This window comes from Cryptomeria japonica, chromosome 7 (genome assembly GCF_030272615.1).
Source record: "Cryptomeria japonica chromosome 7, Sugi_1.0, whole genome shotgun sequence".
Classification (NCBI taxonomy): domain Eukaryota; kingdom Viridiplantae; phylum Streptophyta; class Pinopsida; order Cupressales; family Cupressaceae; genus Cryptomeria; species Cryptomeria japonica.
Window position 1 is genome coordinate 35895452 of NC_081411.1, and position 72089 is coordinate 35967540.

At 37.3% G+C, this 72089-nt stretch overlaps 1 protein-coding gene across 1 annotated transcript; it reads left to right on the forward strand.

Annotated features, from left to right (window-relative positions):
* Positions 1 to 7010: 7010 nt before the first annotated feature.
* LOC131078148 (uncharacterized) lies at positions 7011 to 39966 on the forward strand. The gene is made up of 5 exons (XM_058015825.2): positions 7011 to 7187; positions 38821 to 38906; positions 38994 to 39097; positions 39201 to 39359; positions 39547 to 39966. The coding sequence occupies exons 1-5, from the start codon at positions 7152 to 7154 to the stop codon at positions 39741 to 39743; spliced, it is 582 nt and encodes a 193-aa protein (XP_057871808.2). The 5' UTR covers positions 7011 to 7151; the 3' UTR covers positions 39744 to 39966.
* The last annotated feature ends 32123 nt before the right edge of the window (positions 39967 to 72089 follow it).

Here is a 72089-nt window from a genome sequence, read left to right on the forward strand (position 1 = left end):
GTGCGTATGATTCTTGATGATTTGAAAATCATTATTCACCTTAGAAGATCGCATCAGTTTCAGTAGAGTTGTTATTTCATGGCAATATTGAAATTGGTAGAATCTTACCAAGTTTAGCCTACATTAAGTCATTCTTAGGATTAGATTAGAATTTATCCCTTGCAAACCTTACCCTTTTGATCTTTTTTGGAATTCATTAGTATTAGGAAATCTTGTTCGTGCAATTCGGATACGTAAGGCCCCTTGATGAAACAACAATCACAACGACCACTGGTGCTTATCCACACGTAGAGACCCTACATAAAAGAACATTGGAGTCACCCTGATTGATCCTTTTTTGTGACATCTTCAGCAATCAGAGGCTTTATTCAAGAGAGGATAAGGTACCCTTGGGTATTTTATTCTGTGTATGATTGTGTACAAAATACACGTCAACAGCGGTGTCCCCTTCAGGTCCTTGTACGTCTAGGCCAAAGTGTTCTTGTATGCCATGAAGATTTAAAATGTTGTTACCTTCAGCACTTGATCCGAATTGTCTTTGACCATAATTGTTCGTGGATTGCCTTTGTCTCCTAGGTACTCAAGGTACTCAAGGAATCTTATGTATACATAGTTTTGGTGGTGTCCCCTTCAGGTCCTTGTACGTCTAGGCCAAAGTGTTCTTGTATGCCATGAAGATTTAAAATGCTGTTACCTTCAGCACTTGATCCGAATTGCCTTTGTCTCCTAGGTTCACTTTTTTCATTCTCAGCTCCTCGTACTTAATCACTTTGTCTTGTTCACAGGTATGGGTTGGCATGTCATCCAACTTGGCTACTTCCTCCCTGTATTATTTGTAGTACAAGAAATGTTTGACTTCTTGTGGGTTTGTCATCTTCTTCAATCTCCCTGATGTGCAACATGTTGCAATCAGGTTAGAACACTTTGTAGTCTTCCATTTGCCAATGAAAAAGTCCATTGAAAGTGCTTGTTTCATCCTCAGAGCAATGCTAGAGGTCAAGAACTCCTTCATCATTTGGTTCCATGAATCTTCCTTCTTCTTTGTTCTTGATTCTTTTCCTTCTGACTTCGAATCAAAAGATGCCATATCTTCGCTTAACGCATGATTCCTCAAGTCAATGACGTACTTCCTCCTATTGTTTTATATGGATAGGGTGTTTAGTTTCCAATTGTGATCTACTTGGGCTGCAATCAGCCATCCTCTCCCAAGCAATGCATCTCACGTTCTCATGCAATGGAATGACCACAAAGTTTAGCAAGAATTATTGGGTCTCGATTGTCTCCTTCCATGACATCAATGTCCCCAATGGCTTGATTCCATGTTGGTTGGCACCTACTAATTGTAATGTTGGGGGCTAGAGGGTTGGCTTCCTGAGGTACTTCCATGTATCTCTGGGCAATATGTTGACTCTCAATCCTCCATCAATGGTGGTGTTCATCAGAATGTTCCCCATGATCTCCATTGGAATGACAACCAGTTTCTTCCTGTTACCAGATTTTCACCTACAGGCTCAATCAGGTAGAGCCACTAAGTTTTTGAGCAAGTGGTATTTAATGGCCTCTCTATGTTGCATTTCATTACAAATGAAATAACCTCAAAAGAATGCAGAAAGCAAAGATTGCAAAGAAAGCATTTCATTGATATAAATGACCAAAGCATAGAAAGATTAGGCAAGTCTTTCGGAAAGAATGTAATCTTTATTAAAATGATAGAATGCATGTCTCACACAATAAGCCGTGAGACTGACCATGTTCATTCAATATGCATGATGCACATGAAAGCTAAATTACACATGAATAAGTAAATGCTGAAAATGCATGTCTAGAGGGTGACCAGTCATTGGCTGAATGACTGGCGCTTGTTGGCTGATCCATAAATCTGCTTGTGTTGTCCTGCTCCTCCTTGCTTCCCAGGTCCTCAGTGCTCCTTTTTCCTGCATGATTCAATAGGCAATAGGTTAGAACTGTGTTCTAAGCAATGAGAGGTCATACACTATACATGAGCATTCATTTATACATGTATAAGTCAGTCTTAGTGTGCAAAGAAAGGAGATGCATATCTTAGTTGTTCAAGAGAATCAAGAGAAATCATCATGCATAGGCATATTATTTCTAACATGTTTGCTTCATGTGCAGCTACAAATCTGATCATGTTCATTTTCAGCATGTGGGGTGAAATGGGCTCCCACAAGGGTTGAGCTCAGCGTGCTACAATCTAGTGTTTAAAGCGAAATATGGATTCTCTAAATGTTTTAGTATAACACAATCAAGTAGGGGTTCATTATTCACAACAGTGAACTAGTCAATTCACTGGTATAAACAACAAATCATTACTCAAAAGAGCTACACCGAAACATCAAAGACCAAGCAGCCAAGTCACATCAGAGTTAAGAGAAGAAATAAGGCATCTCATGGCATTTTCAGAAAAAACACAAAGGCTTCATGTGCAATAGGACAGCCTTCCTATGACAATCCTCCATTATAAATCAGTCACAATAGCAGTGCCAGGCATTCACAACAGACAAAGACAATCGTTTTCAAAGACATATTATTACACAGGGAACAATCAGATCATGACATTTATAATGGCCAAGATTTAAAAGAATCAAGGTATATCATGTTACTCACAGACCAGCTAATGAGCACCTTCAAGGCACAAAGCATGATACCATTGAACACAGCTATAGAAGGGACGCATATAATCAAATAGGGGCTTGGCAGTGTAAGTTGAATTGTGGTCACAGGACAGCCTTCACATCTACAATGCATGTGCTAACAAGGTCTACAATAAAGAGCAGTTGAGAGACAATAAAGTGGTACTTTCATTATCAAAATGACTGTCCATTTTAATCCCAAATGAAGAGAATAGTTACAGCAGTCAAAACAGTCATATGAGGATAATTTTCAGTATTGCAGACTTTCAACAATATCCTTGCCAAATAACAAGAGAATCAGCTTTAAAGGGATTTTAGCAGTCCAAGCACAGTGATAAAGTTAAAAGCAAATGCAACAATGAATGTTTTGATCATTCAACACAGTCATTAGGAGCTAAAATCAAAGTAATGGAACAGCAGCCCTCTCAAGAGCAGCAGATTCAGAGATGGCAAAATCAGTCATGACATAAAGTACAATAACCAAAGAGTATCAATCCAAATGCACAGAGCACAAAATCAGGCATTCATAGCAGTAAAAAAGACAGCCATATATGAAGTTACCGGAGCTTTCAAAGGATAGTCATATTTTGGTGCATTAACCTTCACAGTTGACAGCCATTTGAGTTTTGGTTTTGAAAAATGACTGTCAATGCATATGCATGTACAAGGGTTTCAGGGAACTCTACATCATTAAGCCATATTTTAAAGAAAGAAGTACTGTCAAAGGATAGTACTTATGAGGTGGTTTGTAGCTAGAGCAGTCATAATGCTCGTATGATAGTCAGGAAGACAATACAAATCACATAAATTTTAATGCTCATGATGCAGGGATTTGATAACCAAGATAGGGGTCAGCAGATTAACAATCAGATTCACAGTAAGGTTTAGAGCAATATGAATAAAAAGATCAAATATTTAAAAAACCTCTATCAAGATTACAGAATAGTGATCAAACTAGGTGCATTCATGGCGATGCAATTGTGATGAAAAAATGTCTAAGCTGTCAAAGTATCCAGGCAAAGCATTATAGTTGAGCCTGAAGGTTACAATATCACAGTGCAATAAGAACTAAAAATAGGTATAGAATACCAAATGACTGTGCGAAATATAACACCTACAGGTATGTTGATGACAATTTATGAGTACATAAATGTTCAATGTGAAGCTACAGCTGTTGGGGATTTTTATATTATCATTGAAGCAGCAAGGTGTGCCTTGGTAAGAAATTGCTATTTTATATTGTCTGCAACGTATTGGTTTGGAGGTTCAGCACAACTTGCAAGCTTGAGGCGTTGAATGCCACATTAGAGTTCTACGAGCAGCCACCTATGAATCAGATGAGCTGGGATCCAAGCGCCTATTGAATTTTTCTGTCCATCTATGAGCTTAATGATGAGAGATTGTTTATCTTACCTTCAGCTGAAAAGGGGTTTCTTGTTGTTACAAGCCATTAAATCTACGTGGTCTCATCTAGTTGGGTTGCTAACATGCAGTGAACTATCTTCATGTGCCTCGGCTAAACCAATGTCTAATATGTCAAGGAGTGATTGTGTAAACACTTGATGGTATGAATTCCATATGAAACTTATAACAGCCACAATGAATGACTCAAAACATATGGAATTGAGAAATATTACGTTCAATATCATGCAGCAGATTTCTGTGAAAGAGAGGCAGTCGTGTAATGCACAGAGGGATAATATTGTTAAGTTTTAACAAATGTTATATTTCACAGAATAGAGCATACCCGTGGCGACATGAGCAATGCAAATCATCCAAGAAACCCTACAGAGACTCAAACATGGCGGCCAGAGATAAATCATCAAAAAATCATGGCACCCAACACTCAGAAAATAATGCCCAGCTTGAAAAGATCACACCCGACACAATAGAATCAGTGAAAAGAATCGAAGATCATTGCCAACACAAGTTCATAATGAAGCTGTATGCAGAAGACAACGTTTTTTCTCCTTTTTCTCAGTCACTAATTCTTCAGAAAATCGAATTGAAATGCCTCAAAGATATGTACCTGGAAATCAGAAATCGTTTCCAGAATTACGAAAAAGCCCTCAGAATATGTGGGATGTGCGAAAATCAGTCCACGTTCAGCCCAATATGTGCCCAGAATCATCCAAGTCGCTGTTTTGACCTTCAAACCCTACCCCCATGGTAGCGCCCAAGTAGAGCTTCATGGCAACAGGAAGGAAAATATCGAAATGCCGAAGGGAAGTGAAGAATGGAGTAATTTAGGGTTTTCTTTCCCTATATCCCTATCGTGGCTTTTAGACATTTTTTGCCTTAGTTTGCTTCTATTCTTTTCCATGCCACGTGAAATGCAAGGGACCAATGGAATAAGATATTTGCATTACTTATTAAGTGATTTATAATATCACTTAATACTTTATTTCAATCTAAATATCTTATTAAGTAATATTATGAATCACTTAATAAGTATGTCTTTTATAAGGACTTCTATATAAGCATTAAAATTCAATGCATTTAATTAAAGTGATTTTCAAAATTTTTTATTATATTAATTAAATAATTTATTTTACTTTATTTTTATAATTAAAATCAAAATACTAACAAATAAAATAATAATAAAATGTTATTAAAGTGAAATTGGTCACTTTGTTAATATTTTTATCATTATTTCATTTATTAGCATTTTGCCTTTAAAATATAAAAATAAAATAAAACAAAATATCTAATTAAATAATAAATTTTAAAAGGTCACTTTATGAGATGTATTTTTATTTTTTAGAGGTCAAAGAGATATTTTTGGCATTTATGAAGGCTTGCAGGCCTGTCAGGAGATATTTTGGGGCCATTTATGGTGCTTTTAAAGGCTTTTATGGTGGCAGTATGGGTTGGCTTGACTTTGGTTCAAGTGTGTTCCCTTTCAGACTTGTTTAAGGGCCTGAAAAGTGGATTTTTTGGTTTTGCTCGCCCAAGAGGAGGTGGAATACTTTATTCATTATCTGCTTTTTGGAAAGCATATATACCTCCTTTAGTCTTCTTTTTGGTGGTTCCTCTTCATTCATCTTTTTAGCAGACTGTAATTTCTAAGTTCTCTCTGCAAGAAGGAATGCTTTTGTAACACATTTTCAGGAATAACATAGCATTGTAATAACTTTGAGCAGTGACAAGCAGTCCATGCCTTCCCATATTCTTCTGTCATTATGAGTACTTGGTGTTTATGCAGGTTTTTGTGATAGTTTTGTCCTTTAAATTGTATTTTCATGAGGGTACCTTATGCAAAAGCATAATTATTTGCAGGTTATAAGTTGTGAGTGAAATAGCAGTCTTAGGTTGTGAGAAATGTTTTTCTCTTCTAAGGACTATGATTTCAACCTTCTTATAAATTATTTATGCAAGGGTTATGATCAATTGGGTTGTGTAGGTGAGTATTGTTACTGTCATATTGTTTATTATGTGCTGTTCTTTCTCAAGATATTCAGTTTGGTGCATCACCTGTTAGATAGTAGGTTCATTCTTATGTTTTCCTCCTCTTTTCTCAACAAAATCATCAAGGTAGTCAGAATTAGGTGATAGCCAGTTAAGAACCAGCTTTCTTTGGAGGTTCACTCCAAGTTTTAGGCAACCCACAGGCCTAGGAGGGTTCCCATGTGTCACAAGCCTGCTGAGTTGATAGCTTAGCAAACAGGGGTGCAGGTTCAAGTGATAACACTTCCCTATGTTGATTGTCAACAACATCGGGACAATGACTTGTTCGCCCTCAGGTGGCAGCTCAATTATCATGTCTTTAGTTGGGCCTTTTGGTTGCTAACTTTGGTTGTTATTTACCATGATGATTGCCACTCTTAGTTGTGGCATGGTTTGAAGAATGTTTGTCACCTTGACTGGTATGGTTCTCTGTAGATTGTTCTTTTTTTGGCCATTGCTTGTTCTACTTCTGCTTGGCTTCTTGGAGTTGTTCCTTCTCCGTACGAGGGTCTAGGTATACTGCCTTTTTTTGTTTGTGCTCTGGTAATTGGCAGTGTTATTCAGTTAGAGATGTCAGGTTGTTTTTTAATGCTAGATCTTATGAGAGTAGATTTCATATCATATGCAAAATGAAATAGTCTGCTTTCCTAGTAATTTTGTCTCCGATGTAATCAGTTCTAATGGTCTATGATGCTCTTCTTTTATGCATATGTTGATTCTTAAACTGGTTTAGCTCCAAGTCTCAGTATGTGTTTTTAAGATACAATATGGAAAATTTTTTACTTGCTGTTTATTTTTCCAATCAAATATGCTAATGCTTACAAAATCCAGGAGTGGCTAATGGTGACATCTAGAGTCCACCTATATTTTAAGTCCTAAATTTTCAGTGAAATACACATATTACAGGTGTGTGCTCTTCTTGGGGGAGGAGGTTATGCAGAAAAGGTGGCAGTCCACTCTGGGCATGTCCTGCCTGTTCCCAAAGGTGTTTCATTACAAGAAGCTGCAGCTCTTCCTGAAGTGTCCTGCACTGTTTGGTCAACTGTTTTTATGACAAGTCATCTATCTTCAGGCGAGAGTTTTCTGGTAAGTGTTCATGTGAAAGCGTTGTAGATATTAATGTTCTTCAAAATTTGGGCTACTTTTTTTGCGGTCATCTCTTTTCTCCTTGCATGAAATCTTTTTTAAGTGTACAAATACCTTTCCATTATGTAAGGTATAATGCTGGTTAACTTTAATCTTGATTGGAATAATCTATTGGGAAAAATTGTTAGCTTATTCATTATGATCATATGACAAAGAAGTTTGAATCAGTCAAGGCTTGAATGACTACATATAAATAACTCTTAACGTTAAGAGCAGTAATAGTAGTTAGAAATTATAGTGGAACAAAATCCTTAACTACTACATTGTATTGTAGGTATGATAAGACGTGTCATTTTAAAACAATTATTATTCTATCTTGATTTCTTCACACGTGTATTACATTTTGGGTTTGAAATTTGACTGCATGTTTGAAATGGACATTTTGACAGTGTACTCTTTTAATATGCCTTTGTTCTTCATATTAGTCTAATTGTACTGCTTATGAATATTGTTTTGATTAGTTTAAATAAGTCTGATGATATCCATTGGAGAAAGGTCTTTGAGAAAAAGCTAACATTTTCCTTGTTTCCTGTATAAACAGTAAGTTTGGGTAAGTCAAGTCCATTTCCTTGAAGATTTTGTGTTTTGTTTGCAGCCCCAGGTCCTCTAGAGCTACACATCAGCTGTGTCATTTGAAAATGGCAAAAGTGGCCTGCTCTAGGACATTTAATAAAATTAATTCTCCCCCAATGGAATCCAGAGACTTTTTTGGTATGAAGTTTCTATTGACATCATCAAAACCAGAAATAGAGCTGAGATTGGGTGGCATAGGTTCTTTTATCTCTATTATTGTTATTGCTTTGAAGTACTAATAAAATTGCTACAAGCGTTCAGTTGCCTTTTCTGAGCTTGAGAGAGAATGCTGGGATGTAGATTAAAATTATGATCAAAAGGAAGCAATTCCTTGTTGTAAGGTCAAATCAAACGAGGACATATTGGATTCAAAAGCTACCCACAAGAGGGAGGGCAGCTAGATCTGATTGAAACAATTGTAAGGCAGACAATGCCATGGCCATTAGACGACATTGAACTTCCGTTGTGTTGATGTGTTTTTTCACGCACATGCGAACACAAAATAAAATACCCAAAAGTATCTTATCCTCTCTTGAACAAAATCTTTTGGATGCTGAAGATTAGGCTTAAGGATCACCCAAAAAGACTCCAAGGTTCATGTATGTAGGGTCACTACGTGTGGATAAGCTCATTGGTTTGATGTGATTATGCTGGAATCACAAGGGGACTTACATTCAAATGCTTGAATGCTTGGTTTGCTTGAACTAAGGTCCTATCTACTCAATTGGAGGATAAAATAAAAAGAGTAAAAGGAATAGGGTTTGAGAAGTCTATGCTATGACCTAGAATGTAAGATGATAAATGAATGACTATATGGAATCCTACTGAACAAGGTCTCACCATCAAAATGAACAATTTGACACAAGCTCAGTGCAATCTTCTAAGGATATTTCAAAGATATTCAAATCAATACCATCAAACATTGATCACCATTCAAGTTAATGCATAAGCAATGAGTGTAGCACGATTCAGAGTTAAGCTCATATCACTCCAGTTGACCACGCAAGGCACGCTTACAATCAGCAAGAGGCTATTGGTATGGAATAAACGGATTCCACATGAATACATTCAACAAATTCTTCCACTCGATCTAATTACATGAAAGCAAATTGAGAAGTAAAGACCATGCGAGTTGTTGAAGCAACAAATCAAATTCACCACAACTTCAATGAAATCAATTGTTCTCTACAGCAAGGTTTGGCAACAATCTTTGCCTTCTCCTAATCTAATTTCTATTCTAATTGCTATTCTATTTTCTCTTATTTCTCTTATTACTAACTATTAGCTATTCTCCAACTATTATCCTTTACAAATGAAGAGCTTGATCTTTTATAGAGAGCTCATTTACAATGAATGGCCAGGATTGAATCTCCATGAATGGCTAGGATTTTACAATAAAAACCCTAATTAGGGTTTGTTACAACAAACTCAGTTCAACCAATGAAATAATTACAACATTTTGATATAACCAATAGATGATAAGGGTAGGTGCCTCGGAGTTTGTGCCATCATTGGTGAGTTAGGTACGTTGAATCAAGACATTTAGAGGTAGACCTTCCCTGATTGGCGAGTGGTGAGTGGGACGATGATTAGGATTCCACCTCAACTCACATTTTGAAGGCTTGATCTTCTAACTTTGATTAACTCTTTTGAAATTATCCTCTGGAATGCCTTAGAATGAACTTTTGATGTCATTTTTGTATCTCTCTTTCGGAATTCCTTCTCTTGTGACTTCTTTCATGTCGTTGATGTTGTAGATCATGTCTTTGCGCAAGTGAATACTTCTTGTTTGATCCCCTTATTTCCTTCTTCATTTCTTGCAAAACAAACAAGCAAGTATCAAATACACTTGATATATAAGCTTAATAAGAGCATATAAAGAGAATTCGCCCTCATATAGGGACACTTGAAGTTGCTTTTTGCTCGTGAAGAGGAGCTCTTGGAGTGTACTCCCAAGCCTCCGCTCATGAAGTTCGCCTTGCTTCTCATAAAGTGATCTTTGAATTCTCATCTTTCATCCTTTCAACTAAAAATGATTCTTTGCAAACTTCAAAGGCAGTAATCATATAACCAATCTTACGCCTTCGCCTTCAACTATGAACACATGAAATGGAGTTCACTCACTTGAATTTTTCTTTTGAGGTTCAATTTGTAGAATTCACTCATATCTTTCAAATTGAGGTTTGGTCATCTAGGTTGATTCTTGAAATTTGTTCATGTCTTAATTCTTGAAGTTCATTCGTATCCCTTGGTTTGTAAAGTTGGAATTTTCCATTGAAGCCCCCCCCCTATATGAAGCTTGCTTGTCTCAAACATGAAGTTAACATTCGCTCTCCTTCTTGAACTCATGAAGTTCATTGTTAGTGGTTCGCTCCAATTTGCTCAAACATGAAGTAAATAATTTCGCTTCAATTTGCTAAGTCATGAAGTTTACCCTTGTGGAAAATTCACTCCAAACCTTGAACTTATGAAGTTCGCTTCAAACCTTGAACTCATGAAGTTATAAAATCACTCCAAAATGGCAACTCATGAAGTTGCAAAATCTGCTCAAAAGGGGTTGCACCTGAAGTTTGTTTCTCTTATCTTGCTCATCAAACTTGTTCTTCCCCTCCAAATTATGAAATTCGCTCATGATCTCAAATTCACAAAGTTCATTGTTATTGTGTGAAATCCGCTCCATTCCCTCTAGACATGAAGTTCACTCCTAATCCCTTAAACACGAAGTTGCAAACTTCGCTTCAAGGAGGCAATTCATGAAATTTGCTCCAATTCCTTGACTCATGAAGTTGAAAAATCTCTCCCAAAAGGCAAGTCATGAAGTTGTTAAACTCGCTCCAAAGTTTGAAGTCATGAAGTTGTTTTATATATGAATTTCGCTCCAAACACCTTGAACCTGAAGTTCGCTTCAAAAGCTTCAAACCTGAAGTATGAACTTCGCTCCTATCACTCAACTCCCGAAGTTGTCAACTTCGCTCCTATCCCCCAATGCATGAAGTATGAACTTCGCTCCAATCTCTCAATGCATGAAGTATGTTCGTTGCTTTAATCATTCAATTCATGAAATATGAATTTCGCTTCAAAGGCTTAAGTCATGAAGATGTTGAATCTCACTCTTATCCATCAACTTGTGAAATTCGCTTGAGAAGTGCAACTCATGAAGCAATGATTTCGCTCCAAAACCTTTGAACCTGAAGTTCGCTCCAAACATGCAATTCATGAAGTAACAAACTTCTAATTCATTTCACCTATTTATACCCAACTTCACTCTTAAAAATCGCTCCACTTTGCAAGATTATGAACTTCACTCCTCAACCCAAACTCATGAAGTTGTCAACTTTGCTCCAAAAGGTGGAAACATGAAGTTCGCTCCAAAGTGCTCCAACATGAAGTTCACTCCTCTTGGTCAAGTCATGAAGTTTAGCTTCAAGTTGAATCCATTCAAGGTGAAATGCTGTCCATCATTCTTCTTTCTTCTATTCCAACTTCGCTCATAGAGGCTTGAAGGTGAAGTTTACTCATGTGCTCATTGAGGAAGTTCGCTCCAAATCATCAACTGCTAAAGTTGGAAATTTTTGCTCCAAAAGCCAAACTCATGAAATAGTAAACTTCGCTCCAAAAGTCTAACTCATCAATTTCACCATTGAGTGTTTGATCATAGAATAAGCACTTGTTAAGTTCCCTTCACTCTTCCACTTTCAAATATGAAGAATTTTGCTCCTAATGTGCAACTCTTGAAGTTCGCTTGGAATTGCTTGAACATGAACTTCGCTCCAAGAATCAAACAGATAAAGTCCGCTCCAAGAATCAAAACTCATGAAGTTAGGATTTTGCTCCTGAGGCTCAACTCATGAAGTTCGGTCCCGAGGCTCAACTCATGAAGTTCGGATTTCGCTCCTGAGGCTCAACTCATGAAGTTCACTTCAACCTCTCAATTTGTGAAGTTTTCCCTTGATTGTTTGAACATGAAGTAATTGATTTCAAATCTCCCTCATTCTTCCACATTCAATATGAAGAAGTTATCGCCAAGTCTCTCAATCATGAAGCTGATATGAGGTTTGCTCAAATGTGGAATTCATGCAGTGGATGTTCTCTTCATCTCGCTCAGGAAGCCTTGAAGGTGAAATTCGCTTCAATCTCCTCCTTCATGAAGTTCGTTCCAATTTTCTCACACCTGAAGTTCGCTCTGTACCCTTGAAAGATGAAGTTTGCTCCAAACTGTGAAGTCATGATGTCAAAACCTAACAAAGACTTAGAGATGAGGCAGATTACAAGTAATCACTTCATTACACATTCAAATGCTCAAATTCATACTTTCACCAATTCTCAAGCAAAAGATTCAAGGCAAACTCACTCATGTATCACTCAACATGAAATGGGCAACTTCAATGAACTTCTTAACTAGGGCTTTTAATTCAACTGACATGGCATGCAAACCTTGTAACTTATTCACTTCACATTTCACACAGGGCTATTCACCTGACTCTTGGCCACCTGACCTTGTTTTCCCCTTCAAATGCAAAGGCTAATAGCTAACGACACAAACACAACCCAAGAAGCAAGAAAAAAGTGGGGGTCCCATTTGCAATGGGGCGATGTGTGAATACCTCACAACACGTTGCAGTTCCAGAAAAAATATCATCTAAATTTAATGTCGAAGGAATATGATGAGTGAATTCAGGCCTGAAAATCATTTTGAGGTTTTGTCCTTTCCGTGGTTCATTTCCATGCTCGTCCCTTTTGAGTGGTCCCACAGTCCAGGCTATTTAGTAACTAGATTATGTGGGGAATACCTGGGTTTTATTGTAGTCTCCTAATTGTCATAGTGAGAGATCTTGATTGGATCAATGGATGTATCTGTATGGGCAGGATTTGATTGTTGAGTTTGGGGATTAAATGGGTAAATTTGTGTCAGGTGGCCATGTCCACTGCATAGGGATGTGATAACTATTTATTGGCTTTTCCTATTTGATCCCATCCATTTGTGAGAGATATAAAGATCATTGTTCCTGGAGATATACACAAAGCATAGCACCTGAGTTGTAATGTTATGCCAGAAACTGCCATATATTTTCCAGTGGAGTTTCCAGCCTGATCAAAGACCTTTCTTCTCAAAATTTGCTGGGGAGCAATAGGAGCCAAACTCAAACTAGAATAGTGTTGGGAGGTTGCCAGTTGGGTTGGACAGGCTTGATCTGATTCTTAATGACTGCTTCCCCTGAAAAGTTGTGGCAAAAATTGCCATGAAGTAGCACTTGGACACCATTACAATATAAGAGAATCAAGGACTCCAAATATCATAGATGCTTGATTTTGGTCTCTTAGACCTTCGGTAGGCCCCATATTGTTGGTTCAGGTTCAGGTTTGGTAGTTAATTTTTTTTCCCTTGAATTGGCATGCTTAGGTTTGGCTGCGCTATATCTGAGTATGTGGATTTGGCCCAGGATTGTATATGGGTTCTGCATTCAGTTGGGGTTCTACCATGTGTTGATAGATTAGACCTGGGTGCATCCCTGGGGCAGGATCCTTCTTCAACCTGGACTAGGATCCTTACCTGGTCTTGGTTTAGCCAGGGTTTTGGCAAAATCTGGTAACAGAGGGTAGACCCTATGGATTACAAAAAGAAAAAGGGCTTGTTGCTTAGGATACTAGTGTCTTTGCTCCATCTCTTCCAATGGGAACTCAATGTGTGGAGGGAGGTCCATATTGAGATGGAAATATTTTAACTGTTCTTCACTGGCAGGTGGGTACATGAGCCTGATCTCCATTCTTTGGCTGTGCTGCTGTAAGAACTTGAGAATATTGTCCCCACAGACCTTCATTGGTATCAGAGAAACTGCTTCCTTAAAGTATGACAGAGCTGGAAGAGCCCATGGCATACTCACTTCTTGAGATAATGTTGAGGGGGATCTATAGGGTTAGATCCAAGAAAGGGGCAAGTTTGTGGAAAGGCAGAGGGATTTTTAATCAATAGTTGTCATATATGTTGCTTCATCAGGAAGGCTATAGAAATTCACGACTGATTTATTGCATCAAAATAAATTATAGGCAATAGTTTTGTTATCATCTAATGGTTGAGGGAAGGATTGAACCTCATTTGGAAAGGCTACAGTGCATATATGTATGTGAACATGTATTTGCTGCTTTCAATCTAACTGCCAAATTTTCTGATATCGTGACAGGTGGAAGTTGGAACAACTGAGCTAATTGTAATGTCCACCCCTGATTTTTTTTTGTCTTCGCTAATGTAAAGTTTAGCATGCAATGGTTTACCAATACAAAGGAATTGCAAGTAATAATCTGATTTGATTGTTTCTCAAGCATATAAAGCAGTGTCACCAAGAGATGTGCCCCCGTCCACCTCTTATGACACATCTTGGAGATGGAGACATGTCTCTAGTTCTTTTGGCCTTTTTGGAGTCTTCATTTCGGCTTGGAGACCTTACGCTTGTGTCTCTTACTGTTTCCTAGTTTCCTACCAGGAAATTTGGCGTCTCCAATACATCTCCGCTAGAAAAATTCAAGGTATTAGGTATGTCGTGACCTAATCATACATCACCCCATTTCAAATGGGGACCCCCTACATTTTTGGTCCACTTGGTCTTTTGGGTTGTTTAGCAGTAGTCTCTTTCATAGATGCAAATATCGTCAAAAAATTGGAAAGATCGCGATATATCGCGAGCCAAATGCGCGACCGATTTAATCAGAGTTAAAATCAGCAATGCATTTTTTTCTTGTAAAAAATCGGGGTTTTCTATCTTTAAATTGCGATTTCAAAATAGAATATTGCCGAACCCCTAAACGCGGGAGGAAAAAGCAAAATAAAATAAACGCGGGAGGAAAAAATAAACCCGACGACTCCCGACGCTGCATTTCCCGACGACGCCCGATGACGCTCGACGACGCTGCATTTGTTGACGACGCCCGCCATTTTTAACAGGTAGGTTACTAAACTATTAGGGTAGTAGGTACTTAAATTTTTTTAATTGGAATTACATAAACGATAATTCAAAATCTATATGTGGTAGATGACACTAATAAAAAATTATTTATTTTAAGAAATTATTAAGAAATTAAGAATATTTTAAGAAATTATATTTTTTCAAATGTTCGATAATTTTGTCGATTTATTGCTGATTTTTTCCCGATTCCCGATTTTAAAAAAAATTTCGGCCAAAAGATTTGTTGCCGATTAAGATATTTACATCTTTGGTCTCTCTAATATCCCTAGGTCCTGTTGACGTGTATTTTGTACACCATCATACACAGAATAAAATACCTAAAGGCATCTTATCCTCTCTTGAGAAAATAGTCTCTAACTGCTGAAGATTCGCATAAAGGATCAGTTAGGTAGACTCCAAGGTTCTTTGATGTAGGGTCTCTACGTGTGGACAAGCTCCAGTGGTATGATGTGATTTGTTGGGATCACAAGGGGACTTACATGTGATGATTGAACTTCCGATCTGCTTTGCTGGAACACAGGCTCTGACTAACTTAGAATTGAAAAATGGAAAAAAGGATAAGGGTGGAGAGAAGATCTAATCCTAATACTAAGAATGTAGGAGCAATGATTTGATTTTTGATGAAACTCCAACTAGGTCTTGTTTTGACATCAATGGAACATCTACACAAGACTAGTGCGATCTTCTAAGGGAAGCTTTATGATGTTCAAATCATCACCGCAGGCATAGATACCATCCAAGTTGATGCATATCAATGAAGAGGCAACAAATTGAAATTGAGCTTAAGCTGAACGATTCCAGTTGACTACACAAGGCAAGTCTGCAATCAACAAACTGCTAGTAGTATGGATATACGAATTCCACCATCAATCAATCACATTTCCTCCATTCATCTAATCATCTACCATCTAAGATTGAAGACTCAACAAGAAACCATGCAAATTGCAAGAAAACGACATATTTCACCATTACTTCAATGAAAATGGAGTTTGTTTACAATCAATGGCAACAATTTCTTGCCTTGTCCTCCTATTCTACTCTAATTGCTTCCAACTATTCTCTAACTATTCTAACTATTTACCTACTATCTCTAACAATTGCTAATTACCTTTACAAATGAAATGCTTGGGCTTATATAGTGCCCACAATACAATTTGATGGCTTAGATCAATTCGAGATCAATGGCCAAGATTTTACAATGAAAACCCTAATTAGGGTTTGTTACAACCATTACATAACATTTAATGCTTGACCAATGACAAAATTGTATTGCTTGGACACATGTTCCTTCTAGAAAAATCGACCAATGGATAGCCGGGGTAGGTACATCGGAGTTTGTGCCACCTTCCATGAGTTAAGTACATTGAATCTGGACATGCTGAGGTGGACCGCACTGACTGGAGGAGTGATGACTGGGATGCCACCTCATCCGACACTTGTAGCTTGCTAGATATTCAATTTGATGTCGTTGAGAGGCTATCTTTAATTAACTCTTGTCCTAACTCCTTGTGTCCTTGATGTGCAGGATGATGATGTACCTCGCCTTGGAACGTTGGATTGAAAGAGGTCACTCCTGTCCTGGCTTGATCGTCCTGGCGAAGACCGTCCTGGCGAAGACCGTCCTGGATCCGGCTTGATTTTCCTTGAAGAGACCTCCATTTGATGCCTACACAACATTTCGAAATTAGTAACATGATTTTGCAATATATAACATAGATTAGATTAATTTTTAGGAAACTTCATAATAAATCCTTGAGTTATTATTTCCTAAAAAACAATTGGGCTACTGGAATTCAAAATTTCAAAATTCAAAATTTAAGCTATGACGATCTAAAATTCAAAATTAAAACAATAAAACCAAATCGCCATACCTCACTAGAGAACTAACTCTAGAATGCAAAATGAATGAAATCGCCTAGGCCAAATTGATACTAGATGTGTTCAACGTGATCTCCTCTTCAAAATAGCAATTTCGCCACCTTTCAAGTTTTGACGTGATCTCCAATGCCTTGGACAAGTTCGCACTTCCTTGGATAATACCAGTGCCTTCCTTTGGATATAAATTCGCACCTCCTAGCTTGAAATGAAATTCGCACCACCTTGAACACAACTTCGCACTTCTCCCTTTGTCTTCCTCAATTCGCATGTAGAAGGCTAAAAATGATTATGTGAAAATGATATCTTTCACCCTCCATATATAGCGCTTGTATTGCAACTTACCCTCAAGGCCGACTTGGAAAATAAAACCATTTTTAAATGATTTTCAATAAAATAACAAGGCCGACTTCCAGTTATAGCGCTTGCAATCGATTTTTTATGAATTAATTAATTAATTATTAAATGCCTTTCGTTTTCTAATTTGCAAATTTTGATTTTAATAAAGGCAAAATAATTAATAAATGTTTAACGCCGTATTAAATGCTAGTTTAAATGGATTTTCAATTTTATCGAACTTAGCATTTAAGGGAAATTTGAAATGTATATTTTGGCGCCAAAATTATGAAAATGAAGTGGACGTACCTCATCGCCCTGGTCCCTTGGAGAGGGACAGGAGCGATCCATGATTTTGTCATAATTCTTGCGTTTTTTACGTCCAACTCCTTCATCTCCACGTTCAATATTGATCATTGATGAGTCCTTCGAATTTGATTGCCTTGTGTGCGTTCATAGGTGCCTTTGAGTGTTCATCGCCCTTGTCCCTTGGAGAGGGACAGGAGCGATCCATGTTTTTCTCCTTAACCTTGGCAACTTTAAACTTTGATCTTCGTTGTGATGTCTTTCGAACGCCGTCCTTTGCCTTGCTTATCCTCGCCTTGCCTCAACTTTGAGGGAATATGAGTGTTTTTGATGGGATCGCCTTGGTCCTTGTCCAAAGGACAGGAGCGATGTGAGCCTTTTAGCATGACTAGCAACGTTTGGACGTTCAAAACTTCGGCATGTGATCTTCAAAGAACGCCTTGGACCTTGTATAACCTTGTGAAGTCTTAACTTAGCACGCACTTGAAGCAAAATTGAGAGTCCAAAGCAAATCGCCCTGGTCCCTTGGAGAGGGACAGGAGCGATATGGTCTCCATGTCCAAAATGATGATTATTTTACGTTCAAAATCTCTGTGTATCATCTTCAAAAGGCACCATGAACCCTCTAAGACCCTGCAAAACCTTGATCTTACGCAAATCTTGCATGAAATGACCAATATATCCAACATCGCTCTGGTCCCTTCCTGAGGGACAGGAGCGAACTAGGTCTTAGGGCGCAAATTTCTTCATTATAACGACCTTTGTAACTTGTGCTTGATTGAAAATGTCTTGAAATGCTCTCTGCCTCCTTCGTCTTGACTTAGATCGGTTTTGAACTTGGAGGAACGACCTTGAACTCGCATAAGAAGCAACATCACCACTGTATCGCCTTGGTCCCTTGGAGAGGGACAGGAGCGATCCTTCCCTTGTGGCCTTTATTTCACTTTGTCAAGTTCCAAGTTTATATTCAACGGACTCGTCATGCTCTACTCCATTCGTCCATGCCTTGACATCGTTTGTAAGTTGGCAAGAAAAGCAATTATAACAAAAATCGCTCTGGTCCCTTCTTGAGGGACAGGAGCGAACTAGGCCTTTTGGGACCCTTGTGGACGTTTAAAATCTTCAATTTGTATTCAATGAGTTCATCTCACGCTCTTCCTTGCCTTTGAACGTAAACTTGCCCTGATTTTCGCCTGGATTTTGCATAATGAAGGAAATCGCTCTGGTCCCTTGGAGAGGGACGGGAGCTATAAGGTACTTCGCCCTGGTCCCTTGGAGAGGGACAGGAGCGAACTTTGCATTCTGGACCATTCTCCTCCATTTTTGCATCTCAAATTATATTCATTTGGTAAAGCATCTCCCTTTGGACGTCTTCAAATCATCAAATCGTCGAAATCTCGCAAGGACAAGGCAAAATTTGATTTGTAGCTCCGGTCCTTCACCGAGGGATAGGAGCGATTTTCCTCCTGGAGGCGTTTCTGTGCTCATGGAAATCTTCAATTTATATTCAATGGAAAGATCTCATCGTTCTCCATCACCTCCAACTCGAAACTTGTCTGGACTTTGTAGGAATAATGAGATATTTGAAAACGAGCTCCCGTCCTTCACTGAGGGACAGGAGCGCTTTTGCTCCTATAGGCCAAAATAACATGATTTTTCACATTTTAACACTTCACAAGGCGAAAACAAATCAATTCCAATGCCCAGGATCAAAAATCAAAAAAGTCAAAATTTAGTCAAAATATTCAATCGGACAAAATTTCACATTTCACTTTCAATACTTAGACAAATTTAAGCTCTGCATCAACATTCCAATTGAAAATTAGACCATTCTGGCGAATTCATTGCATTCAAAATTTGCATCCTAGAAAAGGAAGCTCAAAAAACTCTCAAAAACGACTGGATTTTGGCCTGAAAAGACAAAAATGAAAACCCTAAGGCTTGACCCTAAATCCAGACAACTAACTGACTAACAAAATCCTAAAAACGAAAGCGAAAACGGACGAAAAACAAGCAAAAAGAGGGGGTCCCCATTTGCGATGGGGCGATGTGTGAAATGGTCACAACAGGTCCCTAAGTGTTTTGATGTATTTTGGTCAAGTTTGCAAGTGTTTGGAGTCAATTCGGCTAAGTCTGGAGCTTGTTTTGTCTTTTTTAGGGTTTTTACTCTTTAGACTTAGATTTAAGGTCAGTAGCTTAGGGTTTTGAGAAATTTGAACGAAGCAATGAAGTCAGGACCCTTCAAGGAAGCTACCAGTGAAATTTGAGTGAATTTTGAGCACTTACTATTTTTAGTAGGTTTCACTGCGTCCTAGATTGGCCTTAATTTTGCATTTAAACAAAATTACGATTTTTAGTAAGTATATTTTTAGTGTCCTTGTGCCCCGGTTTGCCCTAATTTGATGTTTGGAAGAACTTATTATTTTTATTAAGTCTATTTTTTAGCAGTTGGCAGGACACTGACAGCAGAGCATTCCTGAAAATTAGAGTTCTAAATCCGGAAAGTTGAAAAAGCAGGCAGTTGATCAGAAATTTGGCTAAGTTTGGAATTCTTTCCTAAAATGGAAAGGACGAAAGTTTACTCAAGGCAAGAAAGTTTTCCTTCACTAAGAAATCCTCTTCATGGCACTCAAAACTGGAAAGATGGCACATTCCACAAGGCAAGAAAGAATTTCCGAAGTCCATGGAATTCCTACACCCCCATCAAAGCGTTCTCCAAGGCAAGGATGGGTGCTAAAATCAAGACATGGAGGAAATTTCCTTTTCAAGGAAATTCCTTCGTCGCCTAAGAAATGCGCTCAAGACTAGAGTTGGGTGCAAATACCATGTAAGGGAGGAGTTTTCCTTTCCAAGGAAATTCCTCCACTTCCTCCAAAGTGCGCTCCAGGACAAAGGTAGGGCACATAAATGGCATCAAGGAGGAATTCTCTTAACAAAAATCCTTCACCTTAGTGCAAATGCGCCTTGTTGGCTAGTGTTTCGTGATCACACCAACACAAAGCAAAGTTTTCCAACGGTCACTTTATCCTCTCTTGATCAAAATCAGATGTATGATAAGATTGCAAGAAGATCATACATTGACTCCAAGGTTCCAACTGCGTACTAGCAACTTTATTGTGGATATAGACTCGTTTGGTGATGTTGCTGGTAATCCAAGGGGACTAGCACACACTTGAAGAAGATTTTAACAAATTTCTAAACTTTCAAGGAGATTTGGCAATAAATGGCTCTTTTTTAGGACTTTTCTCAATAGGATAATGCGGAAAGTAGAATGGGAAAGGTTTTAGGGAAGATACTCTAATCTAAGAACTCAATAGATAGCAATGATTCAGATGAGATTGACCACTCACTTTGCCACTAGTAGACAACTACATAAAGCGGGTGCAATCTTCAGAGGTTGTGTTTGAGAGATTTTAAAACATTGATGAACACCATCAGAGAACAATGTTCATCCAACAATTTAGATTAAACATGCACATATAATAGCTCAGTCCAACCTTGCATTGTCAATAGAAATCATCTATTAACAAAAGGTATGAGCAAGCGATCTTCACCTTAAAACATTGCAATGAACTTTGTTCATCTAAATGCTTGAAATAAATCTAAACTAAGTGAGGAAAGTGAAACCATGCAAGCTACAAAATAACACAATTTTATACCATCAGAGAACAATATATCACTGTTTATTACTTCAATAGCTTATCGCAACAATTTTCATACAATCTCCTTCCCTTACAAATGAAGGGGTGACCTCCTTTTATGGGCCTCCAGGAGGAAAATGGAGGGCCTAGATTACAAGCCGATCAACGACCAAGATTGGACATGCAAACACTAACCAATAAATTCCCAAATACATGACGGCACATAGTGGGAATAAACATTAATGATGCATCATACCCACTATCAATTAATTGCTCCTTGCTCAAAATGGCACCCATTATGCATTAATTATCATTACATTAAAATTTCGCCCTCTGTGCATTAAATGCACCACTTCATCCAAATTCGCCCAGTGTGCAATAAATGTACCACTATCCCCTTAAACATGATGGCTGCCATGCATTGAATCAGCCACCACTTGGTCAAACATTCCCAGCAATGAATGTGCCACCATGCCCTCATGTGGTCAAAAGATTCTTGTCCAAAAATGGACGACCATTATCTTGCTCATTAATGGCAAATGCAATGAATCTAGCGATGATTGCTTCCAACTCTCCTATAGAGACACTTGGCACATTCTCCAGCTTGAATTCTAGCAAGGAAATATCCTCTTCGCACTTGGAGAAAAAACTTCTCCCAACTTGAAGCTGCCTCTTGAGTCCTTCACATCATGTTGGAGAACAAGGAAACATTTTCTAGATGTCCTTTGGAAAAGGATTCCACAAAGAATAACTTGTGCAACCTATCCTTGAGGAAGTTAACTGTCAGCTCTTCATCAGTCAACTTTCTTGCAAATAATGCCTCAACTGCATTATGGATGTCTTCTTGAATTTTCCTGATTGATCCCTTTAGTGATGCTGACTCTTTGCTGAATCTTTCAAAGGATTCCTTCCTAGTGCAGACGACATAAAACCACCATGGGAAGTCATAAATTTCATTCTCCAAGACAACCTTCTCATCAATCAAAGCTTGCCTAGGGATTCCCATTAATGCTTTTAGTTGTGAAATTGTTAAGTCCTGATAAATATGCACATTTTCCCATGCACTATCTGCAGTCTCAAGTCTGTTAGGATAGCAAGAACTCTAAAATGGAAGTGAGCCAAGTCTTCAAATTTTTTTCCAACTGAAGCGAAGACATCCTCCACCCATTCCTTAGAGCACTGAGCTCTTCTCCTTATTTCTTCAATGCCATCAATGGATTCTTTGGGAAGAGAAGAGGGAAGAACAAAGAATGGATCTTCCTCTCTGAGTGGATGCTTCAACTACCATAGATATTCGCACAAGGCCTTGTTTTTGCTCTTCAACCTCTTATTCTTCTCCTCCATCCTTTTCATTTGCTCTTTCAGCGCTAAAGAAGATTTATCAAAATCTTCCACTACCTGTGCTGTGAAAGCACACCCTAAGTTATCCTCTCTGATTTCATATTCATCGGGTGTGATTTCACTCCTATCCTTATCCATCCTGGGCATAGCTAAGTGCAATGTCCTAGATCTTGACTCGTCCCTTGTGTTCTTGGAAAACTTCATAGCTGCCTTCTTCCCTACTAACTTATCTATTTTGCTTAGAAGTTCCTCTAATTCCTGTGCAAGATCCAATTCTTCTTCTAGCTCCTTCCTCATCCTTTCCTTTACCCAATTTGGAGACAGCTATTGTCTGATCCTGAACTTCCATCTACTCCTATTCCTGTGAAACCTCTTCCAAAGTGTCTTCCATGAAACAATCTTGATCTTGCTATTTTGCATTAGGAGGAATTTCTTGCCTTTGATTTTCCTGTGAAACAGGTCTATGGAAAGTGTTAATGCTGAGAACATCCTGTATCTGTGCAGTGCCAAGATCATTTTCTCGCGGCTAGCTTCTTGCAACTTCCTATGTGAACAACGCAACCTCGTGCACGCTAGAAGAACTAGCCAGTGATTGTTCTTCCTCTATCCTTGGCTTTTTCTGCTATGGCTCTTTCGGTTGGACTTCTTTTTTCTTCTTCGTGACTTCCTAGGAACATTTTTCTCTTTCCTTTGTTCCATTCTGTCTTGTAAAATTCCTTCTTCTCCAGCGTGGGCTCTTGATGACCCTTCTATTGCTTCGCTATGGGAGTCCAGGTCTCCCATCAACAGGTAAGTCAGGCAAGCATTATCTGCCTTTAACTTTGTGGTGTGCTGTTCAACCCAATGCCTGGTAAATTTTAGAATTGGCCTACTTAAAACATTCAAATCATCAATCTCTGGTTGTAACCAATCTGGAGCTTGAATATGCCTATCCTTCAGGTTTTCATACTCTGGCTGAACTATATTTTCATCTTCCTTAACTTGATCTAGCACCTGAATTACTTCACAAAGTCTTATCATGTTAAGGGACAATCTAGAAAACATCCTTTTCCTGCCTTCAAAGTCACCCCTGGCATTGGCCCAATAATCTTCCAATTGGATTTTGTGCTTGTGCTTCACTCCAAAAACCTTCTTGATCTTGTTTTATGGGTCAAAGAATCACCTTGCCGTATGGAATGTCAAGTGATAGAATAATAGTTCATCCACTGACTTTTTAGTTGCTGCCAACATTGGACACATTTTTGCATTATCCCCTTCGACAATTGGAAATTCAATTGACAACTTCTTTTTCTTCTTTTGGATTTTGTCATAGGCGGTCAACTACCTGGTAAGCTCCAACAACACCATCTTGTTCGTTGGATATCTTGGCAACCTATATGGCTGATCTGAGAACCCTTGGACCTGGATGTAAGTGAATTTTGGAAATTGGATAAACCAGGCCCCGTACTACTTTATCAGCTTTTTAGCCTCTTGCAACAACCTCGTGTGGAATCCACCTTGTAACAATTTGGTCAAATGCATTGTGAAGGTGTTGCTTACCAACTTGAAAGAAGTAGTGTCGTATAAGTGCAACTATGAATAGCACTCATGAACTTCCAATTGTCTTAGTGTACATCCCATGGGTCCCTTTCCTGGCAAGCCATTGAATTTACCCATTCTTGCCAGCGAGTAGATGGCATATGAACTCATATAAAAAGACTAGGATTGTTTCAAATTCTTCAGCTATTCATGCAAGTTGTGGATGAGCAACCTTGCCCAATCTACTATTCCGTTGCCTTCCATTACTTCATTGATGAAGAAAAACATCCAAGGTTCAAATAAGAAGGCTTGTTGGCATCCCATGATTTGGCTCAACATCAGCACAAGGTCGACATACTCCTACTTGAAGTCCATGCTCGTGATCTGCTTGGGCATCTTGGAAATGTGTGGCTTAGCTTTCTGCATCCAGACTTTGTTAATTATGCCAACACATCTCTCAATGCTCGCCTCATATATCATCGTTTCTCTTTCTTTGAATCTGTAAGTCATGGATTGGTATGTCGGAATTTCGAATGTTTCTCAAATTGCTTCGGTTGTTAGGTTGGCCAAGAGCTTGCCATCCAGTGCCAAAATTGCTCTTCTCTCAGCAGTATAATGCTTTGCGCATTCTAGAATCAGCTTCGGGCATTGGATGGTTGGAGGGAAGCCGACTTCTGCAGCGATCCCACTCTTGACAATCCTGGTGGCAATGGTTGACAGAGCACGTCTTGCCGTTCCAAAATCTCTCTTCTGGAATTCTCCTTGTTGGAATGTTCCTAAATTAGTTTCGGTGATTTCCTTCCACTTTGAAATAATCTTTGATTCTAGAAGGAATCGCTTTTGCTCATTTTTGATTTGTGCTTGCTGGGAAGTGTTTGCAGCTTTGCTGAATTCCGCCATTCCTACAAAATAAAATATTAAAAGTCATCATACAGGAAATTAATAAATCGTTGAAGGAGGAATTCTAGCTTGTAAATTCCAAACTTGGATAAAATAAAACCTCCGATAACAAGAACTCTTGAAAAATAACAAACTCCGCCTCAAACTTTTCTCCACTTCTCTCCAACGTATAATTTCTCCAATAACTGTGGTGAGAAATCAATTCCAATTCTTCTTTTAAATAGAATTCTTCCACTAAGCTGCTAAGTTGGCGAAAGGCTAAAATTGGCAGTTGCATTTAAAATTGCGTCATGTTTCCCTTGACAACTCGCCATGCAAATGGACCTTGTCATCAACATTGAGTTCAAAAATGGAAATTTCCTAAAATCCCTGAGTTGTGTGTCATTAATGCATAATATTACCTTTTGCATGTCACCAACTCATTAATTTTGAAAATCTTTCCATTCTAGATGCATAAAGATATTTCGAAAGATTTTCTCTAGGAGAATTTTAACAAATTTATCCGCTTCTGTAGGAATCCCGATCATCTGGATTTTTAGGAGAGAAAATTCTTGTAGAGATTTTTTTTATCCTGAAGGAATTTTTTTCCGTATTCTTGTGTACATCTTGTTTTGAAGGAGATTTTTCAATCAATCAATCACTCTTCCAACTTTTGAGGAATTTTATCTTGTCTGGAGTTCTGGAATTTAGGAGAGAAAATTCCCTCACTTAGTCAATTTTTTCTCATCTTGGAATTTCTTCATCCTTGGGCGTACTTTATCCCTGAGAAAGGAGTTTTTTAAAATCTTTAAATTTTCCTCTTTGGCCATGAATTACTTTCTCAATTGTGCCCTTGGGCATTCTATCCTTGCTTGGGGCGAATTTCACCTTGGAGGAGGAATTTGGTTTTGGGAAGAGAATTCCTCCCTTGCCTTGTTTTGGTGCCCTCACTCATCCTTGAGCGCTATTTCTTTATGAAGCAGGAGAATGTGCTTTGGAAGAAAAATTCCTCCATAACCTCTTTCTAGCCTTCTCTTCAAGACTTGGGCGTTAATTTCACTATGTGCAGGAATTCATGCCTTGGAGAGAAATTCCTACATGACCCCTTTCTAGTGCCCACTTCCTGTAATGTCCCCTTTTTAGCACAACATGATATGGGGTGTCGTTAGCCTATTCTGACACGGTCCCGAAGGCTAACAAGGACATTGATGGGATCCTGAGGTGTTTTGGCCTAGGTGTTTTCGATTTCAGGCCAATCGGTGCTGCTTTGACAGGGTTTCTAGACACTTACTATTTATAGTAAGTTAGTCTCCAAGCAGTGACTTGGAATTTTTAGTGTTTCCCTGGTTGGCATAATCATCAGTAAAAATTATTTGAAGGCGACAATGATTTAAAGGAATTATCAACAATGTTTTAATATTTAACGATAAAGTGTAAAGTTAAATTAAATATTTAACTTTATCGTTATATTATAAGGTTGGGAATATAAAGTAATGTTTAAAATATTAAAAGTTCCCTTTAATGTCTACATTGTGAGAAATAATATTTTATTCTAAAATGTATTTTCCCACATTCAAGAAATGAAGTGTTTGCATCCAGGAAGAAGATATAAATGGAGGTTGAGAGCTCTCTTTTGGGGATATGCTGGGATGAGATTAATGTTATGCTGTTGGATTTCGTAGAGATCTGATTATTGGGCTTGGAGGACGGAATCCCTCTTTGCTAGCATTCTCTTCGCTGTTGAAAGACACAGTCAGGAGGATTAATGGTGTTTTCATTCAGGAAACACATTGGGCTTCATCTGGTGCTCTCGCATGAAGTTTTTACAGGGGTTTGAAAGTGCAGATTTGAAAATAGTGTTTTTGCTACAGTACCGCGTGAATAGTGATTTGCTACAGTGCCGCGTGAATAGTAAAAATGCTACAGTGCCGTGAATAGTGCAGCTACAGTGCGTGAACAGTGTTTTCAGCAGGTTCTATACTTGTGGAGTTCAGGTTTGAATTTGTTTATTATCATATGGTCTGTAATATTCTTCAAATCTGATTTGTATGCTTGGAGTTGGAATTAAATAAATACCATCAGCATTAATCTTCTTGTTTTTGGTATTTGATATGTCTGGTTGTTATTATATTGAGTAAACTTTGAAAGCTTTACAATAAATATCAGTTTATCCAATTTATCCTATTGCAAATCAAGAACCAAAAATCTAGTAGTCAGCTTGCAAGCCAACTGTTTGACAAAATTACACTAAGTAAAAAGGACATAGATTTAGTGCCGAACAGGGGGTGCCCATTACAGTTTCAGTCTTGGGTGGAATTTCCATGTGAAGTAGGATTTTAGTCTTGGAAGGAAAATTCCTTCCTTACCCCTGTTTGGCGCTCCTCTTCTAGTTTAAGCACTATTTTCACTTGGAGGAGGAATTCATGATTTTCCTGCTTTTCCTCCACCCTATCACTTTGGCACCCCAATCCCAACTTGGGCACTATTTTGCTGTGGAGGATTTTTGATGTTTTGAGGAATTCCTCCTTATCTAGTTTCCAATGCCCAACTTTCTCCTTGAGCACCATCAACAGCTTTGTCTCACATTCATCATGTTTCGGTCTTGTCAATGTCTTAAGAATACTGTTTTATATCTAGGTCCTTCATTAGCTTAGAAAGTTCTTGCATCAACTCACCTATAGAATTATCTGTTGTAGACATTCTTCCAACTCTGATATGCAACCAAAGTCCACCACTTAACAGGCTGGCAGGGAAAACTTGTGCTCTGATACAACTATGATGTCCACCTCTAATGTTTTTTGTCTTCACTAATGTAATGTTTAGCATGCAATGGTTTACCAATACAAAGGAATTGCAAGTAATAATCTGATTTGATTGTTTCTCAAGCATTCAAAATTTCAAAGCAAACACACATATATAGAAAGCAACATAAACCTCTTCAAAAAACTGAAATATAAAAGCTACAAGTACTGCTGATTATAATATCAGAGATTCCGAATTCTTTTTCTTTCAACTTTGTATTGCAACAAGTAAACACCTGACTAGAAAGACTAAGCATAAAATACCTTCAGAAAGGTAACTCTACTTGCTGTCTTGAGTCTTAACAACACCTACAAAATCACCTTCAAAATGCTCATACAAGTAGCTACAGGTCTGCCATGAAGTTTCCAACTTATCACTAGTCATAAATACAAGAACAAAGGCTCATAACACTCAGAAATGTATCTCAGAAAGTCCGCAACCGCAAGCTTTAGGAAGAATTTGCAGTCCACAATGCTCAGAAATTCCCACAAGTAGCTCCCACCTGCCCAGGCAAGATTGGAGCTTTCCCCTAGGAAGGCGATTTGCAATAATAAATCAGTCCACCAAAAAAGACATATTATACTGTGAAAAGAGGCACCCAGCTGAGGAATGCAATGAAATGATACCCAATATGAAACTAAGCAGACTCATTGAGTTATGAGCATAAATCTGATTTCCAGCTACTCAGGAATTTCACACAAGCACACTAAAATTGTTTCTAAATTTCATCGAAGTCGAACAGCACTTTGAAAAGGCTCACCACTCACCAAGATCACAATACCCACATCAAAATACTTCGTATATCTTTAATATCTTCAAGCCCATCACACCAAAGCAAGCCAAAATTACTGTGAAACCAAAACCAAGAGCACCAACGAGTACATAAGAAGAGGGTTTTCATCCTCAACCAGATAAAGAACTCCCTGAGCTCATTCCACCAACATAACATTAAGTGGCGAAATCAAACATGTCAAATGGGAGCTCAAAACATGAATATATAGAGTGAAAAGGAAATCAGGGCAACCATCCTTCAATTTGAAATTTCCTTTCAAAATTAAAACTTGAAAGCAACTTAAAATCCTCATAGAAGTTCGAACCTTGTCGAGTTTTGAAATGAAACATAAAAATTTACTTTATGTTTTATTATTCATCCCTGACGCCCCCTTTGGAAGCATAATATAAGCTCAATAAAATAATTATTTCTCCTCTTCCTTTGGTATCCATTTTGGATGTCAAATGGCCTCCTCTTTTAAAAACAACTTTATGTTACTAGGCCAAACGGGAATGTTTTTCTAAAAAGCATTTTATACAGACTTAGTGAATAAAATAAAGCAAATCTCTTATGAAAGCAATATAACTCACCAAGTCCAACTGAAAGCCATTGTATTGAATTGAGAGAGGAATTGTGACCATGACCAAGTGCTAAAAATAGCATTTACTAAAAATAGCAATAATTGCCCAAACCCTAAAACTGAAGATGTTGCACACTAAAGTTGAGAGAAGACTAAAGCTATGACCAGCTGCCAAAAATAGTGTTTACCATAAATAGTAACTGCTCAAAATAGCAAATGCTAAAAATGGTAATTCAGTCAAATCTCCTAACTGACCAATCGGTGTCCAAATTGACACTTACTAAAAATAGTAAGTCTCAGACAGCTCCGAAATCACTTGAGAAAGTGTTGTTCATCTCCATTAATCTGTGTGAATACACTGGCAACATCGAAATACCCCTCTGATCCTGCTGACACCACCCCCGAAAGCTATCACCAGATGCACTACAAGAGAACTAGAAAATGGGGACATGACACTAACTGCCCTTGTGATCATGTCAGAGAAAATATAATATCTAGGATACCTCACTAGGATGATCACGTGCCATAAACATGCTCTGTTTTGTCACGCACTGTAGAAATTTCACTGTCTCACAATGCTGAGTAGTATGATAAACAACATTTAATGCATCATGTGCAATTATGAGAAAGGCCCCAGTTATTTAGGGATCATATGCATAACTATAGAATTCACAGAGACATGCAAAAAGTAATTTCTTTAGATGACCTTATATGTGCCAGCTTAAAACCTTTCTATTTTGGTATATTCTCTCTATATGCATTGCGGAAATGATTAAAATCAGCAGTGCTAACTATGCATACTAAACATGTAATATGCTATGTTGCAGGAAACATTCCCCTTCCCTCTGTTTCTCCTCTGAAACTTTTGCATTATGAAAAACTGATCCTGATTGTTGGGCGAAATGTTGTCTGAATGCCAGATTGTTCCTAAAAAAGCTCAGAACATTACTTGTTTTTGTGGATTGTGTCTGGAAACAAATTGCAATTTCTAGGCTGTTTCCAAATTGAATCTGGGGGCAACATCCTTAAACTTTAATAAACCCTTACCTTAAACCAAGCAAATCTAACCCCAATTTATTGCAATCGAATTAAATACAGTGTATCCTGGGGATGCACCACCAGGGAGGAGGAGGAGGAACAGGGACGGAATGCCCCCTTTCCATCCTCATTCTGCAAAATTCAGGGGCCATCCCTGGGACGTCTCACCATCTGGGGTATGTTTCCTGGGATACTCCCTTGTGATGCAGGGTTTGGGGATGATATACCATATCTGAAGACATCAGGACATCACCTACCTGTCACAGTACAAAAATCAGTTTAAAAAAGTTTCAATAAAATGAAAAACCCCATCGTTAAACATTTGTTAATTCATGCTTAAAAAAGACATGCTACTAGATCCCCCATTCTGGTTTTGACAAGCAAACAAATAAAATTGTTGTGTGTTGCACTGGATGGAAACACCATATTTTTATTGAGTAGGTGGTTTTTTGGCAGTGAGAATGTAATGCTTTTTATCAGGATTCAACTGCATAAAAAACTTTGGTTGAATCCTGATAAAAAGAGAACATTTATTTCCCCAATTAAATCCCAAGTAAGTGAATTCCATTTATTTTTGGTTATCTGAGCCAATCTTGATAGTAAAGGTGCTATGACATAAACCATTTTGATTTAACATAGATGATTTGGCAATTAACTTTGAATTTTCTTTTATCAGCCATATTTTTTAATTCTCTATTTAATTTTGTACATTTAGTGCAAATTTGAAATTACACACGCACATCTGACCCCAGCCATCCTCAAATTTAAGGAAATATTTTTCTCTCTCTGAAATTCTGTCCGTGCGTCACTTCACCCCCATTCCAGAAATATGGAGAAACACTGATTGAATACACAGAAGGCTGGTCCCAGCTTGTGGATTTTCAGACAGAGCATCCCAAAGACACAGCATCCCAACATGGATGCTGTCATAGCTATGCTTGTCAACCTTCCATTTTTTGATTATGATGAACAAGGATTTTTTGGACCTTTTATAATTTTTCTTGATAATATGTAAAATTCCTTACTGGGACTTGATTGCAAATGACCAGTTTATACAGGGATATTTTATTACTTAACCGTTTGATCATGGAAAAGCCTATGAATTTATTAAATGATGGAACCAGTGCAGCATCAAGCCTATGAATTTATTAAATGATATAACCAGTGCAGCATCAAATCATAATTCAGGTTTATCGATATTCCTAACAATTATTGAACATACATTCTCAGTACTTATTATTGTAGAATGGTGCACCTGTAATTCAACTGTGGCTGTCTGTGCCTTCATGCGGTTAATTGTCATTAAGAAACTTCGGGTCTCACCGTGTGGCATGTTAGTGGCGGCCTTCCACATCAACTGCTTCGAAATGAAGACCACGATGTATGGCGACCCCATCCAGTCTCTGCTAGTTGAGTCACGGTCCTCCACAGTTCGTCGCGTTTTGCAATGGCGTTTTAGCACACACCCGATATCGGGTTTCTGGGATTTTGTGAAGACTGCGAACGCTATTTAGGGTTCATTCGGAACTCCTAACTACCTTCGGAATAACACCCTGCTGGATATATATGTATTATATTTCACGAAATAATATTGCCTTCCGTTAATGCTTCTGCGTGTTAACTGCGACACCACGTGAATGCCCGAAATTGGTTCTCTTGCCGCGGTACATAAAGGCTTCTTGTCTTCTGCAACCGGCACTCACACCCCAATCTCGAGCATTAGAAATACGTGAGTATGTTTGCAACTCACGTCAATACTAAACACGGCGGAATGCACCAGCACGACTCCAATACTCTGCTCACGCAGCCACGACTCCACCAATAGGCCAGTGTTACTGACGAAAGGTGAATTACTACAGTTTGGTTCCAAACACTGTTATATTTCTTCTTCCAAGCGTGCCTTCAAAAGCTTCTACCATGTCCCTTTATTCATCGTCGAAGTAGTTTTCTGAACGACTTTTATTCATTAAGAGATAACAATATTAATTACTTATATTAATCCTCAATTTAGAATATTAATATAAAAAGTAATTAATATTATGTCATTATTATGACATTTTTATTATATTCATTTGGGGGACATTACAGTCTCCCTTGCCCAATGTTGCTTGCCCTCAAGCAATTGCAATCTAGGATGTTGAAGAACCTGTTCATTTTCCCAAGTAGCATCATCCAATGGTAAACTCTGCCACTTAATGAGATATTCTCTGATTGTCCTATTCCACAAATGCCGGTCTCGAGTGTCCAGAATTACTTCGGGTATCATTTCTAATTTGCCTTCTTCATTCAGTGGTGGTAGGTTTTCTGATACTGTCACCTGCTGACCCAAAGCCTTTTTGAGACATGAATCTTGAAATACATTATGTATTCTGCTTCCTTCAGGTAAATTCAACTCATATGCTACTGCGCCAACTTTCCTAATCACTGAGTATGGCCCATAAAATCGAGGCTTCAATTTTTCGGCCCCGCTCCGCTTGACGGATGACTGCCTACAGGGTTGAAGTCTGAGGTACACCAATTCCCTAGTTTCAAAATGACATTCAACCCACTTCTTGTCTGCATAAATTTTCTGTTGATTTTGAGCACATTGCAAATTTTCCTTAAGTGCTTTCAATATATCTTGACTTTCCTGAAGCATGTCACGAGATTTGGGAACATTACTTTGATCAAAAACTAGATCAATAAAAGAAAACGCATCATACCCATATAGTGCTTTGAAAGGAGTCATACCGATAGATTTATGATATATAGTATTATAGCAGTATTCACCCAAATATAGCCAACGGACCCATGCTTTTTGATGACCAAACACATAATTACGTAGATAACCCTCAATCCACTTGTTTGCTATTTCAGTTTGTCCATCGATTTGCGGATGATAACTCGTACTGTGATTTAACTCAGTACCTGTCAATCTGAAAAGTTATTCCCAAAATATACTCAAAAATCTGCTATCTCGGTCATTGATGATAATTTTTGGTAAACCATGTAAACAGAAAACCTCTCGAAAAAATAGTTCTGCAAGCTGAACAACTGTGAATTCTGTAGTGATAGGTAAGAAGTGTGCAAATTTAGTTAATCTATCAACCACAACAAAAATGCAATCCTTACCTTGAGAGCATGGTAAGCCTGTAATGAAATCCATAGATATACTTTCCCATTTATGTTCTGGTATAGGCAAAGGCTGCAATAGACCCGCAAGATAAGTGTGCTCCGCTTTATTTTGTTGACAAGTGATGCATTCTTTAACATAATGAAGGACATCATTCTTAAGTCCTTTCCAGGTAAATCTTTCCCTTATCTGCCGGTAAGTTTTGAAGTAGTCAAGATGCCTTGCTAAAGGAACATCATGCACTGATTGGAGAATTTTCTCTTTCAACTTTGATCATGGAATCAAATAAATCCCGTCCTTGTAATAGATAATATCATTAACAACTTTATATTTGTCATCTTGTATATTACCATCTAGCAAATCACATGCAAAAGAATCCTTTGAATATTCAACTAGCAATAAAGATTTCCAATCAGCTGTTACTACAGAAATTGCATTGATTTCAGGGCTTCTAGATAGAGCATCTGCGACAACATTTTTTTTACCCTTTACATATTCAATCTCAAAATTATAAGCTTGGATTTTACTGATCCATTTCTGTTGCCTGTCATTTAAATCTTTTTGTCCCAAGAAATATCTCAGACTGTTATGGGTTTTCACTACAAATCTACTACCAACCAAATAGTGTCTAAATTTTGATAGTTCATGCATGATTGCCAACATTTCTTTATCATAGATGGAATACAATTTCTCAAGTTTATTAAGTTTCCTGCATTCATAAACTATAGGATGTTTGTTTTGCATTAAAACTGCCCCTATTCCATCACCAGAAGCATCACATTCCAACACAAAAGGCTGATTAAAACTTGGAAGGGCAAGTACTAGACAAGAACTCATTACCTCTTTGAGTTTCTCAAATATCTGTTGAGCTTCCTCAGTCCATCTGAATGCCCCCTTTTTGGTAAGATCTGTCAAGGGTGCCCCAAGCTGTGAAAAACCTTTGACAAACCTCCTGTAATAACTGCATAAACCAAAGAATCCCCTTAATTATGTAAGGTTCCGTGGTGCTGGCCAATCCAAAATGGCTCTTATCTTTTCTTGATCAACTTGTACCCTTGTTGCACTGATCATATGACCTAAATACAAAATTTCAGTCATTCCGAATTCACATTTAGACGCCTTTGCATACAAGGATTGTGATTCCATAATACCAAGGACCATATCAATATGTTTCAAATGCTCTTCCCAAGTTTTGCTATAAATCAATATATCATCAAAAAAATACTAGCAAAAATTTTCTTAATTGTTTGTTAAAAATATGATTCATACAAGACTGAAATGTTGCCGGAGCATTTGTTAGACCAAACGGCATAACCAGGAATTCATAATGACCATAATGACAACGGAAAACAGTTTTATGAATGTCTTGTTCTCTTAACTTAATCTGATGATACCTTGATCTCAAATCAATTTTAGAAAAATAAATGGCACCATGCAATTCATCTAACAATTCATCAATTCGAGGGATTGGATACCTGTTTTTGATTGTTTTCTTATTAAGAGCTCTGTAATCAATACACATTCGAAGAGTTCCATCCTTCTTTTTGACCAATACTATAGATGAAGCAAAAGGACTAGAACTAGGTCTGATATGTCCCATATCCAATAACTCCTTAATTGCCTTTTCTATTTCATCCCTGAATGTTTTAGGGTGTCTATAAGGAGTAGTAATCACTGGTTTAGCACCTTCTTCTAATTCAATAGTATGTTCAAAACCTCTATCAGGTGGGACTCCTGGGGGAATATCATTAAAAACCAAATGATGTGAATCTAATACTGTTAACAAATCAGCTTGATAAGATTTAGATTCAAAACCTGATACTTTGTTGGAGATTAAACATTGTGCTGACCATGCCACATCTCCATGTCTAAAATTAGCCTCCATTCTTTTAGCACTGACGATCCTGGGACCACTGACATACCACGAAGGACTACCTTCTTATCATCAATTTTAAAAGAGAATTCCATTCTTTTAAAACTCTGTGTATATTCATCTAATGTCTCCATCCACTGTATGCCCAAAACAACATTAGTGTCAGCCAAATCAATCACATAAAAATCATCAGTAACAGTGTACTTGCCAAGGGTAATATTCAATTTAGGAACTTTATGAGTGCTAGATAAATTAGTTCCTCTTGCTACTCTAACATCAAATCCCTCATGTTTTTCAGTCTGCAAGCCACGCCTTTCCACAAGTGTTGCATCTATAAAATTATGTGTAGAACCACTATCAAGCATAACAATTACACGCTGTCCATTCAAAACTCCTCTAACTCTGAAAATATTATAATGTGGGGTTCCTGTCATGGATGCTATTACTCCTCCTTGTTTGGTACCCGTTTTTGACTCAGTGTTTAGAGGTGTTCGTTCTATGTTAGGATCAACATTCTCTTCAACCTCAATATAATGAATTTTCCCCTTCCCTAGTCATTTGTGTCCAGGCTGCCCAGCTTCCCTACAATTGAAACATAGTTTTTTCCTCTTGAGCTCTTCTCTTTCCTCTTTATCTAGTCTGTTTTTAAGGAAATTATCTTTGTTGAAAAGTTGTTTATGTCTTTTTCCGGTTTAGGAGGTGGTCCTTTGTTAAGTTTTTTTCCTTTTGAAGATGGTTCCAATTCTCTTGCTCTTTTGACAGTTGTTTGTAAAGTAAGGGGGTTTAAGGATTTAACCCACCCTTTGAGGGAATCAGATAATCCATCTATAAATATCACAATCTTGTGTCTTTCTGAAATTTTAGTAACTAAGACAGCCAATTTTTCAAATTTAGAAATATATTGTTCATGGATTCTGGTTTGCTTAAGCTGAGTCAATCCTTAAGATGTAATTCAGGATCTTTAGAATCAAACCTATCAATAAGTTTCTCAGTAAACTCAACATAAGTGCCTATCAAATTATGACCCAAGGTTATTTGTCCATGATGCCACCACTCATGTGCTACACCGTCAAGATGTAATGTAGCGTATTTAATTGCCTCTTCTTCCATCATAGGGTTTAACTGGAAATATGTGTCTAATTTTTGCACCCAAGCTCGAGCAATTGTTTTACCTGAACCATCAAAATAAGGAATGGACATTTTTCCAATTTTCCTTTGTAATTCACTGTTGTTTCCTCTCTGTCCTCTTGGCCTATGTTTCATTCTGACATCTAAATATTCTCTAAATGTCATTGTTGACCTGAATTCGTCTCCTGAACCTAACCAATCTTGGTGTATTTCTTCCTGTATTTCTCTTATTGTAGGTTCATGTTCAAGTGGCTGATTTCTAGCAATAAATGTGGGCATAAATGGTCTAGCTGTTCCTGTTCTTTCTGGCTGATTGTTGACTGACTGTTCATCTCTACCCCCATTGTTTCCTCCATTATTTTGATTATTCTGCCTTCCATTATTTTGGTGCTGATTTATATTATTGGCCATAAACTGGGTCATCAAATTGGTCATTCTGTTAACGTTATTTAGCATATCTTGCTAACTTTTGATTAGTGCAGCCAATAGATCCCTATTGTTATCTGGGTCTCCCATGTTGGTTTCAAAGATAATTTCTTCGTCAGTTTCTGTGTGGCTATCCTCAATTTCAAATGGAATAGACGAACTACTTTGTGCTAATGGAGAGTTTGTAAATCTGTTTTGACAGGCCCTAGTACTTCGGAAATTATAATTTCCCTAGTGCATACTCAACTGTGCATTAAGTTTTCCTGAAAATACCCTACAGGCTGGCAGGATTCAAAGCTCTGATACCACTGTAAAATTCCTTATTGGGACTTGATTGCAAATGACTAGTTTATACAGGGATATTTTATTACTTAACCGTTTGATCATGGAAAAGCCTATGAATTTATTAAATGATGTAACTAGTGCAGCATCAAGCCTATGAATTTATTAAATGATATAACCAGTGCAGCATCAAATCATAATTCAGGTTTATTGATATTCCTAACAATTATTGAACATACATTCTCAGTACTTATTATCGCAGAATGGTGCACCTGTAATTCAACTGTGGCTGTCTGTGCCTTCACGCGGTTAATTGCCATTGAAGAAACTTCGGGTCTCACCGTGTGGCATGTTAGTGGCGGCCTTCCACATCAACTGCTTTGAAATGAAGACCACGATGTATGGCGACCCCATCTAGTCTCTGCTAGTCGAGTCACGGTCCTCCACAGTTCATCGCATTTTGCAATGGCGTTTTAGCACACACCCGATATCAGGTTTCTGGGATTTTGTGAAGACTGCGAACGCTATTTAGGGTTCATTCGGAACTCCTGACTACCTTTGGAATAACACCCTGTTGGATATATGTGTATTATACTTCACGAAATAATATTGCCTTCCGTTAATGCTTCTGCGTGTTAACTGCAACACCACGCGAATGCTCGAAATCAGTTCTCTCGCCGCAGTACACAAATGCTTCCTGTCTTCTGCAACCGGCACTCACACCCCAATCTCGAGCATTAGAAATACGCGAGTATGTTTGCAACTCACGTCAATACTAAACACGGCGGAATGCACCAGCACGACTCCAATACTCTGCTCATGCAGCCACGACTCCACCAATAGGCCAGTGTTACTGATGAAAGGTGAATTACTACAGTTTGGTTCCAGACACACTGTTATATTTCTTCTTCCAAGCGTGCCTTCAAAAGCTTCCGCCATGTCCTTTTATTCATCGTCGAAGTAGTTTTCTGAAATACTTTTATTCATTAAGAGATAACAATATTAATTACTTATATTAATCCTCAATTTAGAATATTAATATAAAAAGTAATTAATATTATGTCATTATTATGACATATTTATTATATTCATTTGGAGGACATTACATAATATGCGTATTTTATTAGATATTTATAGTCCTGTTTTATTTGGTTCATGAATACACGTTTGCATTTCTTGCTACAAATGTAAAATAAATAATATACATGCTGAAATTGTCCAAATTGTAGCTAAAATTTGAAGTTACTTTCTTGAGTCTGGGCTTGTACCTATTTGATCGATTGTCATGATGGGTGTAAATTTACCAGATAGTCATTTTCTTTCTACTAGCAACAGTCATAAGATTGTGCTTTTAACTCCTCGGGGTGTTCATAGCTTTTACAGATGAATAACTGTGCTGTATATCTCTGAAGGCGGCGATAACCATAATGTGAATTGCTTTCACAATAACTCTTCCCAAGTCTGCTTTGGTAGCTCCTCCAGCTTTCCATTTATCTCTGTCGAAGACTGCATAACAACTCTTCCTTGGTTGTCTTTTTGTAGTCAACCATCTTTGACAAACATGTCTAAGTTGATCCTCACTAAATTTTTGTAGGACAAACTTCTGTGGACAAAATTGGGCTCTAAGATTTGTGAATTGTGAATTGATAGAAATGGCTTGACATATTTTATATTTCAAATGCTATGATTTTCGAAGTTAAACATAAACAGAATAGCTGCAGGTATATGTCCCTGGTGTTCAATTGGAAAACACCATTGACAATACTAATTCGAGGGTTTCCTCATAACCCCATACTGGATTTTATCATCTTGCTCATGCTACAGAAATCGCACAGAATTATTACACAATCTGTGCTAGTGGCTTCTTTATGTTGGAAGACAACATTATTTTATAAAATTTTGACCTTTCTAGATAACAACTCGAGAATAAGTCAGGGACAGTGGAGATATTTGATCAGGCAGAGGGGCTATATATGTGCTTGTTGGTCGCTGATTTCAATCTTGTGGAGTAATTCATTTGTGCTTGTTCCATTGTTTTGTAATGAAAAACAGTCAGTCACTGTATACAAGAATGTGTTTTCAAAGGAAGAGTGGAATTTAATTGGAAATAAGTCTGCTATTGATATCAACAGGTACATGGAGGTTCCAGTGGCATTGGAACATTTGCTATTCAGATAGCCAAGCACATTGGAGCAAAAGTTTTTGTTACAGCAGGCAAGTAGAACTTGTTTGTTGAGTTTGTTTAATAAGGCATTTCATGTGTTAATCAGCTTTATTCCACCTGAATGATTGGCTTTTCAGGAAGTGAGGAAAAGTTGAAATGCTGTAAGGAGCTTGGAGCCGATGTTGCTATAAATTACAAAACAGAAGATTTTGTGTCTCGTGTGAAGGAGGAAACTGGAGGAAAAGGTAATGGTTAGTAATGTCAGTTGTCAATATACTGTACCCACTTTTTGATTCTGGATATGAAGCATTTTTTTTTAATATTTTATTTAATCTATGCTTATTGCAGGTGTTGATGTAATATTGGATAATATGGGTGGTCCTTATCTTCAGAGAAACCTAGATGCTTTGGGTCTTGATGGGAGACTATTTATTATTGGTTTCCAAGGAGGTTCTGTCACAGAGATCAACTTGTCAAGCATATTTGCAAGGCGTCTTACTATCCAAGGTAGGGGCTTGCTTGTAATTGAATATTTGGGGTAACAGAGTTGTTGACTTAATTTTGTATTAAATTGTCATGCCTTCCTCATCTTTTTACATTTGCTATTGGGATGGCCAGTACTCGTAGAAAACACTATCTTACTGGGTGATAATAAATTAATAATTTTGTGTATGTAACTTGCTTTTGAAATCAGCGGCGGGATTGCGGACTCGGGCTGTAGAGAACAAGGCGCATATTATTGCTGATGTACAAAAGCATGTCTGGCCTGCCATTGAAGAAGGCAAAGTGAAGCCTGTGATTCACGTATCACTTCCTTTGTCACAAGTTGCAGAGGGCCACAGAATTATGGAATCGAGCACCCATATTGGAAAAATTCTACTTACAATATAGCAGTTATTAAACAAAGAGGATGTAATATTACATTTTCTCCTTCCAACTTAATTTTCATTTACTGAGGGTGAGTTGACCTGGAATATGCTATTTAATGCACCTGAATCTACTGGAGGCGGGCATTGCAGTAACGTGTGCTTTACCTTTGTTCTGTACCTTGATTATCCCGAAACTTTGCCTTGTGACTATTTCATGGTTGTTTCAAAGATGGTAATTCATTTCATATGAATGCTTTTTTGTGTACTGATTGATTTAGAGGGAGAGCGGGGTTGAGGGTCCAATCAGCATTCACGAGATCAAAGAATCTTGAAGGAAATAAAATATGATTATAAGTAGTTAACTATACTGGTAGAAATAATCAAGGGTAAGAAAGGAAGAAAGATCCTAGAATGATCTCAACAAACGCAATTTTATAGTAAAGCTTAGAAATGCTAGAGTTAGTGCCTTTTAAATATATTTGCATATAATCACTTGCGTTGACATTCTTCCATGGAAAAATTGACAGAAATGGCTTGTTCATTAACCCAAGCTTTATTAAGGCCTTAAATGTAAAAAGGCACGAATCCACAACGAATCTCAACAAAGCATTGCCATGGCGTCATCCAAAACCTAAAAGCTTGGTTTAAGTAAAAAGGTATGGTTTTGCGACTGTTTGCCTTGGGATGTGAGATATCCCTGAGCAATGAAGTTTCTGAGAATGTTTGAAGGGCTTTTACAAATCCTGGAAAGTTATACAAACTATGGGTTCTTGTATACGGATTTCAGGGGAGCACCGTATTCTACATTTGGAACATGGAAAACTGGTGTATAGTTTCGCCCATGGATCGTTGCCGTGGTCTGAGCTTCATAAGCTCCAATTAAAAAGTAAAGTACACTAAGTATGATAGCCTTTATGTAGGAGCCGGGGGATTTTAGTAGTTATACTGAACCAAAATTTGATAACCATGAGTGACCTAGAAACGAGTGGTCTACTTAGAAAGTTTTAGATGTTCCAAATTGTAGATGCCCCAGTCCATTGAAAAAAACTTGAGCCTTTTAGGTGATCTTGAGGACGAAGTTACTAGAAAGTTTTAGATGTTATAAAAATGTAGACGACCCAGTCCATTAGCAAATACTCGAGCTTTTTCGGTGATCTTGAAGACAAAGTTGTGTCACCTTAATAAATTGTCATTTATATGTAATTATTGGAACAACCCCGTTAACCACCACATCTGCTTGGAGGACAAGCATGTTCCGGTCAGTCTTAAACCACACACACAAAGTAACATATTAAGTCTAGAGAATGTTAGTCAACTCTTGAGTGTCTAATACTTTTAAGTCTAGAAGTGTATTCTTAGTGTGATCACACACATCAAACTACATATTAAGCCTAGAAAATGTCAGTCAATTTTGAGTGTTCAACACTTTTAAGTCTATAAGTATAAGCTTAGCGTGTGTGGCAAATTGCAATCCAAAAAGATGACAAGTTTGATAACCTTGATTGTGATGATGGGTATTCTTTTCATATGGACTGCTTCCTATTTTTTCTGTTTCTTCCCTTCCATTCTCTGTCACCTCCTTTGTCACCTCCTTTCTTCCTAACCTTGGCGTATTATGATTTTTTTGTTTTGTTGTTCTCTTCCTTATATGCTATTGCTTTTCTGAATCTTCCTATTCATATTGTAGATGTTCTTCACCTTCTTTGTAAACTCTATCAATTTGAGAAAAAATTCATTACTATCAGAATTTAATTTCTTTTATTATGAATTTTAAAATTATTAATTACCATAATATTATTATTAAATCTAGATAATATTGTATTATTACATTTTATCTTTTCTTCTTTAATATTAATATTATGAATATTAATTTGTATATTATAAATATTAATATTAATACTAATAAGCATTCATCATAACTAAGATAAAAATTATCAATTTTAATATTTATGCATTTAAAACTAATCAATACTATTTTTTGTATAACTAATTTGTCGGCTACTTAGAAACTATTAATGGCACAAATATGCATTCTATATATTATCAATTAGATATGTATATTTTCGTAGTTAGCTTATTATGTGTATTAATAAATGTTAATATATACACTAAGAAATACTCTTTTGTATGCTAATTAATAATTATTAACTGTTACACATTTATGTGTAGTATATGCGTAGAATAAATATAATATATAATAATTATATTTAGAGTATGTTAATAACTAATATGTAGGTTATGGTTAAATTTTCTCAAATAATTATATGTATTCTAATAAATATCTATTTTCTTTACTTATCATGTCTACGAATAAATATTAATAGGGATAATAGTAAATAATTTATTATGAATATGCATTATTATTTTTTGAGGAGTTTTTTTGGTTGGTTTAAATTTTCATTTTTTGATCTACCTTATCTCCTTGTTTGTACTCTGTCGTATATTCTCTTTGTTTTGATAATGGATTATGGAATGTAAAACAATGATATAAAAAACCTACATGATGACATTGAAAAGTATTCTTGATCATTAATACAAGTTGTTGAAATATTAAGTCTCTTATACTTGTAGAAGTTTAATAATCTAATATGAAGTTGGGTGAGTCCAATATAATTTTTATGATAGTGTGGCATTGGAATGTAAAGTAAAAAAATTGTGGTGTGATCTTATGTTGCATAAGTGAATTTTGGAGGTTTTTAATCAAAACTTGTGTTTATAAGATGTTTTTTTGGATGTAGAAGTTCAATATTTTTCTTATCTTTTTAAGTACACTTATTTTTTGTTATTGTTTTGGGGGAAACAAATTTATAGAGATAATAGCATATTTTTAAATGGATTAATAGGAAATACATGATATTGTAATGATGAAAAGTGCATACTCTTGTTTCTCATTTGGTTTTGTGTCCATTTCAAGAATTTTTTTGAGACATATAGTACAACATTATGCAAAGTTGGGCTCATTACCCTAGCCATTTTCAATTGATAGACATACATATACTTATGCAATTAGTTCTTGCCTTATCCTTAGGTGCACATACTTCTACACATTTGGCTCTTTGACAATCATTTTTTGATTAACAAGTACTTATCTTCCTCATTTTCTTTTCTAAAATAACAAGTACACTTGTTTAAGTTATCAATCATCAAGTGTCATATATTAATTTGTGTTGATTTGTCCTTGCTTGTATGCATTTGATTGGATTAGCTTATATTAACTACAAGGAAGCCATATTGGACTGCAAGATTAACAAACACATCTTTTTGGGTTATTTAAAATCCTCAAGAGGCTATGGACTATTTGATGAAAAAATAAGAAACTTCTCATTACAAGAAATGATTTTTTGTGAAACCATAGAGGACAACCAGCGTTGATTGAAAATTGTATTAGCTAGAGAAATTTGCAAAATTTGGTGTTTTCAAAGAGAGTAATATGGGGAATCTAAACATTAAGGGGACATCAAAATCATTTGGATTTTGTTGAGTCCATCTATTACCTAGTAGTTAAACAAGAAGCTCCACCTAAGGAAGAATTTGAAACTTATTAGAATTATTTCAAAGATACAATCATCATGAAGTAGCTTCAAGTCAAGAAAATGAGATACTAATCACTTCATAAGTAACATAGAAGAAGATGCCAAAATGGGCCACATAGAATCTTGAAGAAATCAAACTTGATGAAGATGGAAAACAAGCACTATAAATACATCAATAGCCAAACAACAAGAAAAAAAAGTCTCTAGAGAACACTCAAGATAAGCTAGCAAACCTTATGTTGGAAGAACATTCTAAAGATGAAATCAATATTGCTTTTGAATGAAAACTGATTTCTTTCCAACACGAAAAAACTTGATGTGTATGGATTAGCAATGAAAACTGAATATGATGCCTTGATAAAAATGGCACGTGTGTTGGTTGATCTTCCACTTAGTTCTAATCCATTAGTTGCAAGTGGGTCTTTTGAAACAAATACAAAGTAGATGGATTCACTTGACAAATGTAAAGCAAGGTTTGTTGCAAATGGATATGCCCAAAAGAAGGGATATATTATGAAGAGCCCGTGCACCTACAATGAAATAGACCATCATCCAAGTTTTGTTGGCTTTAACAACACAAAATAAATTGAGGCATTAGATGGATGTGAAAATTGCTTTTTTAAATGATGATCTAAAAGAAATAGTTTGTATGACTCAACTAGAAGGTTTTGTAATTGAAGGACAAGAACACAAGATGTATAAGTAAAAATCCTTATATGGGTTGAAACAAACACCATGAGCTTTGTATGAAAATATTATAAAAACCTTTTAAGCATGAACTTCAAGCATTTTGAATTTGAAGATCTAACTTCTTTTTGTCAAGACAACTAACAAAATAGATGTATACCTAGGACAGTATATGTGGATGATGTTGGAATCTGAAGTCCAAGTTGTTCTCCTCTAGATGTGGTTAAGTCATCTTGGATTCTCATTTAGATGTGGTTGAGTCATCATGGAGGCACAATTTTTTTTGAGACATCTATAACTAGCAAGTTTTGTTAGGAGACTTACTCTAAATAGTAATTTCAACATGTGTTATATATGTAGTTGTGCGAGTCACACTTACTATATTTAGTAAGTTGTCTTCAATTAGGACTCTACAACTCGGTTGTTATAAGCTGCTCGAAGTCATGTTTTGATCTACATTTTTGAGATCGTTGTAACTTTAAAAATTCTTGAGAATCAATACGAAAGATATTTTCCCTGTGGTTTTTTTCTTGGTAGAATTTTACCAAGTTTTTCCATGTAAATCTGAGTGTTATGCTATTTTGTTCTTCTCTATAATTTTCTACACTTGTTATTTTTCTTACAAATGATTGTTCATAATAGGAAATAATGAAAAAAGTGTTGCAAAATTAAAATTAGAAATGATGAAAAGATTTCAAATGATAGATTTGGGTCATCTTCATTATAATTTGAGTATTGAAGTGATTAAAATTTTTATGTCCATTTTTATCACTCTAACAAAAGTACATTGGTGAAATGTTGAGAAAATTTGGGATGAAATTTTTTAAACCTCTAAGTATACCATATAAAAAAAATTGAAGATCAACTCTGTAAGTAGATCCCTACTATCAAAAAACTCCTTAGTTACATTGATAACATGCTTTGCACAATTTTCCAAAAATCTTGAAAAAAGAAAAGAGGGAAACCATCAAGGCTAGGCACTTTGTTACCTTCAAAAGAGAAGATAGATGATTGTATCTCCTCCTCAAAGGAGTACAGGTTAACTTGTTATTACTTTCCTCAGAGACAATCTTTAGAATAACTCCCAAAAACTAAGCTTCACAATCAAGATTGGGGTCCACATCAATAGCTAGGAGATTAGAGAAGAATTTCTTAGCTATGACAAGGATATCCTATTCCTCCTCGAAGGAAAAATCATTGGTTTGAATAACTTTCGTTGCATTAGCTTCCCTATGCTTAAGAGTAGAGAGGTGGATTCTTGTCCCCATTTTTGAGCCAAATCGCTCTTGACCATTGTTTCCAGAAATATTCCTCCTTAGCAATAATATTATGAAGGTGAGATAAGAGATTATTTTTCAAGCTCTGGATCAAAGAGTTCATCTCTTTAGCCTGAGTCTCCTTTTGCACCTTGTCCAATTTAGCCTTGATAGATTCCTTTTGTCTAAAAAATTGACCAAAAGAAACTTTATTCCATTTTTGAATATTAGTCTTCACAAAAGAAAACTTTTTAGCCACTCTAAACATTATGGAACCATCAATTTTAATTTGCAAGCACTCATTGACCATTTCTTTGAGGTTCAGATGTCTTTGTAGCTAGGAATTTGGAAATCATCACAAGCAAATCAAAACTAATCTAGCTCAATCACGAAAGCTCAAATGCAATGATCAATCTTAAACACACTCAATAAAGACATGAAAGCAAAACATTCAAAACTAAAAACTAAGCAAACCAAATGTAGATTTGAATGCTTCCTTCATGCGGCTCCATTGTCCTTCTTTCTTCTTTAAATAGCCTTTGTTTGTGGATCTCACCTTCAAGTGCATACACATGAGAAAGCAAGTAGACAAGATAGTGGCGCAAGAGTACTCGAAGCGTGATTGATTTGACAAAGTGATTATTCGATAATGTGATTAGTTGGGATTGAAGAAATTCATCCAATTTATAGACAATTTGGAGAAATGATCAAATTAGCATGATTCCATTCAAATGGAAATTGCAAATCAAAAATGTCAATTATGACAAATTATGACAAATAATGCACTTTCTATGCAAAATTTGATTGATTGATAATTCATGACAATTTATGACAAATTTCTATGTCAAAATTGATTGATTGTCAATTATGACAAATTATGACAAATTACTATGTCATTCCCATGAAATTAGGAGGAAAATAGGAGAGAATTGAAATTAGATGAATTATAAATTGATGAAAAATAGGAATTAGAAATTGATGAAAATTAGGAAATTAGGAATTTAAGAGAAATTAGGTAAATTAATTAATAATTTGTCATTTATTAATTAATTCACCAAAAAGAGGAATAATTAGCCAATTAAATGAACATTTAATTGTGACACAAAGACTTAGGATAAATAAATAATTTATTAATCCTAGAGAGAGAAATGACAAACAGGGTTAAATGATTAAGTCACAGAACCCTAGAAGATGAATTAGCAATGCAAGGATGACAATTAGATCTTGATGAAGGATAACTGATGTCGATTCGATTATGATCATGATTCTAATTAACAAAGGACCAATGTGATAAATGATTTGATTGATAAATGCGCCAATTGACGAGGAATAATGACTAATTGATCCAAATTGACATGATTGAGAAGACGACAACAATCGATGATAAATCGATCTCAAAATGACAAAGTTGACAAGAGGACAAGGATCGATGACAAAATAAATTGCAAGACGACTAGATTGAAAAATGATCGATGACAAATCGATCGCATGATGACAAGATTGATAAAGGACAAAACCCTAATTAGGATTGACGATGTCCAAAATGATGACAAATGAATACGCACATTGATGCGATAGGATAAGATCAATCAAAATCATGACTGAAGATTGTTGTCAACAAGACCAAATTCGAAAGCGATAAAAATGAGGAATGTAGAAGAAGGACTCGATGCTCACAAATGATAAAGACCAAGTGCGAATCATAGGAGAAATGTTAATGCGACGCAAAAAAACCTAAAATGAGGCAATGCATAAATGTTAAAGTATGACTCCGCAAGCGTTGACCATTTTTAGATGTCTACATTTTGCCCCTCTTTGAGACAATGCGAGTTTAAGCGTTGTTTCAAAGAACAATAATGAAAATGCCCCAGACAACTGACAATGACATATGCATGCCCCCTCGAGGAATTGGCCGGGAACATGCAAAAAAGAGGCCAATTGATCGATAAAAATGACAGGATCGAACGGACTGACAATCGGAGATCGGATGCATGAAAGACAAGCAAATGATGGTGCAAAAGACCCTGACCAGCATGAGATGGAGAGGGTGCACGTCCATCTATGCATTGACAAAGATCTATAAATGAGACCAAGAGAGTGAAAATTGCTCATTTGCACTAGCCAAAGAGGAGAATTTGTTGCTTTGGAAAAGAACACTTGCAGAGAGATGGTGAACATTCCAATGGCGGATCACCTCGGAGAACGTGTACGCACTTACAGACGACTGGATGATGCGGGAGTAGCGGTATGTATCTCAAAAACCCATATCTTCAATTTCATGAATTTTGATCGCTTGCGGGACATTGCGGGGCCCACAGGGAATGGAGAAACTGACTTCTGCGCTTGTGTAGGGCGAATCCTGCGCTTGTGTGAGGTCTTCTGCACTTGTGTAGGGGTACATAGGCGCAGGATGCTTGACACAAGCGCAGTTGTGCATTGGCAACCCTAATTTGGTCAAAATTGACATGCGAATGATCCGAAAAGGGGGGATAAGGGTAGGATAGGTCAAAATAGATAAAGAACACCCTGATTTGGCCATGAAACAAGGAAATGCAACCCATAGGAGCAAACCCTAATACTGACAAAATGTGCCCCAATTGTGATGCAGAGTCGACAGTATCCTTTGATCACGCGGGAGAACCGACCAGACTGCTTCATGTTACGACATAGACTTAGGAGCACAGACAGAGATACCTTAGCAGGACTTGGGATATATTATATCACATTTATGCCCGAGATTAAGATTATATCACATTTATGCTCGAGATTAGGGCAAACACAGGATTGCTTACCGCATTGGCAGAGCGATGGCATTCGGAGACCTCCTCATTCCATTTGGCGACTGGAGAGGCGACTGTGACACTAGAGGATGTATGGCGCATCCTCCGCATTTTGATACATGGGGAGATGGTAGAGTATGACCCAGTGACAGGGAGAGACGCGTTATGCAGGTTATTTGAGTGCGACGCAGATGATCTGGATATCGTGGAGAAGGAGATTGGCTGGGAGAGCATGGCATCAGAGTATGATCGGTGATATGTGGTGATAGCAGTGGTAATAGCATGCCTACTAGCAGGGGACAGACGAGGACATGGATTCCCTATTGGATGGGGAAGAGTGCTAGAGCGGATGGCGACAGAGGGGATGGTGTACACATGGGGACTATGTGTACTGGCTATGCTGTATTTTCAGTTGCATCAGATAGCATATCAGGGAGTTCAGACTTTGAGTTGTGGAGTCACATTGCTACAGGTATGGGCATTTGAGCACATAGCCATATGTCGACCGATTACAGAGAGACAGGTAGTACCACATCGACCGTATGTGTACTGCTATGGGGGAGCAATGAGACAGGGTCCTTTTGGATACTGTAGTCACATAAATCTGTCCATTTTAATTAAATGAATATTTCGTATTTATTTGATTAAAAATCCCCTAGCCATCAATTAATTAAATTAATATTTAATTAATTCATCCCCAAACATTCTTCTATTAATTAAATAAATTATTCAATTTATTTTAATTAATTCATTAAATCAAATTTCAATCAATTAAATAAATAAAATCAATTTATTTAATTAAATCCCCTTTTCCTCTTTTAAATAAATTAAATAAAACATTTATTTAAATTATTATCCCCACCCCACTTGCATTTTCTTACAAATGCAACTTGCACACATTTATTAAAATAAATGAATTTTTATTTTTAATAAAATCCTATTTTCCCTCACCCATCAAATCCACTTGCAAAAATCTAATCCCCTTCTAGATTCTTCTAACCCCTTCCTAATTAGCCTAAACCATCTTCTAAACTTTGTCACATTCCTAAGCAAAATGGAGTCACTTCTCAAAGCCTAAAAGTCTTTGATAACCATTAAAGGCTTTCAACCTTCAACCACTTAATTCCTCAAAGTCTTTGATAACCATTGAAGGCTTCCAACTTTCAACCACTTAATCCCCAAAGTCTCTAAAAACCATTAATGGTTAACCCAAACCCTTCCACATGGTTAAAACATTTGTTTTGACTCAACCTCTACCCAACCCAAGGGTCTCATCAAGCCTTTAATGCTTTGACCATGATTATCTCTTAATCATTTGCACAAAGGTTTATCCTTGGATTAACTCTTAATTCAATGGGTAATCTTAATTTAGACTTGACCCTTAGCCTTTAGATAACCATGAGGTCTTCTCAGGCCTTTAATGCCTCCAACCTCTTCTTTCAACCCAACCCTATGTGGACATTTGTCACCATTTCATTGGTGTCAATTGAGCACATGGATCCCCAACTTTCAAGCTTGACCCTTGATTAAACCCTTCAATCCTGACCATCCATTGCTCCATTTTTCCTATAAATAGAGCCCATTCCTTCATAATCCAGATCCTGAAAACTTGTATGCATTTAGACTATAGACATTTTAGAGAGCATTTTTAGCATAAGCAATCTAACATCTTATCATTTTGGTTAAAATACATCATTTTAGCATTAGTATTAGCTTTTTATTTCACATTTAGAGCTATACTACAATCTCAATCCTCCATAAGCATCCATAGTGCAAAAAGCTGCTGAGAGCTACACTATTTTGGAACTTGGAGAGGAGAGGAACAAGGGAGAAGAAGCTAAGGCCATGCTAAGACGCAGTTGGAGATGTCTCATGATATTTGTTTTACTTATTAGATATATTAGCATGTTTCTTTGTGTCTCTTTTGATATGCCTTTTTAGATTAGTTTTAGATTGATTAACACTAATGTTTTGTGTGTTTTGTGTTCTTTGATCTTAGACTAACCTTGTGCCATTTAGGAGGGCATTAGATACATATTGTATTGGCGACATGAGCTAGATAGACTGAGAGAGTTCACATGGAGGCCATATCTTGATTGCCCTAGATGGTCAGATGATAGTGATGAGCTATCGTATTGCAGATAGGAGAGATACCTGATTGGGCGACCAGTGAATCACCAGAGAGTGATTGAGATGTACCTGCCAGAGAGAGTTAGATGACAGTTTGGAGAGAGGCAGGATGTACCTAGAAGGACTGCACACTTTGCCCGATCTCACAGAGAGACGAGTCAGTGGGGGAGTATGATTCAGCCACACATAGCATACACTGACTTCTCACAGCTACAACAGAGACAGTGGGATTGGAGATCAGATGTGGTCGATGCTAGGACGACAGAGGAGTATGAGCGATGGTTTGCACAACGACGACCAGTGCGATTGACAAATCCTGATATTCCAGTACCTAGGCGACAGGAGGACTTCCCACTCGCTGGAGAGGAGGGAGATGATGAGGATGAGGAGGATGAGGGTGGTGATGAGGATGAGGAGGAGGATGAGGACAAAGATGATGAGGGGGATGACGATGATGAGCTAGATTCAGGCGATCAGGAGGGATTGCAGGATATACCCATAGAGCCGGAGACAGCCAGCATAGAGGAGATGGAGATGTGTAGGGCTACCATAGAGAGTCAGCAGGATCATATTGCGACATTAGAGAGACAAAATGCCATCTTGAGGACAGAGCACGAGCAGTTCAGAGCGGAGATAGCCAGACTCACGGTGGCTCGAGATGCAGCAATAGCTCAAACACAACAGGAAGAACAGAGAGTCACTGAGTTCACTGGGTCGATTAGGGATGCCAGTGCACAGGAGATGGCACAGATGCTGGTAGAGACCGGAGAGGAGATACGCCATTGGAGGACACTATATGAGAGTGCAGTTCCACCATAGCAAAGAGCAGCTTCATATCGGGTACGATTGAGGACAGAGAGCAGGGCACGCTCTTGAAGGTCATTGAGCAGCATGGGGGTGAGTGGACCTATGAGACCACCACAGCCAGGACTAGGAGGGACATCATCTTTGAGACATGGCAGGGATGAGGAGGACAGAGGGAGCACCCAGTGACAGAGGCACGTGCTCCTTATGATAGACATATGACATATGTAGTTTGATATTATGTAGTTAGCCTGCGGGCCATACTTAGGACAGATAGTCCAATTTTGTACTCCGATATTATTGTGATATGTGATATGATATGCATCGATATGATGGGATGCAATGTGTTATTACTTATAGTTGTTTTGTATGTATGGATGACTTATGCACTATTTTTTGTGAAGCATGTATGGATACATTTTTATGTATTTTTGATGCATTTATAATATGAAATGAATAAAATGCTTGATATGATACTTGATGTGATGCAAATGTACTAACCAATGAATGCAGGATGCAGCATATGTGTGTGGGAAAAATTGGAGCACCAGATTGGACTGACTATCCAAATGGACAGAAGAAATGTTAGTAAGAAGAAATGAGACAGAGGACAGTTAGAGACGAAGAAAAACTTGCTTTCAGTAATGCACTTTGTAGGTGAAAACCTTTATTTTAATGTAGCAAAATGGATGCGTAGCATCATGGTAGTGAAGGCCAGAGTTGAAATGCAACCCTTTTTGCAAAAGACAGACACATCGCAGACAAACAACAATTACAACAAAAAAAGAAAAGGACCATGCACCATCCCGGTCACTCTAAATCACTTAGTGACATCATCGAGCAACATAGGAACATGATCGAAGATAAATCAATAAATGATAAGACTCGCCAATTCCAACAAGTCAAACAAACATCTTGATCTTCATTGTCAAAAGTTGAAAGTGCTGATAGGACGATCATGCTGTCTGGTTTCAGGACATGTGGTACCCCGTCTAAGACAGGACACAGTTTGGTTTCGAGTATCCCACACCCTGTATAAGACCCATGATAATGTGCCAAGGACCAATGATATTGATGTTAATGTTCAATTGATAAGACAATTTTAATCAGTTTGAATGTTTGATTTGATTGAAAAAGGTCATCTATTAATGCATGATTTCAATTAAAGCACAGTGTGGGATTGTGTGTCATTGGAGGTATGCTCAGCGAGCTGTTTATGCACAAAGGGATGATTTATTGCAAAATGCTTGTTTTTGCGAGTTTTATTGGTTTTGCTTGTCGAGTTTTTACAATGTTTTTGTGTTCATTTTTTCAGGTCTTTTTATGACTTTTTAGGTATTATTTCAGGACATTTTTCAATTTTTTTGAATTATTTCAGGACATTTTTCAATTTTTTTTGACTTATTTCAGAACATTTTTCAATTTTTAGAGATTTTTTTCAGGACATTATTTGATGTTTTTGGATTTTTTTAGGACATTTTTCAATTTTTATGATTTTTTCAGGACATTTTTCAAATTTTTATGATTTTTTAAGGACATTTTTGGATTTAAAAGTTCCAGTGATTGATTATGACAAGGGGAATGCACCCAACGCACATCTGAAGGACATATATAGACCAGGACCAAAACATATGTACAAGAAACCAGAGTATGCAAGACAATGATGTTGACCAATAACAAGCCTGAAACAGGACATTGGGTCAAGACAAAGATAGACATGATAAACCGGCCGAGAGAAAGCATAGCTAAAAGTCATGACAGATGACAGAGCAATGATCTCATTACTCATGGCGCCTGATTGCCAGGTTTTCACCATGGTACTTGCCCAAAGCACCTGTTTGCCAGGTTTTCACTAGAGGGCGAATCATTTTTCTTTACTTTTTTTGTTCTTTTTCTTTGTTTTTTTCACTTTTTTTTTTCTTGATTTTTTTGATTTTTTTTGTATTTTTTCAGGATCATACTTGAAGAAGTGCTGATAGAAAATTATGCCCAGTACTTGCGAAGGTGCATGCTATTTATAGGATCAGACAAAGGTTCACCTTCTGGAGTAGCAAGCTGATATGCCCCCGAGCCATAGGCTGCAGTCACTATGAAAGGCCCAACCCAATTAGTTTCAAACTTGCCTTTGATGATGTTAGTAGACTGTGCATTCTTGGGGTTTGCCTTTAAAACCAGATCTCCCACTTCGAAGTGTCGCCCTTTGACCTTCTTATTATAAGAGCGACAGAGACGGTTTTGATATGCTTGCAAGTGTGTCAGGGCTGTCTGACGTTTCTCATCTAACATCTCAAGCTGATGCAATCGAGAGACTCTGTGCGTCTCATCATCAATCAGATGTTGCAAGGAAACACGCAAGGAAGGAATCTCCACTTCCAAGGGTAAAATGGCTTCCGCACCATACACCAAGGAATAAGGTGTTGCGCCAGTAGGTGTGTGGATAGAAGTGCGATAGGTCCATAGTGCTGGATTCAACTGTACATGCCAATCTCGACCAGCGTCATTGACAACCTTTTTTAGAATCTTGATAATGGTTTTATTTGATGCTTTGGCTTGACCATTACCCTGTGGATAGTATGGACTAGAGAAACGATGTTGGATGTGAAACTTTTCATAGAGTTCCTTGACATCTTTATTCTTGAAAGGACGACCATTATCTGTGACTATGGCAAGGGGAACCCCATATCTACATATGGCAAGGGGAACCCCATATCTACATATGATATAATTCAATAGGAATTTTAAAATTTGCACACCAGTGATATAAGTCATGGGGATAGCCTCGATCCATTTTGTAAAATACTCTGTGGCTGTAATGATGAACTTGTGTCCATTTGCAGATGTCAGGTGAATCTTTCTAATAAGATCCAATCCCCATTGAGAAAAGGGCCATGGAGATATGACAGAATGAAGCTCTTGGGCTGGTGCATGAATGTAATTTCCATGGATCTGGCACTTGTAGCACTTTTTAACAAAATTGTGAACATCTTTTTCCAGAGTGGGCCAATAATACCCAGCACGAATCAACTTTTTGGCTAAGCTAAGATCATTGAAATGCCCCCCACATATACCATCGTGAACCTCGTGTAAAGCCGTTTGTGCTTTGTCAGAATCCAAACACTTGAGGAGGGTATGGTCAAAGGAACGACGGTAAAGGGTGTCGGCAATGATGACATATTTGGCTGTCTGTTGGATGAAGGCTCGGCGTTGATTAGCGAAAAGGTTAGGTGGTAAGGTTTGGGATTTCAAATATTGATATACATCATTGTACCACGGGGAGTTAGGACCAACAAGAACGCACATCACATCTGCTGTCGGAATGTCAAAAGAAGGGACAAGCAATTGTTCGACCAAAAATTCACACTTGTCCATATTATGGGGCATATTCAACATGGAAGCGATTGTAGCCATTGCATTTGCCGACTTGTTTTGCATTCTTGGAATTTGACTGAAATGGATAGCCGTGAATTTTGTCTTGAAGAAATCTACCATGTGCTTATAGGGAATAAGCTTTTCATCTTTTGTTTCATAGTCATCATTGACTTGACGGATGACTAATTGAGAATCTCCATAGACTTGTAAATGTGTGATGTTCCAATGGACCGCTACTCAGAGTCCTGTGACCAGTGCTTCATACTCTGCAATGTTATTGGTACAATGAAAAGTTATTCTGTAGGACTTGGGAATAGCATCACCTTGAGGGGTGACAAACAATATGCCTGCTCCGGACCCGAACTTGGTATGGGACCCATCAAAGTATAACTTCCATTCATTAGAAGATGTAAGAGCAAAGACTGATTCATCTGGAAAATCTGTCAACATGGGATGATCATCGTAAATAGGAGCCTCTGCAAGTTGATCAGCTATGACTTGTCCTTTGATTGCCTTTCGCTCCATATACTCAATATCAAATTCACTGAGGATCATCACCCACTTTGCCAGGCGACCCGTCAAAGCTGCTCTGCTAAGCAAATATTTCAAGGGATCAATTTTTGCAACCAACAATGTTTGGTGACTTAACATATAGTGTCGGAGTTTCTGTGTTGCAAAGACCACTGCTAAACATTCCCATTCAATAGTTGAATAATTTAGCTCATAGCCTACGAGTGTCCGACTGATATAATAAACAGCTCGCTCTTTGCCATTCTCATCCTGTTGGGCCAAGAGAACTCCTAGTGCCGTTTTGATTGCAGAAATATACAATATAAATGGCTTTCCTTCTATACGAGGCATTAGGATAGGCGGCGACAACAAATAATCCTTGAGAGCTTGAAAGGCTAATTGACATTGCTCAGTCCATTTAAAAGCGACTCCTTTATGCAATAGGTGCTGGAATGGATGACATTTGTCGGCCAACTGAGCTATGAAACAACGGATTGACTGGAGCTTTCCTTGTAGACTTCTTAATTGCCAGAGATTGGAAGGAGGAGGCATATCCATTATTGCTTTAACCTTGGCAGGGTCGACTTCAATGCCTCTGTGAGAAATAATGTATCCTAGTAATTTGCCAGCTGTGACACCAAAGACACACTTGTTTGGATTGAGTCTGAGCTTGTAGGTCGCCATTTGGTCAAAGATTGGACCCAGGATAGCTAAATGACTATCCCTTGTGACAGATTTGCATAAAAGGTCATCAACATAGTCCTCCATCAAAGTATGCATGAAATCATGAAAAATTGTCGTCATCGCTCTTTGATATGTTGCGCCTGCATTTTTAAGACCAAAGGGAATCACATTCCAACAGTAGGTACCCCAAGCACAGGTGAATGCTGTCTTATGTTGATCTTCAAGAGCAATGCGAGTTTGGTTATAGCTAGAGAAGCCATCCATCAATGAGAGCATCTCATATCCAGAAGTCATGTCAACTATGATGTCTATGTTTGGCAGTGGAAAATCATCTTTAGGGCATGCTTTATTGAGATCCCTAAAATCTGTATAGATTCTAATGCCCCCAGTTACCTTGCTAACTGGTACTAAATTGGAAATCCAGTCTGCATAATCAATGGGTCTAATAAAGCCCACAGCTAGTAATTTTTTCAGTTCCACCTTGACCAAAAGAGCCACCTGAGGATGCATCTTTCTAAGTTTCTGTTTGACAGGCTTGGCATTTGCTTTCAATGGCAAGTGATGAAGGACTAATTCTGGATCGAGGCCAGGCATATCTGCATAGGACCATGCAAAGCTAATCTTCTTCTCAAGAAAGAAATTGACAAAATCTATTTTTTCCTGTTTTGATAGAGAAGCAGCAAAATAAATGACCTTAGGGTTGTCAGGTGTACCCAAATTGATTTCCTCGGTCATTTCCACAAGCAATGTTGATTTGTCCTGACTTGATAGGGGTATGTCCACTCTTCCACCTTTGGGCGCCTTAGAGAGGTTTACACCCGCAGGTACGTCTTTTATTTTTACTTTTGTATGATTAGAGAGTGCCTTACGGTTTTCACTCAAAGACCTATTCTTTTGATTTTTTTCTTTTTCTTTTCTTTTTTCATTTTGATGATTGGAAGAGGGAGTTGACTCCCCAAAATATGTTGTGGAATCCAAATCAATAGCAAATCCTACCTTATGATCACCTTGTGGTATGCCTTCCTGTAGTCCAAGGAATTCTGCAATTGCTTCGTCATTTTGAAAACAATCCAATGTGAGTGGTTCTTGTTGGTCATGTTGGATAAGTTGGGGATAGATGAGGGGCATGCCATCATTGGTTTTAAGGAGGGAGAGAACTAAGATGGTAAAGATGTAAACATCTGTAGCATCACTCTCTGAACTGCTCGTATCTGATTTGGAGCTTGGGTCCCAGAATGACTCTGTCCAAGCATTAGGACATGTTTTAGGAAGAGGAGTTATTTCATGTTTGTCTTCCATAAGCAAACTATTAGGGTTGATGAAAATATTGTCAAGGGCATAGGAGCTAGAAGAAAAAGAACTCCACTCCCATTCATTGGAATCGGTTTCGGGTCGGGTATCCTCAGGTGTTATTTCATCATCAGAGCTACGCCCTTTTCCACACGTGGTCACTTTGGTAGATGAGGATCCAATTCGCAATGGCACAAAACCTAACCCTAAAGTTGGAGGTCGCATCTTGGGTATAACAGGTTCTAGCCTTCCCTTCTTGTCCAGGCCTAAGCCACTGCAGCCATCATATCCTTTCTTCTGCAGCATAGTAAATCCTTTGCCATACAGTTCCACCGGCAATTTGACAGGTGGGGTCTCAGTTGGATCCTTATAAATCCAATCTCTGACATCATCATCTAAAGTTTCTTTGTCAAGTTCACCCCATCTTGTAAATGTAGTGGGAGGTTGATATTGAATAACCACCTTAGGTTCCTTTTGCAACAAATTGGGTTTGCCATATGATTTTGGAGATATTGGTAAATTCCCGATGAGGAATGTTTGATCCATTGAATATTCTCTGCGTCCTTGGTCCTGTATCTTCAATTTTCCTTTGACAACATCTAATAATTCATTAGGATCCACATAACTATCTGATTTGGCTTCTCTATTGAGTGGGACTTGCTGCTGCGAAGAATCCTTTAGGGTGGCACAAAATTGAAATGGATTAGGATCTCCTGGAATTGTTATCTCAGTTCCATTGTAAGGATATTTTAAACATTGATGATAGGTGGACGGAATTGCTTTCATTGCATGGATCCATGGACGACCAAGAATCATATTATAAGGGAGATCGAGGTCTAAGACCCGCAAGAAAGTGTTTTCTGTCACTGGACCGACTCTAATAGGTAAGGTAATTATCCCTTTAGATGGGCACTCAGCATCATCATATGCTTTGATTGTTATTCTTTTGGAAGCATCAATGTCATTTTCTGTATAACCAAGGCCAATGACCACTCTCAAGGTACAAATATTAAGACCCGCTCTGCCATCTATCAAGACTCGTCGGATTTTACAATTATGGACAAAGACTTCATGGTGTAAAGGATCATTATGAGGGAGCTTATCAGGTGAGATATCATTATCAGAAAATGCGACATTTTGAGAAACAGCTAGATGTCCAATTCGGGCTTGAAACTAGTCAACATCAATGTCTGTCGGGATAGTGGACTCCACTAAAGCTTTATCTAGGACTGCACGATGCATGGGGGACATTTTCAACAATTCAAGGATCGATATTTGTGCAGGTGTCTTTCCTAGATGATCCAAGAGATTATACTGACTTGCAGGAGTTGGTTTGGGAAGAACTGCAGGGGCTCCTTTTAGGACTATTTTGGATCGACGAGTGGTGACTGTGCAAGAAGGATCTTGTCCCTTTATTCTTAGGGTGGCAACATACGCATTTGACGCTTGAAAACAATTGATGACATTGTTATAACCAGTGTTTGCATAATTTGCTGTTTGGGTAGAGTTTGAAGAAGATGCTTTACCCTTGTCATGATCAAGCAAAGGAGTTTTGAAAATTGTATGGTCAGTGTTAGAGGTCGCGTTGGGTGGATCTACCTCAATTACTCCTTGCTCTAATAAGTCTTGAATCATATGTTTCAATTGAAAACATGATGCGGTTTTATGTCCTTTTGACCGATGGTACTCACAGTATGCATTATCATTCCACCAATGCGGTTTTACCGCTGGTTCTGACTTGATATCTGGTAGCTTGATAAATTTCGCTTGTATTAATTGTTTCATTACTGATTCAATAGGCTCTCCCAATGGTGTAAACTATTTAGGAGGTCCATCCCTTGATCGGAAAGGTTTGCGTTGCTGATTTTGTTGTTGACCTTGTTGTTGATTATATTGTTGAGTGTATTGTTGAGTATGCTGTTGGTATTGTGGCTGTTGAGTAACATTTCTCATTGGTGTTTGATTTTGTTCCATAGTTGACATATTAGGAACACTCAATTTTTTGATTGTGAACGGGGGTTGATTTGCATTCACCGCTCTTGCATCAACAACTCCATCATTAGTGACATTCTTGTTTTTATACCAAAATCTATTTCGGTCCCCTGAATTATTTGTGTTGTCACTGTCTTTATTAAGCTTAATGATTCCTTTAGCTATAAGAGAAGTTTCAATATTCATCCCTTTCTTAATGAGTTTCTCAATAGTATTGGGACTTTTCAATTTTAGTTCATACATCATTTTTGGGACCAAATTTTGGATAAACAGATTCACTTGTTGTTCTTCAGGTATATCTAGGGAAGAACGACTATACAAGCTTCGCCATCGTTGCAAGAAAGTCACCAATGGTTCGCCTTGCTTTTGCTTGGTGTTGCATAAATCTGACATGGTCATGCCACTGTCGACGTTGAATGCGAAATGAGATATAAACTTTTGAGCCAGCTCCGACCAAGTCTTTATGTTTCCTGGCAGATGCGAATACCAATCCATGGCTTGTCCCATGAGACTTCATGCAAATAAACGCATTAAATATGTTTCTTCATAACTCACTTCAGCACATGCCGCGAAAAATGCTCGAATGTGATCTTTTGGATTGCCATTCCCTTTATATTTCTCAAAATTAGGTGCCTCAAAATGCTTAGGGAATGGAGGCATGTATAAGCTCTTGTCAAATGGATTAGGACATAAATCTTGATCCGTATACAGCGTCTTTGTTCCTTTGGTTTCCAATGCGTCAACTTGTCATTGCAACTTCTCAAGTTGTTGCGCAATTGTATCAAATTTTGGAGGCCCATCATTAATCCCAGTGGGTATTCTTTGTCGATACATCGTATTTCTGATCGGTTGTTGATACTCTGAAATTTTCGTCTTTGGTGTCTCTGGCATATAATGTTCTTGGTACACCTCTTGTTGTTGTGGTTGTGCCATGCCTTGATATTGACCTTGTTGCTGTGCTTCTTGTAGCCTAGGTTGATATTGCAATTGAGGGTGTTGTTGTTATTGCACAGGCGCCAATTGCAGTTGTGATGTATGATAGCTTGTTTGTCTTGGCACATATTGAGGCACATGTTGTTGTTGATGCTGACGAATCGGAATTTGCTGACTTTGTGCCAATTGTTGTCATCGCAGTGTAAATCCCATCATTTGCAAAAAACTTTGTTTAGGTGGTTTTTGTTGTTTCTCCTTAAGATGGGGTATGGCACTTGCATTAACTTGCTATGTTGTTTGTCCAATCCATTGTGATGGTTACAAGTTTGCATTAACTTGTAATGAAGTAGAAGGCGCTGCAATTTGTTGTCGAATGCGATATTGTTGCTGTTGTGCATTGTTTGTTTGCACATTCGATTGTACAGTTTGTGTATTACTCAATTGTTGCAACATTTGTTGTTGGTGCAAACCACTATCCATAGCTCTTTGTGTCGCCATTATCGAAGGATCTGTCGCAATAGTGTTTGGCAAATATATTGAGCTTAACGGGACATAAGAACTTTGTTGCTTTGTGGAATTGTTTTGGACATTGGTGATATCAGGCATTCCAGTCGTGAAGCTTTCTTGCATCTTGGATTTTGATCCAATTTTATGCATGTGAGGAACCACTTCTTGTTGAGGGACAATTGTCAATGTTTGCGTAGTCTTCATTTGATCTTGTGTTACAGGTGTTGTGTTGAATAATGGATTATTTATTGTCTCAAATGGTGACTTTTGAGGAATAGTCACTGTCAATGCCTTTGAAGCACGTTTACTCATCAAGGTAGGTTGAAGTTCCTATTGCACATTTTCTTCATTTGGATGCAAAGAGAAACTTAACAGCTCACTGCCTTGTCGCGTTTGCACATTGATTTGCTCACTTGAGGAAGCCACATTACTCATCATGTTAAGATATTTTTGTGGGAACATCTTAAAGACCTTGTTTAAGAATTTATCCATCTTTTTTGTTAACTTTGGATCTTGAAGGAACATATCAACATCATCAGAAGCATCGGAATCTGATGAAGAATTTGGTTGGACATTTGGATTTGTTTCTTGTTGAATGCCTTGATCTGAACCAAATCCCTGTGAAAGAGTTTGTTCCTCATGTAATGTTTGAATTTCATGTTGTAGGTTTGGTTGATTCCAATCGAAAGGTGCATTTCCTCTTGGTGTTGGTGGAACACTCCCATGTCCTCGTTTCATGGGTACAAATACTGGTTCATATAATGGAGGTGGTCCAAGTTGAACCATTCCATATGGTGGTAATGATGTATTTGACGAACCTTCAATTTGTACTGTTTGACTAGTTTGAAACTGTGAATTTGCTATGTTGTCAATGGGTTGATACGTTGGTTCACCCATCTTCTTAGATTTTGACCTTGTCTCAACAGGCATGTCACTTATGCAAATGCAATATTTTTTGGAAATTTTCAAGGATAATATATGATATGCAATTAAATGCGAACTAGATAGATGAAAATGCAATCTATGGCAAGAATGCAATCTATGTTTTTGGTTGTTTTTGAAGATTTTGACAAACTTTTGAATGCAAATCTAAGAGAGAGACCCTTAGGAAATTGAAATGATGTCTATACCTCAAAGGACAAAAGGACCAAGTGACAACAGGACAAGATGACAATGTCTCCCTTATATGCTTGGATACTAAGCTAGGTTTGACGAAATGACATTGATGACAAAAGGACAAAAGGTTGATAAGGTCTAGACTTCCTAACAATGACTTAGGGTTTATCAAAGATTTGGATTACTCAAGTATGACAAAACCTAGCTTTGACACTATATGCAAAGGGACAATTACTATTCAAATGACCTTAATATGATATGATAATGACCTAAACTTAATGAAGAGACCTAGGGTATGCAAATGCAAATGTTTGATAATGGTATTACTCTAATGCAAGAAGACACATGCAAATGGATGACCTTTATTGATATGCAAAGGAGTATGACCTAGGTGAAATCTAATCTTGGTACTTGACAATGAACTTTGCAAAATGCAACCTAGGATGAACCTAAATCTAAGTGACATGCATATTGAGACAAGATTTTGAAGAATGTTTGACAACCATGTTTGAAGATGTTTTGAACTTTGTTGGATGAAATGTTCTTGTGTTTAACCTTGTTTTGAATCAATTTGCCTTGGGTTTTGAAATGAGATGCAATTCAACTTTTGACAAGCAAAGAAGACATGATATTTCAACTTAGACTCAAGACAATCATGCTCATTTCCACATTTCTTATGGTAGGAAAGGACATTAGGTACTTGAAAGGTAGACTCATTATGGGATTCAAGGAGAATACTTAGATGCTTGACCCCACGGGCTCCCCTCCATGGCTCTCACTTCTCAGGGCAGCCAAGCATCAGTCCCCATGGAAATCTCCCCATGGCGAACTTAGTATCTCTTCCAAGTATCCAAACTTGTCCTTCTCAAGGAACTAGAAGGGTTTTTGGCCTCTAAAAACAAGGTGTTTAGTAAGGATTTCTGTTAAGTGTTACTCCTTGATGTCACGCAAGCGTGATTGAGACATTAAGCCCACCAAGATACCAAACAAATGTAGTCGTGCAAGCATGATTTAGACCGTGAGGTCCTCCTTAGATGTTGATATGAGAAAGAGTTCAAGGGTCATCACTTCCCAAGTAACTACAATTCCCATGTAACCCTTCCTTCAAAGCTTTCGCTCATCAGGTATTTATTTATAGTGAGTTAGAATGCCAAGGTATTATAGCCGTACTCACTTTGGGTCATTCCCTTCTCATGATTATCACTTGCTTGCAAAAGCAAATGGTCGAGAAGGCAGGCCCTCTAAAGGTGACACACAATCAAAAACATGAGCCTGGTATCGAAGATCTGGATTTCTGATCACCCTAAGAAGGATGAGAGCATACTCTCCTACTCCAATGTCAAACTCAACAATCAAAGCAAACATACATTCATTCCAACCTATTTAGAAATCATACTAGGTGCCTAAATATTAATTGCAAACACAAAGTTTAGTTGTAATCCAAGGCAACCTGCAAAACCCAAGTCAGAAGTTTGATATGTTTAGTCTTCGACTATCGAATCTGCATAAAACATGTTAGTAGTTTCATTTGTTGTCTTTTTCATGCATATACCAAGGTGCTGCATAGAGAATCAGTAACAAAAACCAAAAAAGAAGAAACAAAATGCAAAACAAAACAAATTTCAAGTAAAAACACTGCTTTTTTTTACCTCTGTTTCTGGACTTTACATAGGCGCAGAATGCATGACACAGGCACAAAATGCTTGACACAGGTGCAGGTTGTCTTTGACACAGACACAAAATGCTTGACACAGGCGTAGATTGTCTCACACAGGCACAGAAGTCCCCAGAAAACCCTGCATTACCCTGTTTCTTGGGTTTTTGACCTGCAAATCAACTCAAAAGCACTCAAAAACATGATTAGAGGGTTAGTTCACGTCAGGCTCACCAATTAATAGCTAGGAATTTGGAAATCATCACAAGAAAATCAAACCTAATCTAGCTCAATCACGAAAGCTCAAATACAATGATCAATCCTAAACACACTCAATAAAGACATGAAAGCAAAACATTCAAAACTAAAAACTAAGCAAACCAAATGTAGATTTGAATGCTTCCTTCATGCGGCTCCATTGTCCTTCTTTCTTCTTTAAATAGCCTTTGTTTGTGGATCTCACCTTCAAGTGCATACACATGAGAAAGCAAGTAGACAAGATAGTGGCGCAAGAGTACTTGAAGCGTGATTGATTTGACAAAGTGATTATTCGATAATGTGATTAGTTGGGATTGAAGAAATTCATCCAATTTATAGACAATTTGGAGAAATGATCAAATTAGCATGATTCCATTCAAATGGAAATTGCAAATCAAAAATGTCAATTATGACAAATTATGACAAATTATGCATTTTCTATGCAAAATTTGATTGATTGATAATTCATGACAATTTATGACAAATTTCTATGTCAAAATTGATTGAATGTCAATTATGACAAATTATGAAAAATTACTATGTCATTCCCATGAAATTAGGAGGAAAATAGGAGAGAATTGAAATTAGATGAATTATAAATTGATGAAAAATAAGAATTAGAAATTGATGAAAATTAGGAAATTAGGAATTTAAGAGAAATTAGGTAAATTAATTAATAATTTGTCATTTATTAATTAATTCACCAAAAAGAGGAATAATTAGCCAATTAAATGAACATTTAATTGTGACACGAAGACTTAGGATAAATAAATAATTTATTAATCCTAGAGAGAGAAATGACAAACAGGGTTAAATGATTAAATCACGAAACCCTAGAAGATGAATTAGCAATGCAAGGATGACAATTAGATCTTGATGAAGGATAACTGATGTCGATTCGATTATGATCATGATTCTAATTAACAAAGGACCAATGTGATAAATGATTTGATTGATAAATGAGCCAATTGACAAGGAACGATGACTAATTGATCCAAATTGACATGATTGAGAAGACGACAACAATCGATGATAAATCGATCTCAAAATGACAAAGTTGACAAGAGGACAAGGATCGATGATAAAATAAATTGCAAGACGACCAGATTGAAAAATGATCGATGACAAATCAATCGCATGATGACAAGATTGATAAAGGACAAAACCCTAATTAGGATTGATGATGTCCAAAATGATGACAAATGAATACGCACATTGATGCGACAGGATAAGATCGATCAAAATCATTACTGAAGATTGTCGTCAACAAGACCAAATTCAAAAGCGATAAAAATGAGGAATGTAGAAGAAGGACTCGATGCTCACAAATGATAAAGACCAAGTGCGAATCATAGGAGAAATGTTAATGCGACGCAAAAAAACCTAAAATGAGGCAATGCGTAAATGTTAAAGTATGACTCCGCAAGCGTTGGCCATTTTTAGATGTCTACAGTCTTAGCCACATCTTTTCAAATATGGAGGGGAGCCTTTTCTTTCTACCTAGAATATCATCTAGGAGAGATTGGAAAATGACTAGGCCCTATTCTAGTAAGGGCCAAAAGGGAGTAAGAGGAAGAAGAAAATTAGACCATAGAGATAAGAGAGTAGTCTAGCTTAACTTGGATAAGATCCTCACCCACATGACAATTAGACCAAGTATATGAAGCATCTTGGAGCTCTAAATTAGAAAGAGTTTTCTAATTAGCAAAATCCATTAGGTCAAACTTGTCATTCATAGGAATTTGGGAACCTCCTAATTTTTAATCCTATTTGAGAGCAGTATAAGATTTCCTCATTACAAGCCATCTATTCACCTGATGAGCACCTTTGAAATTTCTTAGCTTATTCCAAAGTATTTTCCTCCCATGTTTGTTATTAAGAGAATAAATATTATAAATAATATAGTTAGTGTCATCCCATAAATGAAAAAACTAAGTAGCCACATGATTAGAACTGTCCCTTTTCTAGGAAGTAGTCACGAGAAATCGAAAAGTGTGGATTATGGATGAAGCCTAGGGATAAGGGAACACCTAAGTCCCAACAAAATAGGGAGAGGGAAAGAAAATTGAAAATTATTGAAGGGATCCAAAAAGCCCTTTTTGATATGTGTGCTCCAAGAGCAACCCCTAAAAGAATTAATGAAGATATTATCTTGGAACATAAGACAGTTAAATAACTCTCATAAGAATGATCTCTCCTTTCAAATTTTATTTGAGATCACTAGCCAGATCTTTTCTTATGCAAGAGACTAAAATGAAGCGTGGAAAGAAGGGAAATATTAAGAATTATTTTTCAAGGACTGTGGCTTTCATAGTAGTAACTTGGATGGCATGTCTAGTGGTTTAGTTAATTTCTAGAATATTGGAATTATTAAGAGAGTAGCCTTGGTGGAAGATAGGTAGGTTAGGAGAAAGAACATTTAATTTCCTAACTACATATTTCATTACAACCACCTTGACCAATTTATTGTCTAGAAGAAAAGGATCCTTACTAAAAGACCCAACTATTTCAACGACTTCACTACCCTTTTCCCTCTAAATATTTTTCTTAGGTTTTGATTTCTTACATGTAAATTCTTAGCCCAGTATAAGGAGGGAAGACTCCACTCCATGACCATAGACAACGAATTCACCTTCACAAATAGACAAAAGTATTGCATCAGAAATATTGATGACATTGAGATGGGAAAGAAAGTACATGAGCTCTCCTCATAAAGGCAAGAGCAATGATGAGAGCACTAATGAGGTGTGAGGGTAGATAAAACTACTTGCCAACTATCAACACAAAATAATAGATGCATGCAAATAAAATAATATCAAACTTTACCTAACACCTAGAAAGATGATGTGATTTCTAAGTTAAAATTAAACATGTGAGTAAATATTAATTTACTCCGAACCCCCCGCTCACTAAAGTGCAAATTAGGGAGAAGATGCTTGTGCAATATGAGCAACATTCAAGATGGGTCTCGACTACAAAACTATTTTAGGTACCCATTTATAAAGAAAATGCAAAAAATTCTCTCATGAATAGAGAAAAGGAGGAAACCTCATGGGAGAAAATTCAGGTCTCCAAAAGAGAGGGAAAAAACAAGGTGTATGGATGGAGGAATCAATCACACCCCCTAGACTACATACATAATGTATTTACAATCAATGGCCCCCTCCCCCATAGGAAGGAAATAAGGAGACTACATAGATCCTCTATAATGAACAATGTTTTATAGAAATGATGTGTGCTTGGAGACAAAACATGTCCACTGTCTACAAACAACATTTCTCCCATTACTTGAAGAAGATAAAACAAGTACAAATGCAAGAATGCTTCCCATTTTGGATAGGAATTAGGAAGTGGAATCCAAATGTAGAATGATGGTGCTAGATCTCTGAAATCTTCTCATGCATCGCCAAGACCCTGGAAGATGAATATGTCACATACTAAAGACAAAGATGAAGTGACAACACTGGTGCCATAGCTATCATCAAATAGTAGAGATGCCTCACTCAAAGAAGCCATCAAATAAGCATGATCGAACTAGGTAAGTGCACAAAGATGGGGGACCAAAAAGATGCCAAAAACTATTTTGGCCCCCATCAAGCCTTTTCGTGCACACCAAATAAGACATGCACCCTATTTGGTGCATGCCAAATATGTTTCGCGTGCGCCAAATATGGCGAGTGCCAAATAAGGCGAGCGCAAATTTTCACTCCCTCTCTCAAAAAATATACATAAAATATAACATTTAAGTTATATTTTATGTATAAGTGACATTTGTATTTGTCTTTAAATCATTTCTTATACTTTAAGTTACATTTTATGTATATATTGGTAGGATGTTTGAGAGTGGTTTAAGATCTCTAGGAGTTATGATGTAGATTCTAGTTTTCAGAGTTCATATAAATTTTAGACAGTCAAATTTCAGTAATCAACATGCTCGTATAAAAATTCTCTTTGGTCTCTCCCTCTCCTTCCCTGCATTCCACCTCTCTCTCTCTCTCTTCACCTCTCTCTCTCTCTCTCCCTCTTTGTGGTTGATGCAAAGAAAAATAAATACCAGGGAGAGAGAGAGATTAGGGAGCAAGTGAGAGATATGGAGGGAGGAAGGGAGTGGTTTGTGGAAAGAAAGGAAAATACCAAGGATAGAGAGATCTTAAGTGAGTGATAAAGAGAGAGAGAGGGTGTCGAAGTGAAAGAGAGAGGAAGGGATGAAGGAATGGGTTGAGAGAGAGAGAGAGAGGACAAAATGGGATAGAGACACTTGTGAGAGAGAGAGAGAGAGAGAGAGAGAGAGAGAGAGAGAGAGAGAGAGAGAGAGAGAGAGAGATGGGGGAGAGAGGAATGGAAGAGGGATACACTTGAGAGAGAAGGAGAGTGAGATATAGAGATAGAGGTAGAGAGGGAGAGATAATTAAGATAGAATGAGAGAGGGAAAGAGAATTAGAGAGAATGAGATGAAGAGAGGGAAAAAGAGTTAGAGGGAAAGAGATAAATAATGGGAAAGAGAGAGACCTAAGAGAGGAGAGAAATAGAGAGATAAATGCTGAGAGGGAGAGAGACTTGAGAGAGAGGGAGATAGACTTGAGAGAAAGATAAAGGGAGTGAGAGGGAGAGAGAGAAAGAGAGATAGAGGGAAATAAAGAGATAATTGAGAGAGGAAGAGAAAGGGAGGGGGATGGTTATGCAGAGAAGGGGCTGGCATCAATGATTTGACATAATGTTTTAAGATTATGGGTTCTTATTCCTCCAAACCTCATATTTTCTTCAAAGCCCTTAGGCCTACAAAAGGCTAAAACCTTCAATTTTGGTAACCAACACTCAAAACCCTTACCAAACCTTTGAGACACCCTTGAATATGTCCACATGACCTGTACAAACCCTCAATAGATTCCAAAAGCAGAGATCTAACCAACTTCTATGGTTTCTTTACTAAGATCACCCAATATTAGTAGGTTTCCAAAATTGATAAAATGGAGATAAATTGCAAACTATAACTCATATCCAATATATAAAACCTATTTTGGATACCCCTTTTAGCCTTATTTAACATATCCCAAAATTAGGGCAGTTTGTTTTGTATAGACATGCCTTATTTTTGACTATCCTATTTCTTGATCCTAAGGCATGGTAGCAACAAATTGGGTTTTTGAACCATAAATTTCAAATCAGAATTGATACCAAAACTATAAACATAGTTATAGATACCTATTTGGTATTTATACCAAATACTAAGAATTGAGGTAGGGTTGTTTTGGAACACAAGACTCAAATTTGGACAGTTCTCCCTCAAATTAGGCCTACTAGGGTTTCATACTCGTTTGTAGTAAAATGAGCATATCTTTCTCAAGAAACACAATGAAATTGGATGCAATAAAAAGCAGTAGAAATTAGACTCATATATTTCCAGCCATACCACTTTCAGGTCATGAAAAAGTCGTATATATCTATACCATGCAATGGAATCAACAATTTAATGTTTAGAAATGCATAAACAAGGATGTCTTTTATTAATTTCACTTCAAAAATGTAACACACCCCTTGGGTTCTAACTCCCCAAATCTATTTAAATATGTACCAACCATTTACAACTAATTTTCCAACTACAACCATTCTAATTCCTTTATTTACACTTGGCAACTCTTCACATTCCCTGTTTTTGTACTTTTACGACTTTTACAACATTTGTACAAACTTGACAACTTTATGCAACTTGACTCTCCAATCCACCTAATGACCTAATATTGAATCAAACACACAGGAAATGGTCTTAAATGACCTTATTACATCAAATACACAAAATTAAAACCAAAATGACAAAATTGCCTCATAGAGGCATGCAATCAACTATGTGCTCCTGCACGAGATGGAGAGGTAGAGAATGGGAGAGAGAGACACCTAAGAGAGGGGGAGAGAGTGAGAGGTAGATATACTTGAGAGAGGGAGAGAAAGAGAGAGTCAAAGTGAAAGAGGGAAAGAGAGGGATAGACCAAATAGAGAGAGTGGGTGAGGGAGATGGGAAAGAGAGGGAGAGATACTTGAGAGAGGGAAGGAAGTAGAGAGGGAGAGACCTAAGAGAGAGAGAGGTAGGGGTTAAGGAAGAGAGAGAGGGAATACAAGGAAGAGACTAGAGAGATAATGTTGATACAAGCATGTTGATTACTGAAATTTGATTGTTTGAAATTTATATGAATACTGTAAAAACTAGAATCTTCATTATAACTCCTAGAGATCTGGAACCACTCTCAAACATCTTCACAATGCACACATAAAATATAACTTAAAGTATAATTTTTCTTTCTTATACTTAAATATAACTATATTTTATGTATATATTCAGAGAGAGAACACTTTGTGCTTTCTAATATGAAAATTACAATGAAATACATTTGGTGTTCACTTTATTTAGCATGTGCCAAATATGGCGCATGCCAAATAAGGTGCACGCCAAATGATTTTTTGAATTTTTTCTATTTGGCGTGCACCAAACTTGTTGCCTTGGAAAACACCAATCCAAAGGATTGGATTTTCCTTGGCTATCCAACCCAAAGGCTTGGATTCCCTTCTTAGGCCTGAGACGTGTTTTCCAACAAATATTAAAAATATTCTATCTATTTTGTTCGTGCTCTCAGCAGGTTTGCACATGTTTCAATGCAATAATTTAAACACCATACAATCGTCAATATCTCTCTTAGCTATCCAACCATATAATTCTTTTCAAATTTTGATAATATTAAGGTCTTCATCCATAATTTCTTTTGGTAGTGTTTCTGTTTTTTGTCAAAAACCAACATGTCGTATTTTGGCCTTAGATTTTACCCTTTTATCTAATTTTGAAAAGAATTACTTTTTTTAGAAATTATACTCCATTCTACACAATTTTAAAAATATATAAATTGACTTTTGATTAGTTTTCACAAATTTTTGCGGGGAACACGCTCAAATTTTTGTTTTTCAAGATGTGTCCACTTCAAAAATTAGTAAAAAATCCTATATTCATTAGACAATTAGCCAAAAAATGTGGCATAAACTACATGGTGTTAGCTAATTTCTCACTTGAGTGATTTAAAAAAAAAAAGTTGATATTTTAGGGGGAGCACACCAGGTGCTATAATATGTTTTTGGAAAAAAATAGGACCACTTTGTGTGCTCCCCCTTTTTCAAACCCTTAATATCCACCATTTTAAAAAAAAATAGTAGTTTAGAAAGTAGATTGCTGATATTTTGAGTGTTGACTATCTTCATTTTCTTGTCAAAGTTAAGATTGCTGATTTCAGAAAGAAAGTGGCATCTTAAGACCCCTTTTTGGTCCCCCATCTTTGTGCACTTACCCAACTGGACTATGAAATGTGACCAATCAAGTGAACGAGGAAAACTCATGAATGGAAATATCCAAAGACAATGTAGATGAATCTTCAACTATGATGAAAATATCATCAAAGAGGAGAGATAAACCCTCAAATGTGTCTTCTAAATCTAAAATGTGAGTAAATATTAATTTACTCCAACATTAATGACCTACCTTTTTACATAAAAATAATCAAAAGGGATAGATTCAAATTCAACCAATTGGTCTCACTCACCATGTTAGAAGTTAATCTTTATTGATGCAACAAGTTTTGACATAAACTAAGCACTATTTGGAGATAGTTATTTCATCAATAGTAAAAAACTAACCAAAGGCACTTGCAATACCCTTAACAACTTTCATCCCAAAATTACATAGGAAGACTAGGAAGTCTCACCTAGACAAAACTACATTAAAAGAGCCTCTAGCAATATGAAATCCCAATTTTCATTTTTAGGGCCTAAGTAGATTTACCAATAAGACACAACCCTCCAAAAAGGACATTCCACATATCTTCATCACAAGAGAAAGAAAAAGAGAAGAAACCTCTGGTCTTTTTGAATTCAGCCTACCCTTTATTTTTTCATTTCTTAAGGGTTAAATATCTAAGTAGATCAAAATTTGGGACCTAGGACCCAAACATTTACCCACCAAAGACATATCCATAAGGGATTATTAGGAACCAGAAGGACAACTGAGAGAGGGGGGGGGGGGGGGGAGGGATGAATCAGTTGTGAACCAGTTATATATAAATTTTATTCCAAATGAAAGTTAATCCAATTTAAACTTAATGCCGGTAAACCAAACTTAAGTGCCAGTAAAACAGATTAACAGATATACCAGTACCAGTTAAAATTAATGTATAAAATAGAAAGAGAAACAATATCCACAACACATGACACTAAGATTTTGACATGGAAACCCGGTAAGGGAAAAACCACGATGGGAAACCTTACCCACAATCAGATGATACTATTGCAGATAGTATGTGTATACAAATGGGGTCTGCACATGTAGAAAGGCCAACCACCTAGAGCTCACTGCTCAATCACAAAATATGAGTCACACTGACTACACAACTAGATGGTTAAATCCAATGACAGTGTACTACACAAAATAACATCTACAATACTGGATTCAGTACCAGTTTAAGCTCTGAACATCTTCATAACCTTTCCTTTAACCTTCAAATAATGTAGCATGATTCGCACAAGGATCTGTTTATATTTTCTCTTCAATATTTGCTCATACCATTTCCATATCCATGTACATATATGATCTTCAATAAGATCTTACATTTATACAAAACCTAAGACCAAATGTATAGGTCGGCTCACTAAAGATATTACAGTTAAAATTAATTATAAATAAGTCTTGATGCATTACAACATGTCAGCTCAATACATTTACCATGTTATCCAATCAACACATAATCTCCATAATGTGCTGTGCTGATCCGAAATATGAAATGTGTACCGATCCATAACCTAGACCTATCTGCCGGTAAAGGCAAATCTGTCAAC

Coding starts and splice junctions, on each gene's coding strand:
- LOC131078148 (XM_058015825.2), top strand. CDS start 7,152: ATGACAAGTCATCTATCTTCAGGCGAGAGTTTTCTG. Junction 38,907..38,993: donor GTTTTTGTTACAGCAGGCAA/GTAGAACTTGTT, acceptor CTTTTCAGGAAG/TGAGGAAAAGTTGAAATGCT. Junction 39,360..39,546: donor AAGGCGTCTTACTATCCAAG/GTAGGGGCTTGC, acceptor TTTTGAAATCAG/CGGCGGGATTGCGGACTCGG.